The 72,089-nt window shown below is 38.9% G+C and overlaps 2 protein-coding genes, 2 long non-coding RNA genes, 2 pseudogenes and 2 gene segments (V, D, J or C); 2 read left to right on the plus strand and 6 right to left on the minus strand.

Moving 5' to 3' along the window:
- Positions 1-3,390: 3,390 nt before the first annotated feature.
- On the minus strand, positions 3,391-3,535 carry LOC113633911 (annotated as a pseudogene).
- Positions 3,536-14,027: 10,492 nt separating this feature from the next.
- Positions 14,028-21,750, minus strand: LOC113664102. The gene is made up of 2 exons (XR_003438403.2): positions 21,052-21,750; positions 14,028-15,021 (listed from the first exon to the last, which is right to left on the minus strand). It is a non-coding gene; the product is annotated as an uncharacterized LOC113664102 (long non-coding RNA).
- Positions 21,751-24,733: 2,983 nt separating this feature from the next.
- On the minus strand, positions 24,734-25,502 carry LOC125140853. The segment is given in 2 exon segments: positions 24,734-25,194; positions 25,328-25,502. Coding segments are annotated over 2 exon segments (501 nt in total).
- Positions 25,503-26,528: 1,026 nt separating this feature from the next.
- LOC125142191 lies at positions 26,529-27,417 on the minus strand. The segment is given in 2 exon segments: positions 26,529-26,904; positions 27,018-27,417. Coding segments are annotated over 2 exon segments (399 nt in total).
- Positions 27,418-29,185: 1,768 nt separating this feature from the next.
- On the minus strand, positions 29,186-30,246 carry LOC125142217. The gene is made up of 4 exons (XR_007141653.1): positions 30,129-30,246; positions 29,950-29,981; positions 29,788-29,822; positions 29,186-29,700 (listed from the first exon to the last, which is right to left on the minus strand). It is a non-coding gene; the product is annotated as an uncharacterized LOC125142217 (long non-coding RNA).
- Positions 30,247-31,578: 1,332 nt separating this feature from the next.
- Positions 31,579-34,653, minus strand: LOC113633904 (annotated as a pseudogene).
- A 4,238-nt stretch (positions 34,654-38,891) lies between these two features.
- LOC113664101 (syncytin-B-like) lies at positions 38,892-45,194 on the plus strand. Of its 2 annotated transcripts, none has more exons than XM_047815523.1 (2): positions 38,892-39,075; positions 43,073-45,194. In XM_047815523.1, exon 2 carries the CDS (start codon positions 44,079-44,081, stop codon positions 45,090-45,092), a length of 1,014 nt encoding a protein of 337 aa, XP_047671479.1. In that variant the 5' UTR covers positions 38,892-39,075; positions 43,073-44,078; the 3' UTR covers positions 45,093-45,194. The 2 variants fall into 2 exon arrangements, with proteins under 2 accessions (XP_047671479.1, XP_047671480.1); XM_047815524.1 differs by having other exon boundaries at positions 43,076-45,194.
- LOC125142151 (protein NYNRIN-like) lies at positions 40,768-45,194 on the plus strand. The gene has a single exon (XM_047815522.1). It carries the CDS (start codon positions 40,768-40,770, stop codon positions 42,268-42,270), a length of 1,503 nt encoding a protein of 500 aa, XP_047671478.1. The 3' UTR covers positions 42,271-45,194.
- Positions 45,195-72,089: the final 26,895 nt, after the last annotated feature.

The following is a 72,089-nucleotide window of genomic DNA, read 5'->3' on the forward strand; positions in this document are numbered from 1 at the left end:
TCATCTAGTTTAGATTGCAGTTGCTCGTTTTCAGCCTTTAATGCATTTAAAGTCTTTCTAGTGACTTTGTACGATGCAAGAACTGCTTGCAATGCATTGGCAATCTGTCCTTTTTTGTTCTTGGGCATTTTAGGATAATTTTCAAACTTAGAAATAGCCCTCATACTCATACGGTTTATCAACCTTGTTCTCTATTCCATCAAACATTCCCTGAGAACCGTGCTTAGCGATGTACTTAACAATCAGCTGTTCCATTTTTACAAACTCACAGCTTTCCTTAAATCTTAGTCTTTAAACTTTACACAGTTTCTGTGACTATAAGCTGTCTAGTTAACCTTTAGTCTATTTATTCACAGCTCCAGTACTTCGGACGCAAATGAACAAAACAGCCACAATACGTCGGGCTTTTAAACTCAAAGGTCTCACTGCTTCGGACACAGATACACTCCGTTTGGCCTCAAGTTCAACTACAGTAATACTCACTAACAATAACACTCACAACTCAAAAACACTCACAAACAGTCACAATCAGTAACTCTCACAAACTCACAAAAAGTTTAAAATAAAACATAGTCACAGTACGTCGGACAAAACCACTGTACGTCAGGTTTCTTTGCGTTAAAGCCTAACCATTTACTTAACCACAGTACATGGACTTGGACTTAAAACGTAAGTTTAAAACACTGTTACAGTCAGACAACACCACACTACCTCGGGTTATTGCTTTAAACTCTACAGAGCCGCGGTGCGTCAGACTCTTTACACTATTACTGTTTCACTTTCTTTAGAAACACTTTTAGCTATAATTCAACTGCCACACTGCTTCGGGCTGATTCAGTTACTTTAGAATCTTAACAGAATTATAACAAACACACAACAAGTTTCAGTTACTTTCGAAACCTATCAGCTTAAGCACTTTGCTTCAGTTACTTTAGAAACAACAATTCACATACAACTCTGTCACCAGACTGCGTCGGGTTAATTCAGTTCCGTTAGAATCTTAAACAGAAATGTACAGAATAGGCTTAGCAATAATAACTCAGTAAACTATACTCTATGTTCTATGCTACACTAAAACATTTCTTTTCTAGTTTTTTTTTTTTTAAACGAAGGGGTTCCCTGAATAAAAAAAACAGCGTAAAAGAAGAAAATACCGCTTTTCTTACCTTTCCCCACAATTATTATTTTTTTTTTTTTTGGAATCCCTCGCTGGGTGGCTCAGCAATATAAGAAATAAAAATGTGTTGTGTAAAAATAAGATGATGATGTTGAAGATCTTAATGAAGAACAAGAAGTTTATTCCAGCATAGCAGTGACAAAATACATGACGTACTTTGGGTTCGTCAGAGTCAGTAAGAACCCCAAGCAAATCCTGCTCAAGCATTATATACAGTTTTCCCTTTTGGTAATTTAAATGAAGTTCTGCTTTGAGTGTATGAGCTGAATGTCTCCCAAATGGCTGGGCTACACCTTGTTGTCTAGCTGATTGTCTTTAAATGTTAATCATGGTCACGTACACCTTGTCTTGGTATTGTTACCATTGTTATCAACCAAATGGTCACTTTAAATGGTAATCGCAGCCACGTAGGCCTTGGTTTGGTATTGTTATCTACCATTTAATGTGACCACTTGGTTATTGCGGTCACGTAAACCCTTTGTTCGTGGTGATCCTTAATGTCCTGCTGCCGTTCCCATATTTATAATTGAATCAAGTTTATACGTTTAGAGTCCTAAACATATTACCTTATGATACTTCTCAGGAATGAGCTCTTTTAGATGTGTACCTTGGAGTGGAATTTGGGTGCAATTTCTGTTTTAAAGCTGTATGTCGTCAGCATATAAATGAAAATACACTCCACACTTATTGAAAATAGAGGCAAGTGGAAGCATATACTGTATAGAGTAAACAAAACTGGTACAAGGATTGATCCTTGAGGAACTCCAGAGTTAAGCAGTATGGCAGAAAAGGAGTACTGACCTATTGAAACATTGAACCATCTATTTGTAAGAGCGAAATCATTGTAGAACAGTGCCACGAATGCCCACAGATTTCTCTATGCATGTAAGGAGTATCTCATGATCAAAGGCAGAGCTAAGATCTAATAAAACACAGATCTTCCAGAGTCAGTTTCCATAAAAATGTCAACTGAAACTCTCAACAGTGCAGATTCAGTACTGTGTAATGCTTTAAAACCAGACTAGAATGTTTCCTGTACAGAGTTCATGTTTAGATAAATTTGCAGTTGATTTAATAAATTTTTTCAAGTATCTTGGAATATAAATTAAAGGCAAAAAAGGCAAATTTGAAATTCGATGAAAATGTGAAAATACAGCAGAATCAAGATTAGGTTTCTTTAGATAAGGTGTTACCACAGCATTTTTTGAGATCTTTTGGGAAAGAGCAGGTAAACAAGCATTTATTAATAAACGTTAAGAGACCTAGACCAACAGTGTCAATAATTTGTCTGAGAAAGAGGGGTGAAATCACATACTGGGGACAGATAGTTGGTTTTAATTTACTGACTATATCCATACGTGAGGCCAGGTCCATGGGCTCAAACTCAGACCAGATCCAAAAAAAAACACTGGAGCATCATAAAATGTTATCACTGAATTTGATATCTGAGATCTTAGAACTGTAATCTTGTCTACAACATATTTCCCAAAATTTTTAAAGAGGGTTAGAGAAGGCTATATCACAGAGGGTTTATTGTGAAAAGGATGTGAAAAGAATGTGAGCAGGTTTATATGGTGCTCTAGTACTTGGTCCAGCATACATTAAGATAACCGAGTTCACCATCTTGTGCTCATCAAGGAGAAATAACTAAAGACACAAATAAATTTTGCCCCATATACAGTCCTACATTACAAAGAAGAAAGTTTGAGCTGTTCAAAAGAATAACACGTTTTGTAAATTTATATATATTTGCAAAATATTTTTCTCTTTCTGTAATACTGTAATTTGTTCTCTGTCTGTTTTTACCTCTTCAAGTCAGGGGTGGCGGACTTGCTGTTGTTCACTGCAACAAACTAAATATTCAGTGCTGCCTTCCATGATATAACATCATTTACATTTAAGGTGGTTGGTCCAACACCACTCTTTATAATTCTTATCTATCTACCACTTTAGTGACCTACTTAAAATTAATTTGGAGCAAAGAAGCCTTTATTATCACCATGTGCACATTACAGCACAGTGGAATTCTTTTCTTAATATATCCCAACTTAGCTGCTGGGGTCAGTGTGGTGGGAGCAATGATATGTTTTCCCTGGGGCAGAGAGAGTTGAGGACGTTGCTCAATTGCCCAACAGTGGCAGCTTGAACTCTGACATTTTTGACCAACAACCCAGATCCTTAGCCACTTGAGCCACAACTGCCCCAAACAAAATAGAGAGAGCACAATCTTAGTCTCACACTATCAGAAATCATGCAGTCAGGATACAAGCATTTGAGAAATCGCCTTAGTGCAATGTCTGAGCCTCACTTTGGGCAACCACATCCTTGATCATAGTTTTGCTCATGCCAGGTAAGTTTCTGCTAAAACCACCAAACTTCTGTCAATACTGGAAAACTTTTGCAGCATGTAAACTTACCCACCCACTCTCATGATCACACACTTGACCTGCTCTGTTCACCTGGGCTGAACAGGGGATCTCTGACTGTAAGTTCGTTATTGAGCTGGAAGGTTGGAGATGATGTAAAAACAGACTGAGCCAGCCAGGAGTCAAGACTAGAATCTTCTGATCTGTAGTCAGACACATTATCCATTATGCCACCGACCTGATACAGGCTAATCGAGACCCTGCTGATGTTTTCAGTGGTGTTCATTATCTGTTGTAGTGTCTTGTGTTCTTAGACAGCATGTACTTTTCATATTAAACAGTGCTACGGCTGCACAGGATGCTCTTTATGTCTCCCATGAATGTAGTGAAGATGGGAGGTTGGTGTTTTCTCTCGTATATCTGCAGGAAATGAAGATAAAGCTGACATGTTCTGTCTCAGACTTCAATCCTGTCTCAGCAGAGCATCACAGGTTGATCACTGTCCTCCTGAGAACAGCAGTCATCACTCTAGTTTTGTCTCTGGATTGTTGCTTCTACACTAGTCCTCACACTTCTCCACCATCTCTCGGTATGGACACACCATTTTGCTCATGAAGTTCAACACTGTATTGTCATCAGTACACTTGAAGATATGAAACAAGCTGTGCTTTAAAGCAGACTTGTGCGTCGGCAGAGTTTTCATGATCTCAGGAACTGTAGTGTTCAGACACATTTAGCAGTTTACAACTTATGCCTAAGAACAGTGGAGACTAAAAACTAATAAAGATTATCAACATCATATTGGATATTAACACACACACACAAAAAAAATAATAATAATAATATCCAAGAGCACAGACTGATCACTGAGTATCACTAGCTATAGATTTGGCTGTAAATGTAAATGTAAATTATAGCTGTCTCCAATAATAATAATATAGCATGTATCAAAATATATAATATTATAATATGTGATTAACTCTTTATTAATCACAAGAGAGACAGAATTTCCTAAAAATAGCATGTAAATTCAGAATTCAGTTGAACTGCATGTAATGAAATTGGACAGTTACTATTTTGCTCATGAGCATTAACATAGTGTAGGTATTCCACTAGACCAAAGCCACAATGTTTCAGCTCTGTCCTTTCAGCTGGATCAGAAAGTCACTTTTAACATCATACTATTGTCTGATTTCTGTTAAAACCTTACACTTTATTCATTGCTGGCTATAAAAGCTGAATTAGTGCTACTGTTTGTTGGATATTGGTGAACTGTGTCATGGTAAGCAAAGAAAATTGTCAAAAGACATAAAAATATTTTTCCCAAAGTAAGTTACTTTATCGTGAACATATTAGATGTGTAGCCTCATTTCTATCAGTGTGTCTGTGAGATTACTAAAACTACAATGTATTATATAATCACATCCAAACCCACTTTACCTTCTAAACATCATAAACAAGTGCTTAGTGCCCTGCAGCTGCAGCCTTACAAATGCTGGCATGTAAAATGTGTTGAGGAATTCCTGAATATCACAGTTCTAGTGAGAGCAGAATAGAGTTAACTCAAACGTCAGAGACATCCGTAATCTCAGTCATGTTTTAGAATAGATTCAGTAAAAGAAACATTGAAGTTTAGCAATCAAATGTACACGCAGTTAAAGTGACAAACTTTCTACTGAACTTTCTACTCTCTAGAGGAGTTTCTTTATTTATCCATTTCATCTTCTGTACAATCGGTACAATTGTATCTGTACAATCAAACTCACATCTGTTCTGAGCGGTTTGTAAAAGAACATCGCTCTAGTTCACATCCTACAAAGTGTTGTAATGTAACAAAGTACACAATAACCAGTGTTGTAATGTAATGAAGTACAAATACTTTGCCACCATACTTACGTAGAAATTTCACGTATCTGTACTTTACTTCACTATTTAAATTTGTCAACTTTCACTTTTACTCCACTACATTTTCTAGATAAAATGTATACTTTTACTCCGCTATATTTCCACTAAGCATCTTAGTTACTCATTACTACAAAATAAAATCAGAAGAAATGTGTGCAACTGCAACAAGGGAGGTTTGGCGAATCACTGCTCCTAGATTACATTACGCATGTCCGCACGCTCTATTTCAGTGTAAAGTTGCCAAAAGGAGGCGGAAGCACAACTGAAACCGCCATGGAAGCACATACTGGAGGACCTCCCGTTATCGTAGACCTGCGGTGGCCAACCAGTCAGAGACAAAGAGCCACCTTTTTTACTGTTACCGCAAAGAGCCACATCATACACATGGTCACACATGATCACCCTTTTTTTTCCCCTGCCATTTTGAGAGCGAACTTGACACAATTTTTTTACTCAAATGATCTTACTCAAACTTTGAGGTATTTTTGATGAAAATACTGTATTGAACTCAAACGAAGCTAACACGCACAATAAAAAGACACAAATAAACCCGTAGGCAGGGGGGGGGGTTTCAGGTCCCCCTCACTGCCAAAGGTCCAGAATTTAAGTCGTTTTTTTTCATGTGATTATTGTCATCATTGTTTTAATCAATGCTTTTGACAAATTTTCTGGGTTGCTGTTTCAAATTAATGATACATTATTGTATTCCACTCAATAGTCTACAATATAATATAAATATAAACGTAGCGTAATTATAATAATAAAACTTAGTGGGATATTCAGTGATATTGGCTGTGCAATATCGACTTTTGTGATTGGCCGATACCAGCAGACTGGAGCCAATGGAAATGCTTCTCTCCTTCGGTGTGCATCTGTATTCCTCTGAGAACTCCAAAGCGGACTGCTTGAGGTAAATTATCTGGAATGATTAGTAAATTAATTGATGAAAATAATTATTATTACTTCAGGAAAGTTCATTAAATCTATTATGTTGTTAGTGTGGTCTTTAAACTTATGAACAGTGTATGGACTGACAAAGGTGGGACATGAGGGAGCAATTTGACAACAATGCAGTAAATAATTTAGGTGCATCAAAATGCGTGCTTGTTAAGATACCAGCAGACAAGCTAATCCAGCACAAATTATAAAAGGTCACCAAAATGAAGTATTGAACCTCATAATTAAATACAAAATTAGGAGAAAAACTGCAAAAAAGTCCACTTACAATAGGCTGGCTACGGACCTGAAATACAAACTTCGATATGAACGTAAGAGCTGCATGTAACCGGGTAAAGAGCCGCATGCGGCTTGGGAGCCGCGGGTTGGCCACCCCTTTCGTAGACGACCACCCCGACGATAGTGGTGAACAGGGTGAAGAAGAAAACATTATACACCCGTGGCCGTATTTGCAAGAAATGTTTCTGTACATTGGAATGAAAGGTTCTTCCTACTGGATGAAGTGCCTCATATGCCTACGGAAAATCACTGAAATTTGCTTCAAATACTTAAGCACATTAAATATCAGAAAAATACTTTTGATACTTAAGTACAGTAAATATCAGATACTTTAAGACTTTTACTTGAGTAATATTCTAAAAGGCAACTTTCACTTCTACCAAAGTCTTTTTCTAGTACGATACCTGTACTTTTACTCAAGTATTGCTTTCTAGTACTTTTATAACACTGTGCATAACACACACAAGACTGAATGACTAAATGAATGTCCCATTTAATGACTATTGATTACAGTGTATCATGGATAAAACTGTCAGAAAAAGTTCAATAAACTTAGTATCATGTCCTGTGCACCTGTAACACACTGTGGAGTGTTTGCATGTTTGCTTCTTTATTCAATTACACCACAAAATTACCATTTGTGTCATTTGTGTCTGTGGATAACTGATAACAGGTTGGTAAAGGGAGGATCTTTGATGTGGTTTTATAAGTTTTTGTAAAGCCTTTCACTGACTCTGTATCACTGTGTTCCAACTCTTAGAGCACAATGATAGAGAGCAGAATCTGAGAGCTTTAGACCTCTGATAGTAAGTTCAGTAGAGTCTCTGCTTGTTTTTGTCTCTAATCGAGTGTCAGTAGGAGTGCTTGCATAACTAACTGACCTTGCACCTTTATACAGTAAATACTGTGGTGCGCTGTTAGGATATTGTCTGTACCAGTAAAGCCGAATGTATTCACTGCTTGACTGATATGAACATTTCAGAGTAATGTTTGTTTCTTTCCAGACAATGTTGGCATCTTCATCCTTTGGTCCAATTTTATCTGCAAAACTGCCTGGAGTGAAAAAGAATATAAAGAAATAAATCTGCAACGTATTTTTCAAAATCAAATATTATCCTGGTAATTTAGGAAATTACTATATGCTTTAAAAACAAACATAAATATTATATAATTTTACAATGAATGACCTGTAACTAGAGTGAGAATCAGTGGTGTGTATCTCACTATGTACAGTAAGTTGTATAGTTGAGCCATTTCTGAACACAGCTCTGTGACGATTCTGTATAATAGTGCTGTATGTGCTGAACTTTACACGTCTCTAGAAGGCCACACCCAGGAAGTGACACTGTTGTAGTGTAACTTTGTACAGATCATCACTTGTGAACTGAGTCACCAATAAAACATAGGACAATACCAGTGTTACTTCACGATATGGGCGATTGGTTCAAAGACCTAGGCCCTGAGAACTAAGGGGAGGAAAATCCATAAATGGGCATATGGGGAAAAGGTAATGGGAAATAAGTGGAAATTAGGTCAGTGTATTTAGAAAACATAGGAGGTGATGCCAATAAATAAGGTGATATGGCACCTGGGACTCCAAGAAATACTGGGAACCAAAGAGGAGGCTCCTAGGAGCGCCAGGGTATATATTGAGAAGATATCTGGGGCTCAGGGGCGAAGGTGTGTGTGCGGGCTCGTGTGCGGGCGCGTGTCCGTGGGTGAAGGTGTGTGTGTCAAATTCTTCTGGCCAGATGAACGAGGCAGCCCCGTGTGCGTGTGTGTGTGTGTGTGTGGTGTGTGTGCGCGCGTGTGTGTGTGTGGTGTGTGTGTGTTTTTTTTTTTTTTTTTGCAAGAACGTCGCGAGAGTTTTTGTTGTTTTTGATTGATTTTTGCATGACATGCTCTTTTTGGGGTTTTCATTTGTTACTTTCAATTTGGCAATTTCTCTTAGAAGATTGTTGGCTGATTGACCACAATAAAGAAGTTTGCTCATTCTCATCCAGGTCTGAAGAGTTTTCTCAGTGTTTTTTGTAGTAATTATAGAGTTATCAGTTAAGTTTAACTAAAACAGTCTTTAGTAGCCAAAAGGTCTGAGAGGAGGACACCCTGCGATGTGTCGACTTGGAGACGGGCACTGAGTTACGACACCACACTCTGCATTTTCACACTGCATCACCACACAGACTAATATTTAATATAATCTACTTAATAATATTTCTGCAATAACAAAAAGTCAATGTTAACTCACCTAGTGAAAGCCACAGATACATGAATATAACAGTGAACATGATGACTGGTTTTAGCCCAGTGAAAATAGTCCAGATATTTCTGTAATCTAATATGTTAACACCATAAAGCTTTAAAGAGCTCCGCCCCACAGCATCACATGACAGTGTCACCAATGTTGTTGTCAGATTGTTGATTCTTACTGAAACATCCTGGCTTTACATTCAGATTTCCATAGAAGTTTCCAGTTTTCAGTGTTTCTGACACAGCAGGTGCTTTTGTTTGTCAGAGAAATGACATTAGATGAGTATTTATTCTTATGACAGTTTAGTATGAAGTGGACAGTTGTGTTGTTTAATCAGAATTGTATCTCTGAAATGAGCTTAGGCACTAACAGTTGTCGGAAATTTTGGAGAGCCCCCCTCCAAGTGGACATATGCCAGGGGTGAATTACAGCCAAATTAATAGTCAATAATAGATAATAGTCAATAATAGTCTTTCACATTTAATACTAAAATAATTAAACTTAATGCTAATTAATTAATACAATAAATACTTAATTACTAATGCTTAATAATACTTATTAAGCTCAAGGAGGAAAAAACTTCTAAGTTGAAAGTATCAAAGAAAAACCTAAACAGCGCATCCCCATGCCACCCAAAAAGAGTTCAAACACAAAAAAGCAAGCAAGCAGGAGCAAGAGCGCCCCCTCCAAAGGAATCTCCTCAATATATACCCTGGCACCTCTAGGTGCATCTATACCTTCTTACGTCAATCCACCTGACCTGTCTGGGTTTTTTTCCCTGACTCTACAGAATCACCCCGTGACCCCCTCATTTCCCCGAAAACAAGTCTGCCTTTTACCGAAAATCAAGGCTGGCCTTTTGTTTTTTTCTGTTGCAGTACTTCTGCCTTATTATTAAAAAACATGCTGCGTTGTCAAAACTGTTGTTAAAAATGTGCTCCAGAGAACTTCTTGTACTCTTCCCTGTCACGTATCACACAGAAGATATGTCTTGTGGACCAATCTCCCAGTCTCCCTTTATACAATTACAATGAGTGAGTTTTTCACTATCTTTTTCTATGTTTTGTCTGTATATGATTTCCACTGATCATACGCCTATATACGTATACACATACATACACATGAATACGACAACGGTGACATACACAAAAACCTATGTATGAGATATCCACCTATATTAATACCTACATTAATCACATCTCTACATATAAAATGATCAATGACGATACTCTATCACCTACAATCACCTGTGGTATAGGTGTTCTGATTTAGGATATGATTATGACATACAACGTTTTATGATCATATTTTAGGATGAGTTTCTTGATTACAGTAACATCAGGTTCCAAATCAACTGGATTATATATTAGCGGTATTCGACTTACGATTAGGTTTTTTATCTGATTAGTAGAAGTACTGCATTATTACTTAAGCTAAGTTTTTGCATCTTATAATATTGTTTTGCATATATGTGGAGATCTGTTTATGCTGACTCCTTAAGTTTGCTAGACTATGATCTCAGTCTGTCTTGTTTGTTCAGACTGGGCCTGCACATGCATGTATATTTTAAGCCTTAGTTCCTCTGTTCTCTCCTAAAGGACAGGTTCCCTTTTTCTTGTTTTTCTCAAGTTTTATAACTTCAATAAACCCAATAAACCACCTTATCTCTGTTAACACTTGTCTCAAGGCATCTAACATTATATACACACACACATACATACACATACATACATATTATAATCATATAACTCATATAGCTCAACACTATTACAATATTTGGCCTACCCCCATATGTCCTACAACATCAATTGTAATAGTTCATATAATAAGAGCACATATCAAGATTTTTTCCAACATACTAACCAGGGCAGGGGTCGCATTCTAAAGGTCCTGAACAGAGCTATTCTATAAGCTGTAATTAATAAAGAGTTAAGTCTCCAGATAATTAGTGTTAAAAATTAGTATCTTAAATTATTTACATACATTTTGTTATTGAACTTTGTGACCTTGTGTTACACAGATCTCCAGATCTACTTTCTTTCTACTTTACAAAGTTTGATGGATAGTCGTGGGTCAAGTTGTTCAGCTTTAGTGACACCATCGGTGGATTTATAAATCTGTGGATTTATTCCTTTGGTACTGATTGAGGTTTTTTTTTCCTGATACCAATAGAGATAGAGATTTCATTGTTCATATGTGCATGGCAGTGTGATGTTGCTGCCTTAATCTGAAAATATGATGGTTTGGTCTGGTGTAATTCTGCTGTCAACAAGATATTGTAACAACAAACATTTCTTTCATTGCTTAAGGACCTGTTTAGGTAACATTACAAATCTCAAGTCAAGTCAAATCAAGTAGCTTTTATTGTCATTTCAACCATATATAGCTGTTGCAGTACACAGTGAAATGGGATCAAGGTGCTACATAAAACAAAGACAGGGCTAAGGACATGTAAGTAGTCTTAGCCACATAAAGTGCGACTGTGCAACCTGGTGCAAACAGTGCAGGACAAGACAAACAAGACAGTGCAGGACAAAAACAGTGCAGACATATAGTTACAAGACAATACAAAAAGTACCAAAAATGCAATACACAAAAGACAATAAACAGTAACAGAAACAGCGCCGACGGACCAGTGTAAATACTGAATGTTCAAACAATATTTCGTGCAGTAACATTAGAATTAAACACAGTTTGTTAGCAGCAGGTCCTTTGGATAATATATAGAGTTGTACAAAAAAACAGCAAATGACTGAAATATTGTATAGTATGTGTGTAATGGCTGAGATATATGTGCAAAAACAGTACCTTTTTCCAGATGGCAGGAGGGTGAAGAGTGTGTGTGAGGGGTGTGTGGGGTCATCGACAATGCTGTTGGCTTTGCGGATGCAGCGTGTGGTGTAAGTGTCCATGATAGAGGGAAGAGAGACCCCAATGATCTTCTCCGCTGTCCTCACTATCTGCTGGAGGGTTTTGCGATCCGAGATCGTACAGTTCCCAAACCAGACAGTGATGCAGCTGCTCAGGATGATCTCAATGGTCCCTCTGTAGAACATGGTTGGGGACATGGATGGGGGGAGGGAGATGTGCCTTTCTCAGCTTTCGTAGGAAGTAGAGATGCAGCTGGGCTTTCTTGGTAATGGCGCTGGTGTTGAGTGACCAGGTGAGGTTCTCCGCTAGATGAACACCAAGAAATTTGGTACTCTTGACGATCTCTACAGATGATCCATCGATGTTCAGTGGAGAGTGTTCGCTCTGTGCTCTCCTGAAGTCCACAACCATCTCTTTAGTTTTGTCCACATTTAGAGAAAGGTTGTTGGCTCTACACCAGGCAGTTAGATGTTGCACCTCCTCCCTGTATGCTGACTCGTCATTCTTGTTGATGAGACCCACCACGGTCGTGTCATCGGCAAACTTAATAATATGATTCGATCTATGCATTGAGTGCACTCACTGGAATATCTTCAGGGAGGCTGCAACCAACGGCGACTCCATCAACTTGGAGGAGTATACGTCAGCAGTGACCAGTTACATCGACAAGTGCATTGATGACGTGACCATTTCCAAGACCATCACTACATGCTCCAACCAGAAGCCGTGGATGACTGCTAATGTGTGTGCTCTGCTGAGGACTAGGGACCTAGCCTTCAGAACAGGGGACAAGGTGGCCCTAAGAACAGTGAGGGCCAAACTGTCCCGAGCCATCAGAGAGGCAAAGCGCGCACACGCCCAGACAATCCACAGCCACTTCCAGGACAGCGGAGACACCCGGCGCATGTGGCAGGGCATACAGGCGATCCAGCATCCACCTAAAGGTTATGTATAATATAAATGACTTACCAATATTTTTGACAACTATCAATACAAAGAATAATAATATGATTGTTCTGTGTTTCTCTTGCAGTAGATATAAATGTCAGTATCTCTGTGAAACTGTCTAAACCAGGGGTGTCAAACTCAAATTCACAGTGGGCCAAAATATAAAACTGAGATAAAGTCACGGGCCAGACTGAATATTTATTGAAAAATTGATGTTGAATGGTAGGAAATTATATTTCTTGTTCCGTTGGTTTGTTTTAGTCCTTGGTTAACGACCGCAGCTAATCCATGCTAGTTACCCATTAGTTTGTGACAGTTAGGAAAACAGACAATGTTGTTAGATTCCGAAGCTCTTAATAAGGACGGTCAAAATTGACCCATGCTTTTTTGCTTAAAGGTGAAAAGACCCAACTTTATGTATGCTCTGTAAGATTCCCTTATCTGTCAAACATTTTATTAGATTGTTCTGGACTAAACACAAGCAGAATACTTTTATCAACTTACTTCACTTAAGGACATATTTAATGACATTATGCCTGAAGCAGTTTTGGATTTTTTTATCGTATGTTACTTAAAATAAAAAATTGTATAATATGACTTCCTGTTTATATTTGTTTTGTTTTTATTGCATTTATGATATTTGTATTTTTGTAATTGAATTTTGCTATGAAAAGCTTTTGATTGCTGACATGGTATTCCCAAGTGATAAACAGAGACGTCAGTCATGGACAAGTTGCAGGGACACTAAACACTTTTTTTTAAATGGTTAATTCAGTTGACTGTCCTGGAAGGATGTCACCAGTTAGCTTGGCAGTGTAACACACAAGTTCAGCCTCAAATTCAAACTTATTTTTTTTTGTTTATGTGAGTTTATTACATACTTATTTAATGTGGCAATAGTATTGCAGAAAAAGATTAAATAAAAGGTTGAACAGTCTTTGGCACCTCAACTATCTAACTTTCACATTATGTTCCTCTTAAATTTGTGATTTGCTTCCACCTGCAAATTGCTTTGTGTATCATATTTAATAAACCAATACAATTTAAATTATTAAATTAACATGTATAGTCACACCATTGTAGCAGTGTTGCATGCAGTGGTCTATAAGGTAAGTAGTGATTGTTCATTTAAAGTTTACTCAAGTGGAAGAATGTAAGTAATAAACTTAGGCAGATTATCCTATCATCAAAACCTTAAATTTTCTCTGGACTTAATGATAAATACATGTCTGACCGTTGGAACGAACCAAAAAAGACTAGAAAATGGCATTCATGACGATATATGGTGATTTTATTTCTTTGCCTACATTGACCCTAATGCATTAAGAAGATGGCGGCTCAGCTGACGCATTCGTTCCAATGTACTGCCCTATAAAAGGCGACATCTAGTGTGTGTATATATATATATGACCTAAAAATCATAAACAAATGCTGGCAGGTAAAATGTGTTGATGAAATCCTGAATGTTACAGTTCTAGTGGGAACAGAATAGCGTTACAGTAACTCAAACGTCAGAGACATCCGTAATCTCAGTCATGTTTTAGAGTAGATTCAGTAACAGAAACATTGACCTTTAACAATCAAATGCACATGCAGTTAGTGACAACAAACTTTCTACTCTCCAGAGGAGTTTCTTTATTTATCCATTTCATCTTCTGTACAATTGTATCTGTACAATCAAACACATCTGTTCTGAGAGGTTTGTAAAAGGACATTGCTCTAGTTCACATCCTACAAAGTAACATGCAGCTGTACAGTACATACATGCATAACACACAAGAATATCATGGACAACATGCAACTGTATATACATGCGTTTGTGGCCAGATGGCAGAGGGAGGGTATGAATTTAAATGATTTAAGAACCCTAAAGGGTTAACAATGCCCGACTACGCAACCCTGGGAATCTCACCCAAGGAATTAATTGACAATACTGTGCACAAGTTCCCCACTTTGTGGCAAATTGACAATGGAGACAGAGGTACTGGTATAAAAATGGAACACTGTTTATTGAATGTAATGACCAAGGAAATCTAAAATGCATTCACTTGTAAAACCACAATCACACAAATGGTCCAGAAAAGACAACACAAGGAACTGCAGCCTAGGCTAAATGACCGGCCGTACAGGCCTTTACTCTACGTACACTGCAAACTTACACCACTCCCAAAAGCCCCAGTGCACACGGTAAATCACAGCAGTCCGTGAGGAAACACCATCACCACCTAAATACTTCAGCCCTGCTCTTCAGAAAAGGTCTGCAGCTCCTGTAAAACAGAATAACAGAACACACTCTCACACACACAAACAAAAATGTTTAACAAGGTTTAGGCAGGCAACACAGCTGACACCTAATGCCTGCCAAACACACAAAAATAAATTAACAGAATTAAATCAAATTAAAGAATAAAGAACACAAAACCAATCTTCACTGGAACAACAGAGAAAACAAATAATCTCACCAGTACATTGGCAAAGATACAGAGATTAACCAAAAATAACTAATAAATCAATTAAATAAAAACACAACTGGACCATCTAAGTGCAAAGAGCACTCCCACACCATTAGCGCATTCACAACCGCATTAAAACGGCATTCACGAACATTCAACGAAGAACAAGACAGCGGTGACGTCACTGCATGCCCCCATCACTCTACAACATAGGGAAAACTAGGGGGAGCCAAGATGGCAGCGGTGTGAATGGTCACGTTTTAGAGTGGTCTACGTAGTTTGAGGAGTATGTAGCTAACAGACTTAGATTTGAATATGTAAAGTTACAACTTAGAAAATATATGCTTTTTCGATATTTTTCTGGCAATACTTGCACTTTTTGACGTGATATTATGGGCAAAAAAAGGAAAAATCAGTCCCTTCATGAAAGCGCTATACTAGCTGGACACCTTATGGACGAATGTTGCACGGAGTCAGTCGACATGGAGAATATTAATCTTGAGACAGAAATCGGTGCCAATGAAGAGATTCTTGCGAGGCCTATTTGCTCTACTCCATCCAATAATCTTGTGAGCTCAGAAGGCATGAACGAAGTCTCCTTATCTACATTACTTGACGCGATTCAGAAGCTAACTGCTAAAGTAGATGAAACACACAACAAGGTGATCTCCATTGATAAAACAGTTGCCGTTTCTTGCGGTAAACTCGACAAACTATCTGAAAAAGTCTCCCACATGAGTGGAGAGGTCAAGATGCACGCTGTCAAGATCGTTCAACTTGAAAAGGAGATTAAAGATTTGCGAGTTGAAAATGTAAGTCTGAAGGAAAGTTTCGATGAAATGCAACGGTACTCACGTAGATGGAATCTCAAGCTACAGGGGGTCCCAGAGCGCGACGGAGAAGATGCGAGAGGTGTGACAATCGATGTCCTAAAGAAGATGGTCCCTAGTATCCAGAACAAGTTGGATGATGTAGTTGATGTTGTACACCGCCTGGGGTTAAGGAGATCCGACGGAGCGCCTCGTAACATCATCATGCGTTTTACCATGCGTACCTACAGAGATATGGTATGGAGGGCTGCGAAAGACTCGCGCTATCTAAAAGAAAACAAGCTTCGGATCAAGGAGGCGTTGATCAAACAAGATGTTGAGGCTAGAGCCAAATTATGGCCATTGGTTAAGAAGGCTCGTGAGGAGGGGAAGAAGGTTTCGTGGAAGGGTCCCCATGCTTTTGTCGTTGGAAAAAAACTCGAACTTTGCCCTTGAGATGGACAACGTATTGTTCTATATTCGCAGATTACCTTCATGGAACAACTTATTTTGAATTTTTCTCAAGAATTATGCATGTACAGTTTCACGTTTTGATGTCTTCCCCCGTGTTCTCTTCACGAGTTGCTCTTGGTCAGTCTTTCATTTATAAATAACCTGTAAAGAGTATTCCTTTTGAACGTTTAATTTATGTTCGGACAATTTCTTATTTTATTTTATACTGATATCTTATTTACAGTCTTCATGGAGCATCTGAAGTTGAACTTGGCTCCTGAACTGTGCATTGTCAAACAATTTCTAAATGCAGACCGATTTATGGGGCAACGTGAAAGTTTTCTACTTTGTTATGGTTCCTTTATCACAAATACGTTATGCTCGCTCATACAGTTGCACTTTTGCCTAAGTTATTGGGTATGTGTTAGCTACAACTACCTCTTTGTCAACGCAGTTTTACAGCGGTAAGTTTAAAACCTTTTTGTGTTCTTGTGTTCTTGGTCAAGTTACTCTTTACCGTTTTTGTTCATTCTCTCTTTTTTCTTTTTTCTTTCTCTTATGCAAGACTTGGAGTTTAACTCTTTGAGTATTTTATCGTTGAACACTCGTGGCTTGAGAGATCTCACTAAAAGAAAAGCCTTATTCTTATACTGTAGAAGAATGAATGCTGACTTAATACTGTTACAAGAAACTCATTCCTGTGAGGGTGATGTTCGCTTTTGGAAATCACAATGGGGTGACAAGGCCTACTTTAGTCACGGATCTAACCGCTCCACAGGGGTTCTCACTTTGATTAACAAATTTAAAGGAGATATTGTTGAATCGTTGATCTCTATGGAAGGAAGATGGGTTATTCTGGTCACTAAACTTGACAATGCTACTTTTATAATATGTAATATATATGGCCACAACTTAAAATCTGCCAACAAGTCTCTTATTTTCTTATTACAGAGGAATATTGAAGCTCTGAAAAGTAAATATCAACGAGCTTTTATTATTATTGCTGGAGATTTTAATGATGTATTAGATAACTCAGTTGACAGATTTCCTCCTAAGATGAGCCTCACTAATAATATTATCTGTACTCTGTGTGATTTTTTTCATATTACAGATGCATGGCGCTATTATCACCCTGATGTAACTGAATATACTTGGAGTAATAATTTGTTGTCTTCTAAATCTAGAATAGATTTTTTTTTATTTCTCAACAGTTACTGCAATATGTGTCTGATGTCAGTCACCAATATGCTCCATTTTCTGACCACTTAGTAATTAAGCTGATTTTGCAGACTAAACACAGGGAGAGTACTGTACGTGGTTACTGGAAATTGAATAATAATCTGCTAAAAGATAAAATTTTTAATGATCAAATCAAGGGATTAGTTAATGGAATTTTTTCAAATAATGAATTTGAGTCTCATGGTGCTAAATGGGAATATTTTAAATATAAAGCAAGATTAATAGCTATAAATAGATCGAAAACCTTAAAGGTGCTTAATGCTGGTAGAGAAGCGGACTTGCTAATTAAAATAAATACCTTAATCAAAAAAGAGAATCTTTGTTACAGAGATTAGTCAGTTAAAAACTTTGCAATTGGAATTAGACAATATATATTTAGAAATAGTTAAGGGTGCCTTTGTTAGATCTAGAGCGAGATGGCTTGAGGAAGGAGAAAAAAATACGAGCTTCTTCTTCTCACTTGAAAAGAGGAATTTTAAAAGGAAAAGCATCTCTGTATTAAAAATTAACAATTCAGTCTCTAAAAACCCTGAAGAAATTGAGGAATTTGTTAGTAATTTTTATAGGAACCTGTACTCCCCTGATTTACAGGCAAACCAAAGTATGTCATACCTACAACAGATTAAGAACTATATACCTCAAATAAGTGACGAATTTAAGTTGTCATGTGAGGCTACTGTTTCTTTAAATGAAATGAGAGATGCAATGAAATCAATGAAAAAGGGGAGGTCGCCTGGCTCTGATGGCCTTACTTTAGAATTCTTCATACAGTTTTGGGAGATTTTAGAACAACCTTTCTTCTTAATGCTTCAAGAATGTATAAAAAATGGTACAATGACTCCTACTATGAAACAAGGGGTGATATCTCTCATTCCCAAACCAGATAAAGATGTAACTATAATTGATAACTGGCGCCCTATCACTCTTCTTAATTTTGACTATAAATTAATTGCATCCATATTTGCCAATAGATTAAAACAGCATTTACATTGTGTCATTAATGAGACACAGACTGGACTTATGAAAGGTCGTCATATTAGTTGTAATACTCGACTTGTTCTGGATCTTATTGATTACAGAGATGAAATCAAGTCTGATGCAATTATCTTATTCCTCGATTTTTATAAGGCCTTCGATACTGTAAAGCATCAATTCCTTATAGACTCTTTATGGGCTTTTGGATTTCCTTCTAAACTCATAAATATTGTTCAAATGCTGTACAAAGAAATAGATAGTTGTATAATTTTAAATTCACGTACATCACCAAGGTTTCCTGTCCTTCGCGGAATACGTCAAGGTTGCCCTTTGAGCCCCTTTTTATTTTTATTTGTTGTTGAAACACTATCCATAGATATTTTGCACAATAATAACTTTGCTGGCCTTGATATCTTTAATAGAGAGATTCGAATCTCACAGCTAGCAGATGATACTACTTTATTTTTGAAAGATAAAGAGCAAGTTTCTCCAGTTTTAACTACAATCAATGCCTTCTCTAACGCTTCTGGGCTCAAACTTAATTTATCTAGGTGTGAAATTATTTGCTTGTTTGACACTGTGGAAACTGAAATTGAAAATATACCAATTAAAAATGAAGTGAAATATTTGGGAATTCACATAACAAACCATTTAATTAGTAGACAATCTCTGAATTTTTCTCAACGGTTATTGAAAGCAAAATATATTTTTAATAATTGGCTCCGAAGAGATTTATCAATTTTAGGCAGAGTTTTCTTGTCCAAAACAGAAGGATTATCCAGGTTTGTGTAGCCTTCCCTGTCTTTAGCTGTAGATAATCACACCTCCAAAAATATAGATAAGATTTTTCTTGATTTCATTTGGAGCAATAAGTCACACAAGTTGAAGAAATATGTTTTAGCAAACAAAAGGAGTGATGGGGGTCTCGAAGTCCTGCATTTTGAAGATACTAACAATACATTTAAAATTAATTGGTTAAAAAGATGTTTGCTTGGGTCAGATTCTTTGTGGTATTTTATTCCTAATAATATATTTGAGAGGGTAGGTGGCCTTTCTTTTTTGATGAAATGCAATTACTCCACTGGTAAATTGCCTATTAAACTGGCTAGATTTCATCAACAAGCATTGTTAGCCTGGAAACTGGCTTACAACCACAACTTTTCACCCCACAAAACCATCTTATGGAATAATTTGGATATTAAGATTAGAAACAGATCAATCTTTTTTGAGAAATGGTTTAATAGAAACATAATTTTTGTTGCTGATCTATTCAACTCTACTGGTGATTTATTATCTTATGAAAGCTTTATGAACATCCATCATTGTCCTGTTCCATTTAGAGAATTTAACTCTGTTATTAAGGCAATTCCTGATGGATTAATATGTCTAATGAAAGCTTCCCTTACCCATGAGTCATGCACAAAACAACTTTCACAGTTATTTTTGGGAGGTGTCTCGCTTTTAAGTAAAGATTGTAATAATAAATGTATTCGTCAACTTTTTCAATCTCGAAACTCAATTTCTCCAAAAGGAGTTCTAAAATAGATAACATTAAATGGAGGAAAACATGGTTATTACCATATAAATACTGTATACCGAATAAAGTGAAAGAAGTGCACTTCAAAATTGTGCATAATATATACCCTTGTAATGCAGCTTTATCTAAATTTTGTGATGTAGCTGATATATGTACCTTTTGTAAAAAAGAAAGTGAAGATGTTTGTCACTTATTCTTCACATGTAATGTTTCTTCACTCTTCTGGAAAGATTTGAGTCTCTATTGTTTCTCTAAACTTAACATAAATGGTGTTTTCTACATTAGAAATTAACATAAATGGTGTTTTCTACATTTGAAAACCAAAACAAATCTTTAGAATCAACTGTTAACTTTCTTATCCTCGTGGCAAAGTTCTATTTTCACAAACAAAGATTTCTTAAGAAAATCCCTACTTTTATAGAGTTCTTATGCGTAGTAGAACATTTAATTAAATCACTGAGAGTAATTGATAACAAAAAATGTATTTCTTTTTTTGAAGAGATATGATGAGATCTTTCATGTAACGTGATCAACACGGTCTTTTTTTTTCTTTTCTTTTTTTTCTTTCTTCGTACCCTCTTTTCTTTACTTGCTATATTTATGCCTATTTTTTTTCTTTCTATTCTCATACATCTGTTCAATTAATGTTGGATATATTGTTGATACATTTTATGTAATGTACACATAGTTGTCTTTGTTGTTATCATCTTTGAATTTGCAATAAAAAAAATAAAAAAATAAAATAAATATAAAAAACATAGGGAAAACTAATCATATTAGCCAGTCACCATAAAACATTTATATAATAAAACCCACATGAATCAGACCCACCATATAACAGGCGCAGGGACCCGGGAGTCAGTAGAGGTGAAGATAATAATCCATAGTTGCAATGCGAAGTATAGTTTCAGTTTAATCATTCAGGATAAGCTCAGGATACACGAGGGAAAATAACAGTCGTCATCCGCCCATACACGGCATTGTATTGACTACAATAAACGCACGAGCTACTACCGAAACGCAAGTACATCAGCACGCCATTACAAACATTAACATGCATAACATTGCCTGAATATGGTCGCATAAACAGATGTGAGACACACACCACGAACAATACGTCAAAGCCACGATATCTGCAGCCACGGAGATGCCTACAGTTGCTGCGATTATCCTGCGAAGCTGCAGAAAACCGACATGTATAATCCATGTTTTAAAAGAGATGCATAGCGATAGTTGTTTCACGTACCAAAATCACAACAGCCCTCAATCCATAAACCGGAAGCGAAACGGGATCCCGGGAAGTGACGCTCGTTTAGGTCACACATGCATGTTGTTTATATAGACATAATCCAACCTCCTCTATCAGCACCAACCAATGAATAACCTAATGCCTAATAATCACTTACCGACCTCCACCTGCCACACATATCATAACCAGTGTATCATGGACAAAATTGTCAAGAAACAATGAGGTTAAATAAACTTAATTTCATGTCCTGTGCACCTGGAACACAGTGGTGTAGTCGGGGCCATATACACGTATACGGAGTATGCTTACTTTTTCCCCAGGGCTGTTTGCGTATACTGACTTCTATGGCTTAATATTAACGTATACCCTCGGTATACCCACTTGTTTTGCTGCTTAAAACGTCCATAATCTACCCTCGTCTTTTCTTCCCCTTTAACTGCATCGCATTTTTTTACCTCGCAAAACTTCGTTCCCAACAGCTGCAACAGCTAAATCCCTTTTTTTTTTCATTTTATTACGCCCCCTTTCCCCGCCCCCGACAGCTGTCGTGTACTACTTCACCGAGAGGAGAGTTTACTTCATCAACAGAAGCTGGTGTCATGCTGAAGCAGTAAGTAAATATACGTGATTTACAATGTAATGGCTTGGCTCAACTCGTGTGTTTTGTGGTTGTGTTTAACCTATTAAAATAAGAATATGCATTTCTTCAAAATAAACTTTAGTTTTGGGTTGGGCAGTATGCCGAATGCCGATATATATTGCTATATCTCCGTATTAAAATATGTGCGCCCTGCATAGTACAGTTTAACGTTATTTACGTGTTAGATTGATAAATGTACATGAATGAGAAAATCGCTACATGCTTTAGTTTAAAGGGAATTATTATACTGTATGCAGTAAGTCACTGCTGTCTGTCATGTAAGGAATTGAGTTCTCTTTCAAAGTTTATTGCAGTAAAATGGTCAAATGCACACAATATATTAAAGTTGAGATACAATTGATGCGTGTGTAATCCGTGCATTTGGTCTTAAAGTGACAGCAATCATTAATGTTAATGTTAATCTAACAACTAAAGAGTAAGAAAAAAAATCACACAGAAGTTATTCAGACTTATTCAAACCATACCTACCAGATTATTCATGTTCACAAACGTCTGTCTTTTCCTAAATGTAAATACATTTCATTGAAAGAAGCAGCTAACATTAGTAATGTCATGTGTTGTTTTAGTTTTAAGATGCCTAGTCAGATAAATTAGTGAGCTAACTAGATTATGTTGTTAACCATTTTAGTTTAACAAAGCATAGTTCAGATGTTATTCTGACCATTTCTCATCTAGAAATGGTAGGAAGAGGAAGAAGGGAAAAGAGGAGTCAGTCTGACTATTTTGTAAGGTAACTAAATGAACTAAACTAAATGAAATATAGCACAAAGTGCCTAACATGTTGGGTGTTGATCTGTCAGCCATCAGAAAACTGTTTATTTTCATAATCTGTGTGTCTTCAATTATTACCTCCAGCACAGCCCAAAGTCAGACCAGCACAGCCCAGACTTCCAGCACAGCCCAAAGTCAGACCAGCACAGCCCAGGGGTCTCATTTATAAAACTGTGCGTAGGATCGCTACTAAATGTTTACGTACGGCCAAAAGCCAAAAATGGCGTACGGCAAAAAAATTCTGATTTATAAAACCGTGCGTACGCACACCTGTAAGCAATGTTCCCTTTATAAATCACAGATCACCCGCAGATGTGCGTACCAGCCTCAAATCCCGCCCTGTACACGCCCATTTTTAACCATAAATAGTCAATGTAAATCACTGCGCGGGCACGAGAGTGGACCTCGTTATAATGAGTTTCCCCTGCGCTCCATGTGTTTAAAAATGGGGTGAGGAGCCAGCGTCTCAGGGGGTAGCCACTGTCGCCTGCAGGTTATAATTATATTAAAAGCAACATTGTTACAATTATATTAAAAACAAAATTGTTACATTTTCTACTTTTTAATATTGTTAAAATCACCAAGAAGCCAGCCATCACGTAGCTACTGCGCCTGCATTTAGTCTGTTCCCTACACTGTTATGTGTCAAGATAAAGGAATCATGTGTTGAACCAGGCCAGCGTGCCACAATGTTTGTGAGGGTCATGTTGGAGTCACATATGATTTGCACATTAATAGAATGTACATGCTTTCTGTTTACATAAGCAAATTCATTTGCAGATGGTGCCCTTATAGCAACATGAGCACAGTCAATTGTGCCGATTACATTTGGGAAACCAGACATTGCTGCAAAATTTAATTTTCATTTCGGCCTGTTCTCGCACAGTGTAGGGGAACCTGATGTAACGACTACCCATATTAAGTATACCATTCAAAACGACAGATATTATGGCACTCAGGGATGGCTGATATACCAGACCTATAGGGTGAGATGATAGATTCCAATAGAATTATTCATATACGAAAAGGTTTTAGACACAAAGTTGAGGATTACTTATAGTTTTTTTTTTATATAAATAATTTACCTGTCTGCCAATTCCCGCTGGAAACAGCCGGTTGCCACGAACCCCAGAGTGGTGAGGACTTGTATTTGGACTGGCATGGCATGGTTCCAGCGTGTTGCCCTCTCTAATACTGGACCCAATTCAACACATATATCTAAGAGCACAGGGAATAGCATTAGGGAATCTAAATCGGCTTATTAGCCAGTCATCATAATGGGCCAGGAAATCATCATGGTCCCTGAAAACTCGTTCTCTCCTTATTCTCCCATTGGCGTAATCGTCCAACAGTGCCAGCAGTGCCATCATGAAGCATTACATACCCTGGTCACCGGAGGATGTATATGTTTCTAGCAATTAGACTGATCGTTAACACCTTGACAAAATCACAGAATTAATTTGTGGGCGAAAATTTAAGACGAAAATGTTATAGTGAACACATACTTCTTCATGACGGTTTTGTAATGAACACTGTAATTTATAAAGAGAACATTGCTTACAGGTGTGCATACACACGGTTTTATAAATCAGAATTTTTTTTGCCGTACGCCATTTTTGGCTTTTGTGTGTACGCAAACTTTTAGTAGGGATTCTATGCACAGTTTTATAAATGAGTCCCCAGAACTCCAGCACAGGTCTCTCCAAAGAAAAAACTAAATTCAGTTCATGACCTCATGAGTAGAAAAGTACAGGGGAATCAACAGCATGAACCTTAACCAGGAATTAAGTCAATAATCATTTAATACAAACAGTTTGTTTTTCATGAATTGTTCAAACAATTATCAATTTGGGTAAGAAGATGATCAAAATATAGGAACTAGTAAATGACTCTATTTGTATGAAACAGGTAAACAGCTCCACCTGCTGAGAAACAAATATCAGTCTTGACTTTTTGTACAGTCTGTTAGAGTTTTGTGTCACTGTGGGCTCCATGGCACAGTAGTACAGTGCAGAGTCTGATATTGCAGCAGGAAAGATCTCCAGATCTACTTTCTTCTCCTTTTTACGAAGTTTAATGGATAGTCGTGGGTCAAGCTCATGTTTAATTCTAATGTCACTCTCTGTGGATTTAAGAATCAGCAGCAGAAACTCTGGTTCTGATTGAGGTTTTTGTCGATACCAGTGGAAATAGTAAGCTGATTGATCATATGTGCAGGTCAGTGTGATGTTGCTGCCTTCACTTGAAGATATGATGGTTTGGTCTGGTGTAATTCTGCTGTCAACAGCACCTGCTGTGAAAAGAGATTGTAACAACATAAACATTTCTACTTTCATTGCTTAAGGACATATCATTTTTTATGCTAAATGAATCATCATGCATCTTCAGCATTCACCTAATTGTTATGTATAATATAAATGACTTACCAATATTTTTGACAACTATCAATACAAAGAAGAATAACATTATTGTTCTGTGTGTCTCTTGCAGTAGATATAAATGTCAGTATCTCTGTAAAACTGTCTAAACTGTATCTCACCACATCTAGCTCCACCTACTGAGGTGTAGGCATGTCATTGTTTTGACATCAGTCCCTCAACCTAGAATTTACTTCTCATGTCACTTCTGACCTTTACATTGACTTATTTACATTAGATTTAAATCTGTTTAAAATTTAATAATTCAAACAAATATTTAATGATTGATAATTTGTTGCAGTTTATAATTTGTGTTCTTTCTCCTAATGTTTGCACACTTTTCTGAATCTTCAAAAAACTTTATTTAAAATGCTGAAAAGAATTATCAGCACCATTCCTGTCTTCAACAGACCTGCAGTCTCATGTATTGTATTAATCTTGTGTATGTGTAATTTTGTGCATAATTTCTGCATATCTATGGATAGAATGTAATCTATAAAGATCCTGTGGGTGTGAATGTGTGTATAGTTACGCATACTCCTGACCATGTGTACCTCTAGTGGTAGAAAAGTAAAATTGCAGGTATGATTCTAAACCGCTCTTCCTCCACTTACTGTAGATCATATCAGTGTAATTTGTGCTATTGAGTAAATAGTGATTTTGATGCTCACAACGTTGACAGTTAACGTGTTTTACTGATAATGTTGGTTAGCCGCTTTATGCAATAACTGCAGCAAATTATTATGAAACTAACTATGATTATATATATTTATGTACAAAGGGCCTCTTCACTCTTACGAGCTGAAATAAAAGAATAAACAGATCATCTGAACGTCTGAAATTTGACTTTGAGACAATGCAGTGTGTATGAGATAGGAGAGAATGAACTGATTATACTTTTGAAATCCAGCAGAGTGATGCTATTCTGGACAGGACATGTGGATTGTGTGAGTTAAAGCATGATGGATCTAGATGACAGGTTTGTACAGAAATATTCAGTTTTGAGCTCAGGTAACTTTGTGTAAATGTTTTCCAAGTATCCAAATTCCTCCCAGTGTTTCCAGGAAAGTCAGTTACCAGAAGAATGAATGAATAAACGAAAGAAAGAAATGTGTCAATAGTGTAAAGTGTAAACTCTTTAAAATCATGACAAAGAGACTTTTCTAAAAAGGTCAAGTGAAATTCTCTAAAGAAATGTCAGAATATATGTTTCAATATAACGAAACTGTGTTAGTTTTTGTACAGTGCAGCTGGATTTCCTGTCACTGTATGCTGCAGAGCACAGTAGTATAGAGCAGAGTCTGTCACAGCAGCAGAGGAGATGATCAGATCCACTGTCTTACTCTTTTTATCTCGATCATTTTTAAGTTTTATAGACAATCGTGGATGAGGCGGTTGAGCTGGTGTGACATGTTTACTGCTTTCAGCAATGAGCAGCAGAAAGTCAGGTCTTGATCCAAGTTTGTGTCGATACCAGTGGAGACTGTTAACTGATCCAGTATATGTGCAGGACAGTGAGATGTTGCAGCCTTCCGTTGAAAATACATTGGTCTGATCTGGTTTAATGCTATTGTCAGCAGCCTGTGCTATAAAAACATAAAAATATTGAGATATTTTAATCATAAGTGACACATTTTACATGGAGAATTGTGTGTCTTAATTAGAAAGAATCCTTTTGTGTGCAGTGTATATGACTTACCAACATCAGCAAGAGTGAAAAACACCATGAAGAGGAACAACATTGTTTTCCTGAGTGTCTTCTAGCTTTAGAAATAAATGTCAGTGTAATAAAATTACAGTGTTACCATTTGATGTACATCTCCACCTCGAGCTCCACCTATTTGTATTTATGCACATCCATGACAACTGTTCTGTTCTGTATACTCTTTGTAGAAATCTTTGAAGAAATATTTTACATTGATAATAAAATGTGGTCCTTGTCTTGTATGTGTTATATTCAGTTTGCCAGTTTGTGTGAGTAAAGAAAAGCAAGAAGAGAAGTAACTTTGTTATCCTGAGTGTTTAGTTCAGGCCTCTAGCTTTAGAAATAAATGCCAGTGTTGTGTATTTGAAATTGATTGCCATTGATATCTCCACATGTCGCTCCACAACCTCAGATTTATTCATATCCATGACTATGATGCTTCATCTTACACTACACAGGTACAGTAGGTGAACTACTGCTGTATTAGAAATTATTTATTTTTCTATTTTCTTCTAATTTTTTCACCATTGGAAATGAATAAGTAAATGCACGGGGGGTGGGGTGGGGTATGAATTCACATGTTTTATTTACTCTTTTCTTATGATATTACTTTAATTTTTTCATCATCATTACTTATTCCTATAATTATCACAGACTACAAAATATATAAACCCCCATCTATCTTATTAACAATATAAGTGGCCAGAAAAGGCAAAAGAATTCATAATTGAATTCTATATCAAATGCACTAAGTAACAACTGACACTAAATGTTCTATTAGCATCAGATAAAATATAGTTTGGATGATGTAAATGCATATGAATTGACTGCAGTATTTGTCATTGTTTGCTTTTCATACTTCAATTTCTTTTCAGCTGCATGTTATCACAAGTGTTATATGTGTCTGTGTTTAACTGGTAAACTGGCAAAACTAAAAGGGGAGTAAAGCTGTAATGAATTCAGCAGCGATTCCCTCACCAGCCCACCAGAGGGAGCCCTCACCTGAATATTAGTGCTTAAGCCCAGCTACTTCAGGGTATTGTGCATTTAAAACAGATAACACTTTCGTGCCAGAGGTCATTGAATGCCGTGTGGTGCTCCATGACCTCTGATATCAAGCAGTAAAAATAGTCTAGCTCAAGCTCTGGTTACAATTTTAGTGACTGATACAATTAAATAAAATTAAAGGGCAATTGTGTGATTTCTGCTCTATATATTAAGCATGTTGACTGAAGTGAAGTGACGTGACATACGGCTAAGTACGGAGACCCATACTCAGAATTCGTTCTCTGCATTTGACCCATCCAAAGTGCACACACACAGCAGTGAACACACACACACACACACACACACCGTGAACACACAACACACACCCGGAGCAGTGGGCAGCCATTTATGCTGCGGCGCCCGGGGAGCACCGGTGTGTGTGTGTATATATATATATATATATATATATATATATAATGTATGTATAACATGATGTCCAGTTACCAGCATGACACTAAACAGGTAGTAGTAATGGCGACTTTTTACTTCAGTACATGTCAGAACCCATACTTCTTTACTTTAACTTGAGTAAAAGAGTGTAGTCACTACTTCTACTTTTACTGGAGTCTTTTAAAAAATGAGTATCTGTACTTCTACTTGAGTAAAGGATGTGTGTACTTTTGCCACCTCTGGTTATATTAAAATAATTGTGCACTTCACCCTTAAAATGAAGACCCTTAAAATGGCATTCACTAAATTCCAGGGGTTTCGTTTCCAAGACGTAAAGTCGGCGTGTTTCCGGAGGTCTTGGAAAAACGCCCTTTAAAAAAAAAAAAAAAAGAGCATACTACAAAGGACAAAACAGTCATACAGGTAGATTTATTTTAGAAAAAAATAAACAACCAAAAACTACAGTTATAGTAGTTAGATTATCAAATAGGCCACGCCTACCCGATGATGCAATATCTGTTACGCTTTTCTGAAATCCCTGGAAATAAGTGCATCCCGGCTCAAAACTTGTCTTTGCCTAGCTAGTTTGTTCATTTATTTTGTGATTGGCCCTTTTCCCGCTTATTCCCACCTCTGCAGGTTATACCGAGAATTATTATTCGATAAAGGGGTGGAGTTTAGAACTGCCGTCGATGTGACAGGTTTGTTTTTGACTCCTGCAAAGGCTAATATAGATTAAATATTCACTGGCAAAGTGTGTTAAAGTTATGTATTTAGCAGACCAAGTATTATAACTACTTTTATTTATTTGATTTGTGTATATAATCTGTACGAGAGTAAAGTTTAAGAGTTCTTTCTTGTGAGTGCTGCACAGAGCAGCCGAAGCTACGCTAATTCTCGTGATTGAGCACAAAAGAGTGGTCTATCTGACTGCTTTCCTACAGTCCAACATTGCGTTTAGTTTAGTTAAGGATGTGACTGGGAGGAATTCATGGACCGGTTGTGACTTACCTCGGACGGGGTTTGGAGAATCGTTGCCATGGCGATAAAGGATCGCGTGGCTGTTCGGTAGAGGAGGGACTACAGAAAGATCTACCGCTTCAGAGGAGGGAATTTCGCCTTTCAGCTGCCTGGGAAGCCGTTCAGGTGATCTGTTAATGGTTTTATTTCAGCTCATAAGAGTGAAGAGGCCATTTACTGTTTTAAAGGCCACCACACACTCCCCAGCAACGTTACAGGCCTGCAACAGGTTAGGGTTTGTGACTGATGTGTGTGGGCACACGATTGTGTTCTGTCTGTGAATTCTGATATTAAGTATTCTATTTACCTGGAGTTTTGGTGTTTAATGCACTGTTTATGTTCCTGAAATGAAATAAGTATATGTTTAAAACTGAATATCATCACATTGTTTATCTGGGGTTTGTTGTTGTTAATGAGGTAATTTAGTGTAACATTCTTACATATTCTGTGAGTTATTTTGAAATCTAACCTGTAAATCTCTGAGCGGATAGTTTAAAGGGTCTGTTCAGAAAAATATACACAGCAGGTTTATTTATTTTATTGTCTTTATGGATTTTTTTTATTACATATACTCACAGTTATTTTAATATTTCCATTTGTACATAAATAAATATAATCAAATATAATCATAAGGTAAGGTTTACTTACCTTTTGAGTTTAAGTTAGTTTGGTGATAATTTGCTGCAGTTTAAAAATGATTCAAGTTTATTCAACAAGAAAAGATACTGCATTCATTCATGCAGTAATAGATTAATCTGACAGAAAAAGTATGACAAAAACCCAGGTTCTGCTAATTCTAGAATAGAATAATCACACTAAATACACACCTGTCAACCTTAAAGAGGAAGAATGATATTAACATGCTGTTCAAACTGTCTGAACATCTGTGCAGTACAAAAGAGCAAAAGGTCCACAGTCACCTTACAATTTTAATTACAACTGTAATCATTTTTGACATGTAGGTCATTACTATTTGACATGTAGGTCAAGGCCTGTGATATAATTTTTCTATATATAAAAAAAAAAAGTTAGGCTTTTTTTATTTCTCAGGAATGTTTGGTGGCTGAAAATGACATTTCTAATAAATCTAATGTTAACTTTACACATGTTGAATGCTCACTATGTGAAACAAACTGATTTTTATTTCAGGTTAATGTTCTCTGTATTCTGTAACAGAAAACAAAGACCCCATTTCCTGCACCTTTCAGTCATGAAAATTGACTTGAGACAAGAACACCTAACTTTAAGATGGAAGGAAGTGGGTGGGGCTTTCAGGGGGTCAATTTATATCAGTAAATTCAAAACACCTAAAGTGTTAATCATTTCAGGTTTAATTAGCCCATATGCTATTTTTTTCAGGGCAGTAAGAAGACTTTTTTTTTAAGAGATACTTTTGCCGATTTTCTAATAGTCATATGCACATGTCACATGCAACAGGTCCCCTGAATGTGGAGTCTACAGTTGATAGAAGGTGACACTTTCATTTCCGGCATTTCATTAAGTGGATGAATGGAAATCCTTTCTGTTTTAGGGCCCTCGATGGAAGGAAGGAAAACTTTCCCCAGAGGAAAATTGTTTGATCGTTTCAATTTTATTCTTGTGGACAAATTTCTCATAGCTAGATCCTTGTCCCAGGTAGAAGTGGGTGTAAATCCGCCTCCTTCTGACAGGGATATCCTTCATTTTGTTCTTGTAGTTTCGTTGAAGCTTTATGACTGCAGTACAAATTGTTTTATATTTGTCCTCTTTTTCTTGCTCACTGTCAATTTTTTCTGTCCAAAAAAGGATTGAGCAAAGAAACAGAGCATTCGATGGGCATTTTGATTTCTCTTGAACAAATGAATGGCTGAACCTCTGCAGATCTTTGTGGACAACCAGCTTAGGTGAGAGATTGCACTTAAGGCCAAATGTGATGCTATGTAGTTGGCACAATCCACGTGATCCATTTTAGCGCCATTTTTATACAGTGAAATTATTTTCACTAAAGGTTAGACCTGGTCTTTATGATTTTTCTGCTTTATGTTGGAGAAGATTGTTGTAAAGTTACCTCCACCGAGCTGGGAGATAGCCATGTATTTGCTGAAGTCAGTCATTTGATCTAAATACCTTGTGCATTATGGGCTGAAGGTTTGTAGTGAAAGGGATCCCATGGTCCTTTAACCTCCTTAGGAATGTGGTCTGTACACAGGTATTTCTGTAATTCAACAAGCTACACCCCACTTCTATAATTCCAAAGAATCCTGAGCTGTTCATGGTCTCAGTTTCTTTAACATCTACCCTCTGACATATTTCGAAACAGTTAATGGCTTTAACTGCTGTTTCAATGGCATCTGCTGTGCACTCTTTCTGGTGTCATTTGGTGAGTCATTTCCAGTTCATTGTTTTTTGTTGTGAACAATCTTCTGTACACCTGTCCTTTGGTGTCAAGAATGTAGGAGTTACTAGGCATTTTATTTGCTGCAGTTACTGCCCACTGTTTTCTCTCATCAAATTGTTCATGGAAATAAAAGAGACGAACTAGCTGTTGAGAAAAAAATGCATCCTTGTCAAATCTTTTGTATGCTTCATGCAGAAGCTTAGTGAAATTTTCTACCTTTACATTTTGTCTTACATGCTCAATGAGGGGTGAGAAAAAGGTGTGTGATTTATCACCTCTGCTGATTTTGTAACGCCTTATGAAGAGCTCACGAAGAAACTTCTTGTACTCTACACCCCCAAATCTGTAATTAAAGAGCACATCATTGCTGAGACGTTCAAGTGCAAGATCACTTTGTTGTTTGTCTCCCAAAAGCTGATAGAGAATTTCCTTTGCTACCAATTGGTGGATGATTTTGATCGAGTTAATGTGGGTTTTTTCAGCATTTCAATGAATGAAGACCAATTTAACCTGCTCACTTAGAGATTGATCAAATACTGTATGTGTTGTCGAAATTTTCCCCCATGCAGACAGAGCTGGATATGAAGGTAGCGTTCACAATGTGATTGAGAAATGAAAGAGTTCTCCACGTAGGTGTTGACAGCGTGTGTCAACAGATGAATGGTTAATATCCTGTAAAACATGCTGTACAAATTGTTTCACATATTCACATTCAAATTCATTACACATGAAGACAAATGTCAGAATGTACTCTGTCTTGAACTGTTCCTTAAGCACATCTTGTTTTTTGGCAAATTCTTCTTTTTCCTTTTGTGAAAGCTTGTGAGTCACAGAGACGCTCAGTAAAGGCGACACTTTAGACATTTTTCTCTGCATTGGGGGATCGTTTACAACGAAGGAGAATGAAGCATGGCATTCCATGGGCAATTTTCTTTGTGTTAATAGCTGTTTCTAATTCATGTTTTAACTCTTCTAAATACTCATTATCACAATCTTCAACAAGTAAGAGAACAGAGAGACATTTCTGTGGATCTTTTTCCTCATACTCCCGAAGCATCAGAGCATGTATTAAAACTGTGATAAAAGAGTTTGATGGTTTCACAACTGCACACCTCAGCTCCTCTTGTGGTTCCACAGAACCTGTCTTGCCACTGTACTGCCTCCACTGCCAGTATGATGGAATATGTTGATGCATTTGACAGGCAGTTGATCTGAACTCCATTTAATAGAGTTCTTCAGAATTTTGGTCAACTCATGGTAGGCTTCTCTTTGAATCATTTCTCCAACATGCTTTTTTTCTGCAAGCCAGAAGTTCTTCCAGGTGACTTTTCCTCCTCGATAAAAGTCTCTCTCTGTTTCTATTTTCTTTGACTCAGTCTCCTCTGCACTGATGTCTTCACAGTGATTCTGGCATAATTTCTCCAAGGAGTATCCAACTTGTTTGTTCAAACAAATGTAGATGATTCTCAAATTCTTTGATGTTCTTGGTGTTTACAATCCCAGAGGGTGTTTAGGGGTATGGATGGGATGTAACAATATGAAATGATTATAAAGCTTTATGTTGGTGTGAATATGGCAGATAAAGACAACAATATAGTGGGCACAACCTGTATCTATTAATATACAAGTGTTCAGTGGTGGTGACAAGTGAAAAAGGTGATGATAATATGTACAATATTTACAGAAACAAGATAACAAAGACACAAAAGGGGAAAGGGGTACGAGCAGTGCCAAAACAAAGAAATAAGCAAAACAAAACCGCTCTAACTAGAATTTAACCCTCCAAACTAATCTACAAAGAGCTTTTTTGCATGAGTTCTGGGGCTTTGGATTTGCTGGACATTTGCATTGGGTTGACTCATTTTCAAACCTACTACATTTGATCGGTTTACAGTTTTATTGTCACAGAATTCAAGAGCAAATGCTTCCCATTTCTGAAAGTTCCCTTCTGATTCTGAGATGCATATAATATTTTCATGACCTTGCATGTTAGTGAAAACTCTTAGAATGTCTTCAGTGGTTTCTCAACAGGGGATGTAAGAAGAAAGATCACACCTGGGGTATTATTACCTGGGGTAAAATATCCTTGCATGTCAATGATACAAAATTTTTTTAGAAAGTCCTCCTTGTTTTACACCATGTAATTTTATCTCAAGGAGTCTCATTCCCACAGAAATCATTTTGTCCATTACAAAATATCCAACTTGTTTGTTCAAACAAATGTAGATGACTCTCAAATTCTTTGATGTTCTTGTCACTTGGAACTTTATAGTTTTGCATGAAGTGAAGGTTCACTTTATGGTGTTTATCATATTCATGGCATAATCCGGGAACAATGGAATCTGGGTCAAATTCAAACACGCAGAATAAGTTCATGTTCCACAAAAAATGTATGTGCTGAAGATCTCACTCTGAAACGCTGTTTGTAACAAGTATGTGTAACCCTTTCACCACCAGGCTTGTTATAATAAGGGAGTAACTATTCGATATAGAACCCCTTAAATTTCCTGTTAACTCTATGGTAAAAGAGACATTCCAATTCTCACATTCTCAAAAGCTTCCTCAGCTAAGACACAGTTTAACTCACTCTCGCAGCACAGGTTGTCCAGGATCTTCTCTGCAGTCCACTGTAGCAAGGAACAGTTTTCAAAGCTTGCTGAAACATGTCTCTAATCACTTGCTTTAACTATTTTTTCAGACATGCCTTCTGAGGCCATCGGCATCACGTGCAGTCCTTCATGCTTTTTCGATTGTTCTCTCTCACTCTTCTTCACTTACGTAGTACACTTGGAGCATCATGGGATAACAACAAATGAATTACACCTGGGTTTTTTTCATCTTATAAATGAACTACGATTCCTGCAACTATTTATAATGTAACAAACAACACACCAATACAGCAAAATAAAATACATTCCCATAAGCAAAAAAACAAACACAAAATATCCTGATTGCTGGATTATTAGGTTATTACATATGTACCATTTTGTCATAGTCTATTTGTTTCTTTCCATCTGTTATTAGCATGATGAGTTTTCTTTCAAGATCTTAACAGAGTTCTGGACATGTGACACTATGTGATTTCTCGGCTGCCTCTCTTCGTGCATCTCTGCTACCAACTTCTTGGTAAAATGTATGAATATCATTAGCTGGTTTGGTTGCAGCACCAACTCTGCAATATATTGTTTCTTTTTCTGGAACAGTTTTATTGGAGTCCTCTTTGAATTTTTGTAAGCAGGCAGAGAACACAATACATCTCATTAAGCTTACTGATGGTTCTACATCAAATTCAACCACATAGTGTTTTTCTTTACTGTATCGGTCAAATACCAGTATGAACTCAGGTGGTCTTATACACTGCCGTACTATCTCACTATTGCTTTTAAAACATTTTTCAATTTAATTCAATGCATCAGTATACATGTTGTTTTCCCTAATTGGAAAGCCAATGATTTCACCGTCTACATGGCCAGAACCAACTCTGCTGTCCATAACACCGAAGTGTGCCATTTGATCTCATGTTCATGCATCCTGTGGAAAATTTAAGAACTTCATATGCCAGCTTTGCTTGAAGTCGTGTGCAATATTAGATATTGGCTGAAATTGTTTGATCTTTCGATCATTTTTACAATAAAGAAAGATTTCTCCCCTCATTGTACAGTTCCATATTCACTGATAACAAGTGCAGTAAAGACGAGGCTCATCTCAATCCTCATAGCAGAACTCCACAATGCAAGTGGACCCATGAGCCTCTCTGTTCTGACTGGAGTAATTACACTGCAGATGAAGAGCATTTTATTGTCTAAGTCTAGTGTAGAAGAATTGTATCCATCGTGATATGTAGAAACAACATCAGAAAGGGAATTGGCTAGGTGTCTGTGTGTGCACACAGGAATGTGGGTGATATGGTCGACTTGTACTGTATATTGTAGCTTCTTTTGTCCAATGTATGTGCATTGGAATGTAACCATATATGGTAACGTATCCTAGCCATTGGAAGAGTGGCCCCACAGATTGTATAGTCAGGAGGGCCGTAGATATGAAACAGATGTTGGGATGATGTGAATGTATTGGCAACCTATATATTGACCGGGATGAGTTAGATCGGGAGTCGCTCTGCAGACCGGCTCAGGCTTTTATTGCATGATAATGAAAGCCTTATTCTTCTGGCAACAAAACCTGAGACTTTGTGTGATTCCTCCAACATTTGGTGACCCCGACGTGATAGGAAAGGGGCATGGGTGTGGCTGATCACCGTGGGGTTTTCTTCGCGGGCAGCACAAACAGGTGGCCACCTACTAAGGTAAGCAGCTTTTGCTTATTTGCTTAGTTTGTGTTTGCTGAGGTTGACCCATGGTGGTAAGGATGCTTAAGAAAGACCCCTCCGGTGAAATAGAACATCGCAAGGGTTTTATTTCCAGAGGACATACATTCATGCACTAGACTGCTGTACTGTTAAGTGGGCGTTGATGGATAGCAGTACAGTAAAGGTAGATAGTACAGACTTTTTCCTGGGTCAAAATTGGTCTTCGGTGGTGGCTGACCGACATGGTCATCACACAAACAGTACCCTAGTACCTACATGATCCGCAAGCCCAATATTGACAATAAATGTTACATTTAAAATAAATACAAAGAAATTTTAAATACAAAGAAATACAAAGTGATTTTTTTTCTTATCCTATTTATTCATGAAAAAACGATCACTGTCAGGCTAGATACAACCCCTTGCAAAAAGTATGGAATCACCCCTCTCAGGTGTTCATTCAAATGTTTAATTGTGTAGAAAAAAACAAGCACATATATGCCACAAAACAAATTTCACTCAACAACACTTAAAAAAAAAAAAAAACAAAAAAAAAAAAAAACAAAGAAAGATGACTATAGTCAATTACAACTGTTTTTACAGATCAAACAGAGGAAAAAAAATATGGAATCACACAAATCTGAGGAATGGAAGTATGGAATCGCCAAATAAAAACACTAGCACTAATACTTTGTTGCACCACTTCTGGCTTTTATAACAGCTTGAATTCTCTGCGGCATGGATTTAACTAATGACAAACAGTATACTTCATCAATCTGTCTCCAGCTTTATCTTATTGCAGTTGCCAGATCAGTTTTGCAGGTTGGAGCCTTGTCGTCGATCATTTTCTTTAATTTCCACCAGAGATTTTCAATTGGATTGAGGTACGGATTATTTGCAGGCCATGCCATTGACATTATATGTCTTTCCTGTAGGAATGTTTTCACAGATTTTGCCCTATGGCACGATGCATTATCATCCCAAAAATGATTCTACCATCACCAAATATGCTTTCAATTGACGGAATAAGAAAAGTGTCCAAAATCGCAACATAAACTTTTGCATTTATAGAAGATGTAATGACTGTCATCTCTCCCATACCTTTACCTGACATACAACCCCATATCAATAATGATTGTGGAAATCTGCATGTTTTCTTCAGGCAGTTGTCTTTATAAATTTCAATCGAACGGCACCAAACAAAAGTTCCAGCATCATCACCCTGCCCAATGCAGATCCGTGATTCATCACTGAATACAACTCTCATCCAGTCAGCCACAGTCACTGAAACCATGTTTTTTTCTGTTTAGATGTTAATGATGGTTTTCGTTTGGATTTTCTGTATGTAAATCCCATTTCTTTTAAGCGATTTCCTACAGTCTGGTGTTGTAAAAAATCTTAGTAGAAATAATTAAAATATTATTCCTTGCAATACTATAACCAAAGTAAAGTATTAGGCCTTGCATAAGACATATGTAGGCGATGTTGTAGGCCAAAGATGTTTATTGTAATCATAAACTTGATTTCAGACTGACTAGGCCTGTCAGGCCTGTCAGGCCTGTCAAACTGGACAGCTTTTCACTTGTGGAAGTTAGAGGCTGAAAAAAGGTTTCAAAAAGCACAATGTACTCCAAAGAGAGCATCTATACAATATGTACAGAATACACAAAGTACAATAAGTAACTCACAAAGTCTTCAGTGTCTTAAGTCTTTTTCAGATGATCCTGACCTGGATGGACCGCCTCCTCGACCATGTCTGGCAGCGGCTGCGTCATGTCGACAGGTGTGCGCAGATCCGGAGCCAGCTCGTGTGGAGCCGAAGGAGAGTCCACTGCCTCCACCGAAGGCAGTTAAGGCTGACCCACCCTCTCCACCGATCGCGGATCGTACACGCCAGAAAGACAAGCAAAAGGAGACTACGGATCTTGAACCTGTCAGAGAAGAGGCTTCGATTCCAGAGGTCAAAGAGAAACTTCAGAGTGTGATTACAATGCCCATGGTGGAAGTAGCGGGGCCGGATGGAGACCCTATGTTAGTACACCATCCGTGGACACTAAAGGACATTGAGCATGCTCATGAGCACCTCCCTGACCCGAGAGAAGTGGGGGGGGGGGAGTTTGGTGTGGAGTTGGAACGTTTCTGCAAAGAATTTCGTCCCACCTCTCTTGAACTGAGGCGCCTGCTGGGAAGAAAACTAGCATCTGACATAACGCGGATTAAGTATGAATGGCCGGATGAAAATCTGTGCATGAGACATCCAGATCATGAGAGCGGGACGTACTATAACTTCATAATGGAATTACGTGAAGCGTGTTGTGAGGCTTTTCCAGTGAAGATGGATATGACAAAGATTGCGCTGTGCAAACAGCAGGACAGCGAGACAGTTGCGCAATATCTTCATCGCCTCACGGAAGTACTTACTGCCCCCGAGAATATGAGTGAGGGGGTAGTGACCGCATACGAGGCGCATTTGAGAAACAGTTTCATGAATGGACTGATTCCGGAAATATCTGACAAGGTGAAAAACCTATGCATCACGTGGGACACTGGAAAGCTGAGCCTTATCGAACAACATGCTCTGCATGCGGAAAAGCTGCTCACACAAGCCAAGCAAGATCAGGGAAAAAAGAGAGAAGAACAAACACACAAAGTACAGCTGACGATGATGCAAGCCATGATGAGATCTCATACACAATGGAAAGGGACTTCCACATATCGAGGAAGAGGGCGATATCGAGGAAGGGGGAGAGGAAGAGGAAGAGCCAGAGGCGGAAAAGAAAAAGGGGGAGAGAGTGGATGTTTTGTTTGCGGAGGACAAGATCACTGGGCAAGGGAATGCCCTAAGAGACATGATGAGGAAACTGCATGACCATCAACATCTCAGGTCGAGGAGGTCAGTCCTGAAGGGATGGGTGAGTCAAAATCTTTGATGCTATGCAATGAGGAAATGCTTCAGCTAACTTCTGATTCCGACTTAAATTTTAAGGTTTTGAATGCTATTGAATTTCTTGAAAAGAAATATACTCCACAAGGCACATATGCAAAATACAGTTTAGATGCCTACAAGCACATGCCAGTGCACACATTGAATGTAGAAGGGAAAGACATTTTGTTTTTAGTAGATTCTGGTGCAGGAAACTCTGTGATCAAATTACATGAGTTGAGAGAGATGCCAGAAATGAGTGGTAGATCCCTGAATTCAGTTGGAGCGTCTGGGATTATCGTGGAAGAAAAATTTACAGCACCCTTAAGGTGTGTTGAGAATAACCAACAGTCATTCACATTTTCTTTTCTGCTTTCTGAATGCTGCCCGATTAATTTGATGGGCAGGGATTTGATCTGCAAATTGGGAATAAACCTAATTAGCACCCCAAACCGATTAAAAGTGTGTAGAAGTCAAATAGGTGAATTTCAGGGCGTTAAGTGGGACCCCAGACCTCTGTTGTATGTGTATGAGTGGGAACTCAGCACCTCTTCTGTGAATTCAGTGAATCAAGCACTCTTAGATAAGGCCTATGATCTTACTAACCCTACACGCACACAGTACATGAACACACATGATCTGCACTGCACAGCACACACACACAGGGCCTGATGTAGTTTATGAACAAGAGTGGTTTGAAATGCAGCCAAAAGCTGATGTGTTGTTACTGACAAAGTTGTATTGGGATAATCACAGATGTACTGCAGAAGTGAATCTTTCTAGTATAAATGTGAAGCCGGGGAAGGCCCATCCGTTCACTATAGAGAATTCACACCCACATGTGTCTTTATCAAAAGGTGAAACAGAGAAATGAGAAGATTTAGGGATGTGGACATTAAAATGTGTGAAAGCTGATGATTGGAAACCCAGTTCAGATCCCACAGTGTTGTACAGTGAGAAAACTAAATCCTATTGCATGCACTTGAATTGGATAGCTTTTGTTGACAGAACAGTTGAGATAATGCCACAGGCAGACACAGATGTACTGAAAACAATGTGGCAGATGACACACATTTCTGGGGAAGATCCCCGATTACAAGCAGTTCCTAGAGAACTTTGGGCAACAGGGAAATATGATGTAGGTCTGATCAAAAATTGTGCACCGGTGCAGATAACACCTAAATCGGATTACAGACCTTGCAAAACTCAGTACCCCTTAAAGCCAGAGGCTATTAGGGGTATCACACCAGTGTTTAATTCACTGCTTGAAGCTGGAGTGATTGTGCCATGTGAAACCTCCCCAGTGAGAACACCTATTTTTCCAGTGAGGAAACCTAGGCCTCTGGGTGAACCAGAGGAGTGGCGTTTTGTCCAAGATTTGCAAGTAGTGAATGATGCAGTAATTCCAAGAGCTCCAAATGTGCCAAACCCTCACACAATCTTGTCTCAGATTCCACCATAAAGCAAGTGGTTTTCTGTGGTAGACTTAGCTAATGCTTTTTTCAGTGTACCAGTTCATCCAGACAGCCAGTTTTGGTTTGCGTTTTCTTTCAATGGAAAGCCGTACACTTTTACCAGATTGTGTCAGGGATATTGCGAATCTCCAACTATTTACAATGAAGCTCTTAAAAACAGTCTTGAATCTCTGACGCTGACCCCAGGGTCAGCAATTCTTCAATATATGGACGACTGCATGATTGCAGCGCCATCTAAAGAGCAATGTGAAAAAGACACTATTGCGTTACTTTGTCATCTAGCGGAGGAAGGTCACAAGGCGAGCTTATCAAAGCTGCAGTTTGTAAAACAGCAAGTGAAATTCTTGGGGCATCTGATATCAGAACAAGGCAAAACTATTGAGCAGAACAGAGTTGCAGCAATACAAAACATTCCAAAGCCTAACACAAAAAAACAACTGATGTCATTTCTAGGCATGTGCTCTTATTGTAGGACTTTCATACCAAACTATGCAGTCCTCGAAGCACCTTTGAGCGCAATTGCTCATGGGAAAGGCCTACAGGCCCACAGTGCACTGACTTGGACACCAGAGGCAGAAAAAGCCTTCGTAGATTTGAAAATGGCTTTACAAACCACCCCAACATTAGGGATTCCAGATCCAAACGAATTGTTTGTACAAACAGTTGATGAAAAAAGTGGTTGTATGACATCAGTGCTATTACAAAATCATGGTGGGAAAATGAGACCAGTGGCCTACTTCTCTGCTAAATTGGATCCGGTAGCAGCAGGCCTGCCAATGTGTTTAAGAGCAGTAGCAGCAGCTGAGAAAGCAGTTAATGCTTCTAGAGATATTGTGGGATACAGTGAACTAACTCTTTTGGTCCCACATGCAGTGTCGCTTCTTCTTCTTGAACAGAAAACAGCACATATGTCTGCGGCACGTTGGCTGAGATATCACACTATTTTGCTTGACATGCCAAATGTGAAAGTAAAACGCTGTACTGTGTTAAACCCTGCTACTCTTCTCCCTACAGAAGCAGATGGAGAACCACACAATTGTGTTGCAGTTGTAAATGAAATTTGCAGTCCTAGGTCTGATTTGCAGGAAACGCCGTTGCAGAATCCAGATCTTGAGTTTTTTGTGGATGGATCAGCCTTCAGAGATCAGAAAACAGGCCGCAACTGCGTGGGGTATGCAGTAGTAACACAACATGAAACGATTAAAGCAGAATCATTACCAGAGCATCTCTCTGCGCAGGCAGCCGAATTGGTTGCTTTAACAACAGCATGCAGGTTAGCAAGAGACAAAACTGTCACCATTTATACTGACAGTAGATATGCATTTGGGGTAGTACATGATTTTGGTACATTGTGGAAAAACAGAGGTTTCCTGACTTCTTCAGGTAAAGCAATCACGCACAATGGCCTGATTTCTGAACTCCTGGATGCAATCCTGTTGCCAAAATCTATTGCCATATGTAAGTGTGAAGCACACACTGGGAAACATGACCCCATTTCACAGGGCAATGCGCAAGCAGATGCAGCAGCAAAATCAGCTGCGCAGAAACTGATTTTTTTCGTCAGAGAACGACGAAACTTTGTGTATGTTGCAAATATGTACTCCCACAGCAGATCTCAAAGATCTTCAATCACAGTCTACAGCCCAAGAAAGAGCCACATGGAGGAAAGCAGGAGGTGTGGTAAGAGATGGGGTTTGGTACGGCCCTGATGACAAGCCATGTTTGCCAAAGAAATTGTTTCCATTCTATGCTAAATTGGCACATGGCCAAGACCATGCGTCAAAAGGGGGGATGTATAACAGTGTCTCCAGATACTGGCACACTAAAGGCTTTGCAAACTATTCCCAGAAGTTTTGTGAGAAATGTATAGTGTGTGCAACAAACAACATTGGCCGAGGCGTTAAAGTCTCCCAGAGCGCCCATCCTCCGCCACAGCGACCATTTGAACACCTTCAGATGGACTTTATTGAACTGACACCCAGTGAAGGCAAAAAAATACTGTTTGGTGATAGTGGATATGTTCTCTAAGTGGGTGGAAGCTTTCCCCACTTCCAAACAGGATGCAAGTGCAGTAGCTAAAGCACTCCTGTCTGAAATTATTCCTCGTTGGGGAAACCCTGACAAAATCAGTAGTGACAATGGGACTCCATTTGTAAACCAAGCACTTCGACGGGTGGGAGAGTACTTGGGTATAGATCTCAGACAACACTGTGCGTACCACCCTGCCAGCGGAGGGGCGGTGGAGCGAGAAAATGGTACGCTAAAGAATAAATTGGCCAAGTGCTGTGATGAAACAGGTCTATCATGGGTAAAGGCCCTTCCCATTGTGTTATTATACATGAGAACGAGAACTAGAGGGAGAGTGAATTTAAGCCCATTTGAGATACTGTTTGGCAGACCCCCAAATACAGGAATTGAGCCTGGACACACACCCAGATTAACCACAAGCCAATGTGAAGATGAAATGCTGTGTTATTGTGCTTGTCCTCTGTTTTGTCTCAAATCCATAAGCAGGTGAAGGAAGCACTGCCTAAGGTGACGCAAACAGATCTGCACAGTCTCAAACCAGGTGACTGGGTGGTGGTGAAGGATTTCAGGAGGAAAAGCTGGAGAGCCAGGCGGGGGCTGGGACCATTTCAGGTACTTCTGACAACGCAGACTGCGGTGAAGGTTGCAGAGAGAGCAACGTGGATTCACGTTAGCCACTGTAAGCGTGTTCCTGAGCCAGAGGAAAAACCAACACCCGACAGCTGCAAAGAGGAATGAGAAGGGGCATCAGGGCACACGGTGACGTGCTAGTAACCTCTCCCGTGAGCTCCAACTGACTTTCCACGACGCGTATAGTGTCTGAGTCAGAAGAAAACCCTGATACAACGCAGCAGCCGACACCGAGAAGGAGCAGCGTCATCTGAAGGAGTAACATCCACACACACACACACACACAAGAATGTAAACACAAATGTAAATGAAATTAATGAACTGAAAGAGGTAAATGTGACAGACACTTATGACAGCAGATGACGACAGCATTACACATTTACGACAGCCAGACTCCCGTACAAACACAAATATAAGATCTGACTTCTACAATCGATCAACATTGATGAGTAAAAGCTCCTGTTAAGATGAGGAGCCTGTTTGACTATCACCCAAGAGTTTTAGGGATCATTGGCATCCTTATGATCTGCCTGTTAATTAGAGGGAATGCAGAAAAGACTTCCACCTTTGGTAGAAGTCGCAGAGACGTGCATGAAAACACTTATTGGCAATTTGCCAACTACACTGCCAAAATGATCACAAATGAGTCTTGTTATGTGTGTATGATTCTCCCCACAGCTGCGAGTAAACACACAATGATCCCCATGAAAAGTAATGGTAGTGAATTGAAAGCCATAGCCCAATACTGTAGAAATTCTTACTGCATGTGGAAGCAGGATGCTTATAGAGTCCAGAATGGCACACATTTGAGTCTGGTGATAAATTCACCGGCCTCCCTGTGGTGTGAAGCTGGTGGTGCATGGCCGTTCTTAGTGGGAGGACTGATTTAACTGGTACCACCATATGTCTACGGACTCTAATGCGTGTGACAAAACGAACATTCAAGGTAAACCAAACAAGAGTTAACACATTTGTTGCACAGCCTCCTCCTAAATTGAACTACACACACTGTTTTGTAGGTACAGGAAACATACCGTTAGGTAATATTGGCAGCCGTAGGTGCACTCATTTATATTACCCATATTCTGATGACGGAACCTGCCCACAGGCAGAGTGTTCCCTCATTCATCCATCTGACACCGGCATATTACTCAGGGCTGACGACTGGTACTGGGTCTGTGGTAAAAACGTGTATCTAGCCCTACCCCGTAACTGGGGAGGAGTATGTACTTTAGCAAGGTTTAGGTATCCAGGTGTGGTCATAGCTCACTCACACTCACCAATAAAGCGACCCAAGAGAGAGGTGTCTGATAATGACTTTCCTCCGCCAGAACATAGACTGAAACCTAAACTGAGTAAATTCTTTGATTCCTTCTTCCCACAGTATGGGATGACTCAGGTTTGGAATCAACTAGAAGTCACACATTATCGGCTTGCCACTTATATTAACTCCACTAATCGGGCAACCGAAGGCATTAAACAGGAACTCGCGGCCCTTAGATTGACTGCTACACAAAATAGAATGGCCTTAGATATTCTATTAGCTAAAGAGGGAGGTGTATGTGCCCTGATTGGAGATCAATGTTGCACCTTCATTCCCTCGAACGATGACGACCATGGGTCTATCTCAGATACACTGCATGATATGCACAAAGTAGCAAACCAAATGAAACGAGACGAACACGGAGATAATCGTTGGGGACCTTGGTATACACTGTTCCTGACAGTGGACTCCCTATCTATCAATGATAATCCCAGTGATTGTGGTATTACTCTTATTATGTTTGTTTGGCCCTTGCATATACAAATGCATTCATTACATCATAATGTCCAATCTAACGACCAAACAACTTGTGAAACTAGACGATATTGACGATGACCCTGAATGGAGTCCTCCGTTCAGCGATGACTATTTCACTGAATTTGCCCAGACTGATCCAGAAACAGACAAAGGTGAATACGGACAGTAGAGACTGTGACTTGTAGTGAGGTTACGACTTGATTAATGCTTAATGCTTTGCCTTTAACTGCATATTTTTTATATATACGGGTCCTGTCCCCACAAAAACAGCATATTATCCACTAAAGATCATGTATTTTATGAAGCATTCATGTGAACCCTACAGGGGTAATGATACGCTGATGTGAGACTTTACATGATTAGCTTAAGATTTAAGTGATTATATTCTAGCTGATTAACAATGTTGTAGATTAAGTAGTTGATTAACAATACTGGTATCGATCGATCATTTAGAGTTTAGATTTTGTTACAGATTAATGATTAGTAAAATTTTGTGTATTGTCCCAGGGACAAAAGGGGGGAATTGTAGTGGAAATTTTTACTTTAGAGAAGAACACATGAATCTGTCCTTCTAGGCTTCTGTATTTCCCATGGCTGGTAGTTATTGTGACTAGAGATTTCAGTTGTTTCTTCCTAAAACTGCATTTAATCAGACCTTTCCCATGAGACCTTTTCTGTTCCCGTGGGATTAGCTTGGTCAGAAGATGAACAGGCGATGCTTCTAAGCCAATGGTGGATGATGTTTTGGTTTTACATGTCCTGTTTATTTTATTCCTGTCTATAAAATGCTGGTGTTATCAATAATGGAGGCCCTTCCTCTCTGATTTTACACGTAGAGTGTTGGGTCCTTCTGCAAAGCTGAAAACAATAAACCGTGAAAACCTTTATACTCTTGCCCGTGCCTGTTGGTGTGATATTTTTATGCTTTAATTCTCTCGAACCTCAAAACTTCCACAACAAGGGTCACAGAGGCCGGCCATAATATTAAGGTAAGCAGACGCCTGTTATATTCAAAAGTCTGTGTATAGTGAATCTGTGACCTGAAAAGGGAGTGGTGGCCCTGGGAGGCGGACAGCGGCCCTTGAAGTCAAGAACTCGTAAGGGTGAAATAAAAGAACTGGATGAGAGGGAGCAAAGGGGAAAATAGATAAGGTTGTTTTGATTTGTGACTGTGTGTGTATGTGAGAGACACACAGAGAAAGAGAGCGAGAGCGAGGGACAGAGTGAGGGAGGTGTGTGTGTGTGTGTGAAAGAAAAATCTCATGAGTGAATTTAGAATTTAGAAAATTCTACCATTCTATCACAAGAACCATGTGATAGTGCCACAAGGGCGAGACAAGGGTGCATGATGGAGAAAGGTAAAAGAACTTAATTACTCCAGCTACAATTGTAATAATAAAGCACAAAGAATGCTGAAAAAGGAATAAAAAGTACATGGCAAGAGCGGACAAAAGGAGAGTTGCAGTGGCTTGAAAGAGAGACGTTTGATGAGTTAAAATGTAGGAAGATGAGAGTAAGAATAAAATGCTGGGGAGAAGTAAAAAGAGAAAGCATGAGAAATCTTTTTAAAAAATTTTACATTTTAGTAAGTTTTTTAGGAAAATGTTGTAATATTGCAACGTTGGGCTCTGCTAGGAGCAGAATTTCTGTATTTGTACCCACTTTGTCTGATCAGATATACAGAGCATTTAGGCATTCATTTGCAGAGTTGATTGCTTACTGTGCATAATCATATGATGTATGAATGGGCATTTATTGATATGGGTATTGAGAGGAAAATATTTAGGAGAGCTTCTGTTTCTGTCACTTTTGGTGTGGTTGGAAGTCTGTGATTGGTTGCAGTGATAGGCCCTAAGACAGTTCTTTTCTACTGAAAAGCACAGGTGAACATTGCACTTGCTACACAGTAGCAAGTGTGTTTGTGTATCCACAATTGCAGTAAACTGGAAGAATAGACTAACTGAAAGAGAGATCTATATATTATCCAGCATATCCATTTGCAACTGTCCCTGAACAATGCAACAGGCATCACCCCAAAAATCTGCTACTTGGGCAACACTCATAAAGAATCTCAGGATTGTTTAGTTAAATAACAAACAAAAAACTACAAAGATACAGGGAGTTTCAGATACTGCTCTATATGATGGAGTTTCAAATAGCACATAAAGTGTATTTTTGTGTAATTATGGTCTAATTGAAAATAAGTATAAATTTAACAGAAAAGCACATTTAGAAATGAATTACAATGAATCATCTAACCGTTTATGATGTGATTAGTGCATTGTCCTTCTGTAAGGCAGAAGGTGCACAGGCTATTTTGACTACCACTTTGGCCCAAAGTTGTAGAATTACAGCATGGACATAACAAGCTCTAGTTTTTCAAAATAACTAAATATGTATGTGTTCAAGACATTGTAATGAACACAGAAAAATTTTTGAGGAATTTTATTCGGATCTTGAAAAGCCAGTCATGGGGAAAAAAATAATAATAAATTTTGCAGGTAGGGTGAGTTCATGGCAAATAAACAAGGTGGTGTAGTAATTCTGCAACAGTGGGCTTTACAGGGTTAAAGGGGTTAAAGGGAGAACAGAGTAAAGAACAGGAGTAAGAGTAGGCTACAGCCCCACCCTCAGGTGAATGTGAGGATCAGCTCCAACCCCCATCTTATAACGAACATTACAGATCCGAGTACAACAGGATCCATCAATACAGTTGGGAGAAGGAAGCGAAAGCACGTGAAGTAGAACTGGAGACCGTAGGAAAAGCCAAAATGCTGGAAATATTTAATAATGCGGGGTTGGAAAGAATGGCTGACGATCCAAGGGGAGATGGAATAACCTACAGGAATAATACAGGAATGACCTGTGGGATCAGTTAAGGACGGCCTACCCAACCAAGGCAGACCCAGGAAAAGTGGAAAAAATAAAGCTGGAAGAAGAAGAAGGGGTTGCCGAATTCATACTGAAGCTCCAGGAGTCCTAGAGAGAGGAGATGGGAGCAGCATGGGATGAGACACCCGCAAGTGAGACACTGTTTAAACTCATGTTAAAAAGGGCACTCCCTGAGGAAGTCCAAGACCAACTGGAAACAGTGGTGGGTCTAAACACCATGCCATGGGCCACGTTCGAAGCGAATGTAATACACCATACAAAGTTACACAGAAAGAGGAAGAGGGAGGCAAAGAAGGGTGCAGAAGATTTAGTAGAGCAATTGCACAAGGTGCAGCTGGGAGAACTAACAAGAAATTAACAAGAAAGCCATGAAAAGAAGAAGAAGGAAGATAAAGAGTATGCCTCAAAACAGGCGGCAGTCATAGTGGCTCCAACCGCTGCTCAGGCTGTGCCACCTCAAAATGGAGGAGTACCACAAGCAGCCACAACAGCAGCCTTTGCCCCCCAGCTATGATGCAATATCCAATGGGATACCCAACGAATTATACAATGAATCTTCAGTATGCTCCTCAACAGCGTGACTGGGAACCAGGCTGGACAGCTAACCAGGAACAAAAGGACAGCGAGACAGTGCAATATCTCTATCACCTCACTGACATACAGTACACAACGCGCACAGCGGCCTCATTCCCCCAGCAGGATATGAGTGAGGGGGAAGTGACAGCGTACGAGGCACACTTGAGAAACAGTTTCATGAATTTAATCCCCACAAAAAGTCAGTGCAACACTCCGATTTTTCCGATCAGAAAGCCAAACGTAGATAAATGGAGATTGGTACATGATTTAAGACCAGTCAATCAAATAGTGGTAGCTGTGACCCCAGTGGCCCCGGATCCACAAACTTTGTTATCAAATATTCCAGAGGGAAAAAAATGGTATACAGTAATTGATCTGTGTTGAGCATTTTTTAGCGTTCCAGTGCACCTGGACTCTCAGCACTTGTTTGCATTCACATAATGCAATCACATTAAGAGCAACAAGGATATTGTGAAAATCTATCGATATTCAACCAAGTACTGACCAGAGATCTGGTGAATTTACAAATGGAGAGCCTGACTTACTGATTTGTAGCCAATCGAAAGAGCAATGTGTACAGGATTATGTGTATTATTCTGCCGAAGAAAGGTGGAATATTTAGGACGAGTTCTAATAATTGGTGTATCTAGACAGTGGCAAAATTCTTGTGTAGAGAAGTAATCCCGAGGTTTGGTATCCAGATCAGTTGAGTTCAAATAATGGACCTCATTTTGTAAATACAGTAATCGAATCACTTGCACAAGCGTTGTGCATCAAACATAAGATGGGATGTGTCTATCACCCAAGCTCACAAGGAAGAGTAGAATGAGCCAACGGCGTGTTGAAAGAGAAAATTGCAAAAATATATGCTAGCACAAGCCTGAATTGGCTACAGGCTTTGCCATTGGCTCTGATGAGAATGCGGTCGCAGACAAACCGTACAACACACGACACCTCATGAAATGGTAACAGGCAGGCCGATGCCTGTAGCATTTACACGAGGACCCTATAAGGGCCCGTTGCTGGAACAAGTGGAAGGCGAAATGTCAAGTTATGAAACAAGTTTAACCCGTGTCCACAGACTCTTATATCCACAGTTGTTTCTACAGCAGTGGAGGAACCACGTAACCAGATAGAACCAGGAGACTACCTGTACATCAGAACATTCAAGAGAAAACATTGGAGACAGCCAAGAAGAGAGGGACCTTTTAAAAGTGATGTTAGCTACCCCCACTGCAGTCAAGGTTGAAGGTAAGGAATACTGGTATCACCTTAAACCTCTTACCTGTCGCCCCCCCCCATTTTCATGATTTTCGCCTAGATGACATACCCACCTAAAAAGTGGTACAGCTCCCATATACTTTGACACACAGAGGTGAGCTTGGTCTCATTGGAAAGAAGAGAGTCTCTAGTCTCTCAGCTTGATTCTAAGCCTTACTGACACAGAGTTATAGAGGCTAGAATGGAGGATTTTTATTTCCATCTGAGTTGTTTACCTGATAAACTGATTACATACATTGCTGTTTTTAATGATGGTTGGTAAACAACAACTGAGGGTCATAGCCACATGTCTTGGCTTTCACCAAAAAAAATTGAAGTCAAAAGACTCAAAAATGGATTTTGTATGAATATTTTTCTACGGACTTGTCCATCCGTTCAGGTTTTTCTTGTTTATTTTTTTTACTGTTTAACTTTGTATAAAAGGACTGCATGCTTAGTTCAAAAGTCCTATAACAAAGAGAACCCCTCTGCCTAGAATTCCTAGAATTGAAAATATGCCTGTAAACTGACACCCTGAGGCGTGAGAGTGTGAAACGTTCGAGAATTGCGCAATAAAGTTGAAAAAAATTAATATGCGCATTCTCATTGCACAGCCCGAACTCACCAGATGTATCATGTTGCATCTCATTGAAATCGTCTCCTTATTGGCTAAAGAGCTATGATGCTCGCGAAAAATCAAATCGCTACTGGAGAGAGCAATTGTCAGTCAAAGGGAGGGTCACCCACATAGCATGGAGAGACCTCATTGGCTTCTTAGCTGCCTATCTCGGCAGCACAGTGTAGCGATTTTGGCTCGCGAAGCAAGGTAAATATTTATAAGTAACTATAACGTGTTATAGTGGCTTCTAAATATTTTAACCTAAGTTGAAATTAACGGTACTGGAATTAAGGTTACGCTTATTTGGTCTGTTCGTCCGGCGAACAGGCCGCGTACCTTTATTAATTCTATGAAGGCGGTATCTTCCCGGCCAAGAAAGATTCGCTTTCCTTTTACTGTATACCGTAATTTAAATGAAATTAACTCAATAGAGCATGTAGTTCAGACCCGATGTTGCAGGTACCTTAATTTGTGAGCGAGACTCAGAGACAAATCACCTGTGGCTCAAAATTATGACATTTAATGAATGAGACAAACACAACATAAAACTAACTACACAAACAAACAAAAGAAATAGGGAAAACGAAAATGAAAATAAAATAAAGCAAAAGAAATTAAAATTGGGGAAAGGGAGGAAGAGACTGGAAAGAAGAAACTAGAGAAAGGAAGGAAAGGAATGGCAAGCTTAGACTTCAAAATTAAATCACACCCTAACTGGGAAATCGTCACAGAAACTTAAATTCACCTTAAGATTCAATGAAAGATTCCTAATTAAAATTACGCATCTAAATTGGTTGGTAGAGGAAATGGTTACTTGCATTGGCTTACTGAACAAGAGTCCGGATGCAACAGAGAAATCTCTGAAAAGTCAGTTAGGGTGGGGTCAGACGTTCTTCCAAGTTCTCCTGAAGATCAGAGCAGTTGTCGTTCTTGGAAGTGAAGCTTGCTGGAACTTCGTTGAAGGAAGATGGAGTCGTCTTGAAGCTGTTCTGAAAGTCTGACCACGGATTAGTGGTGTTTGTGACAATTTAAAGGTCACGAACTCCACCCATCTTTGGGAAGATGACCAATACTTCGGTCAGGATTTTGAAGGGAAAAACTCCCTTTGTTTCCGGTGTCTGTGGGCGTGGTTTAGCTATCAAACTTTTAGATGACTTTAAAGTTTGATCCAGGGTGTATTGAGATGGTATGGCGCCTTTCGTGCTCAAATAAAATACACCAGTGCTTGAAAAATGAGTAACCGATAATTTTGTGGTCATTTGGATACTAAACATGAAGGGTAATGACGGTATGAAGGCAGCGGTACATTACATACATAGATCATTAATCAAGGCAAAGATAAAGGCAAAGAAACAAAAATGAAACATAAACAAGATGCACTTTCATTAGGGAAGTAAAAAGAAAACGATAGCTTCGTATACATTCTGACATCAGACCTTAAAGGGTCATACGGCATTAGAACAGGTATACATTAACATGCCATGATCAGTAAGATATGATGATAGAGTATAACGGATTTTAAAATACAATGTTGTTTTCTGACACATGAATAAAATACACCCTTGTCAGGAAATTAAGGAGCAAATAATTTTAAGTCAGGCAAGCCTTAAAAGAAGAAACACATTACAAAAAGGGTTATAAGAATGAGAACCTTAGAGTACCTTATCTTGGGTTTTATTAGTAAACGAAATGTCTCATTGTGTTGTGTGTGTGTGTGTGTGTGTGTGTGTGTGTGTGTGTGTGTGTGAGAGAGAGTTCTGTTTGCAGGCCCCAATGAGCCGCATGGGGTTATCTGGTCTTTGTGGAGACTCCAGACATTCGGGAGCCAGGTGTGGGTGTAAAACTGGGTTGCTCATCGGTTAATTGAGGAGTAGATGTTGAAATTTAGGGTGCCTGGGACATGAAATCTAAAATGACTGGTACACGACACTACAACAGGCACTGGTTGGCTCATGCGAGGGCTTGTTTGATTCGTCAGATCCTCGACTACAAATCTGATGCGTTTTGAAAGTTTTGTATGCGTCCAATGAGACGTAGGAGTCCAACAAAGGGCGGAAGTGAAGCGGTGAATTCAGTTTCCGGTCAGACACATAATTCTTGTGAAGCGAGCAAAGCATTTTGGATTAAAAGGATTACATATTCAAGTTCCTTGGACTCTTGGGGATTTTTACAAGCATTTGTTTTGGAAAATACATTAACATTAGTGACAATGTGAAGAAAGGGAAATTTAAAGACCAGCGTTAAAGGTGAGTTCGCAAAACAAACTAGCGCCACCTAGTTCAAGTTTCTATCAAATGGTTAAATTACTATAAATCATATTATGCTTTGTGTGTGCGCTTAATAAAATCCTGAGAGTCTAAGCTTTCAAACAGTATATAATTTAACCATGTATTTAGAGGATTTAATGCTTAAAAGTTACAATGAAGTTACAATGAAGTTGATGCAGTCTCGCCTCCTAGCGGTGGTGGATCGTTCTCGCGACGCCGACCTGTAACAGGTTAATCACTGTTGTCGTGCGACAGCTGCAGCAGACACTGGGGAAGAACCTTCAACCTCAAAGACAGGGGCGCAGCCCAAAACACAGCCACTCGCCGTAGAACAAAGAACCGGGGAACAGCCCTCCACATCTGAGGCAGGACAACAGCTGGCAGGTCAGTCACCTGCCGAAAAAAGAAAAGAAAAAGACTGGGAGACATTGTTGAAATCAAAGCAATACAGGACCCCGTATCCTGACGACAAAGATGATAGTGATCCCTATGGTCCTGACATAGTGACAGGCCCTGCCGCTGGAACACGAGCCAGAACTAAAGCGTGCACACAGCAAGGACCTATTACTGTCCACCTGCCAAGGAATGTCGGGACATCAATCCTTGCCCCTGTAGACGACATTGTTGAGGGTAACCCAAGAGTTTACACAAGCTCAGCGAGGAATTAGATATTTAGATATTAGAGATCAGATATTGTTTGAGAACTAAAGTTGTAACAGAACGTTTGTGAATCATGGTGCAACTAGCCGCACCCTAAAAGGAGAGCACAGACGAGAAACCACTAGATAAACTCGATGGAACTCATGAACAATATAAGGACAGACTAACTGTACAAATCTTTTATATGGCATGTGTGATAGGCATACTTCTGAATCTGGCAATCACAGTAGGAATTCTTACAGTTAAAATTCGTGCCTATACCCTACAATCAAACGACACTCATAATGACTGGCTGCCCTATAACATTTCCGAATCAGGCTCACGGCTCAGACGTAGTACAGGCACAGGTTCCGCCACTATAGGAGGATGCACAGTTTTTCAGGGGAAAAGTTCCTATCCCATAATAGCGGGAGTTGACAGGACATCAGCCGAGACAGCTATTGAAAGTCACATAAAGTGTGCTCTAGGATTATTCGCCCATGCTAGCAAGCACAGGAAAATAATGACACGTTGTACTTTATGATGTATTCTTTTGACTACACTGGCCCCTTTCCGGCAGTAGTATCAGACCCGATACAGTGGGCGAAAAACCAGTTATCGTCTCACTACACCCTGACCCTAGAGATTCGAATTAAGCGACCAGGGGAAGCAACCCAAGATCCAACAACCAGCATTGTTGTCAATGGCCAACCTGCCAGAGGTGACGACGGCGGACATTGTAAGTTAATCCATGCCTTATGGTATTACAGTCTCCATGCGGACTCAGGTTATCCATCCTCTTTGCAGAAAACGTTATTCCTTGAAACATGAAGTCGATGTCTATGTCCCTGCCTGGAGTCCTGGCTTCCAGTTTCGTCAGGCAGGCATTGATTTCTGGGCTAAATGTGGCGGTTCAGGCAATAGTAAATGCGAAACCCATCACTCCAGGGTGCGGGGGGAGTACGGGGCACTTCAGAATTAAAGTGACCAGTATTAACCAATACAATACCACAGCTGACCGCACCGAGGGAAACTTCTATCGACAGTTTCTGACTGAATCTGCTCACCAGGTTGCTGCAAACAGTACCTGTGTAATATGCCATGACTGGTCTAATCAAACTCCCTATGTAATGCCTACTAGAGGTGTGGATGAGTGTGATAAATCTCCATATAATGATACATATTTATGTCCTGCACTTTGCCTGCTGGGTTCAGCAGCCAGAACACATGGGCCGAAATGGATGGGCAACATAATTAGATCCTGTGTGTATCAGCCAGTAGCCGCGCCAATCCCTACAGATATGACTGTTCAGATGCGGCCTAACCAGAAATTTCCACTATGTATTAAGTCCAGGGGATCAGTGTATGTCGGTTTTATTCCTAAAACTGTGCTGGAGGGACGTCTTATTCCTAAGTTTTATTCCTAAAACTGTGCTGGAGGGACGTCTCACAGTGATGGCCTTAAATAACTCCCTCCTAGACCACCTTTTGACTCAAGCACACACCCATACCTCATGATCTACACGTGACGTCTCAAAATACCTACAGCCCAGTAACACTTCCGTGCTCCCTGCCTGGTCAGCAGACCCCTATATTTACATTGACTGGAGAGGAGAGCCTGTGGGTGTTCCAGAGGAGCATAGAGCCCTATCCGACGCAACCTCTACAGCATGGACCGTCCTGTTACCGCACGTGCAAATACACAGAAATATGAAGTGGATAAACTACATATGGTATAATCAGCAGCACTTTATCAATCATACAGTTGCCGCCTTGGGACTCATTTCAGAACAATTACACGCCACAACACTGACGACAGTGGAGAACCGCTTTGCTATAGATCAAATGCGAGGGCCAGAACAGGGAGTGTGTGTAATGATCGGAAATGACTGTTGTGCCGTCATCCCCCTACACACGGGCCCTATGGGACCACTATCCACATTGCTTACCCAGATGAAAGCAGTCCGAGACCAGATGGTCCGGAACTCGGGCGCACCGGATCCAACCTGGTATAAGTGGTTACTCTCGGGAGATTGGATTAATGCATGTAGGCATGATAATTTTTACAGTATTATTAGTTATAGCCTGTGTTGCTTGCTGCAGAATACCTCTTCTACGCGCTTTGATTGACAAGACAGTCCCCTCTCTTTTTGGACAATATATGCAAATGCAGATGATGGAAGTGGATCCAGACTCATTCCCACTGCTGGACAAGAACAATGTGTGTCCATGTTTGTCTGTGTCCCCTGTGTGTGTGTGTGTGTGTGTGTGTGTGTGTGTGTGTGTGTGTGTGTGTGTGTGTGTGTTTGTAAGTGTTGTGTACAGACTTATGGAGTGCCTCCCATTCCGGCGTCCCCAGCGCCAGCCAGTGCAGCGACATCAGACGTGTGCCTGCCTTGAACCTGATTCTGATGGCCTGGCGTATCGCTTTCATAGATATAATAACGATAACACCCCATACCTGGCCTGTTGCACTTCTTGTAGAAGGTTAGGTAGGGAAGTAGCCCTTTCTACCGGTGGTGGCTATATCTCAGGCTTGAAAAAGAGCCCCAGCGGACCTGGCGATCTTATCCCCCTTGGATCACACACTCAGTGGATCACCCTGGAGGAGGACTCATGGCCTATCCCACTGATACTCTCACATGCAGACATTATGCTCGAAGAAGGGTCATGGGTGGCCATGCATCAACCTGACATGGACTACCAGCTTATGGACAGACTCATCCTGCGGGTTCACGCCTATGAACTCCGCCGGTGCATTTCAGTTGCATCACTGTATGGCCCTAAAACCAAGCATGCGTACCTCATATCACGCAATGTGCAGCAACGTGTTGTCCAACAGTATTACACTCTTTTCTTTTGTGGTTACCAGCTGTGGACTACTCACACTAGTGGGGCACAAGCAGCCCTAGCGCGTCTACACCCGCAGCCAGCTTGGCTGACTCAGTGCCTACAAACACATAGAGACTCGGAAGTAGTGGCGATCCTTCCAAGAACATGTTACGCCCAAGCGTTCTCTGACATTTGGTATTCACTGAATAATAAACGGCGGATTAAGGCGCCATTGCCAAGTTGGATGTACGCGAGACACCACAACCATTACTGGTGGTGGCCCAAATTGTGACTGAATTCAGTCTGACTACACACAAACATTTCTGTACATGTGTTGGTTATTTGTTTGTACATTTCTGTACATGTGTTGGTTGCTTATTTAATGTGTTGGTATTTGTGTCTACTGGTCTATTGCCTGTTTCTATATTGTATGTGAAGATTTGTTGCAGGCTATGTCGAACCCGCGGAATACCAGAGACAAGTCCATCGACCCAGCACTTGTGCCTGGTTAGAAGCGAACCCACGGGGTGTCGCTTGTCGCCTCGACGACGCTCCCGGTTACTGCTACACATGCATCCTACTGGACAATGAGGTGGACCTGTCTGACTTCATCTGGGGGAGTTCGACCTGGGTGTGGCACCATATCGCACCTGGCTAACATACCCTTCCCCGCCGACGGTTGACACCTGGTTCACGTTGCTGGAGGACACGCGCCCGTATCACTTATCCTTGCACACGCGGATCTAGTCCTCCCTGAAGGACTGTGGGTTCATTCGTGCCACCAGAATGATTATTCTCTGGACAGGGGATTGCTTTTGCAGGTACACACATATGAGGTACGTCGTTCCTTTTGTGTGGCCTTGACGTATGGACGTGGACGTGCACATGCGTATATTATTACCCGCCATATACGGCAGGCCGCCGTACGCCAGAACTGTACGTTATTCTTTTGTGGATATAAACTCTGGACATCTCACACCAAAGATGTGCGACAAGGTCTACAGGATATGCAAGGGCCACCCAATCTCATGGACTCATGGGCACGGGGTGATTCGGATGCGGTTGTTCCCGTAACTCGAGCTTTCCACACTTATCGCCACAAAGACATTTGGGGATCCCTACATGCGGGCCGTCACATTTGGGCCCCCTTGCCACAGTGGATTCAAACCATGCATCACAATCATTACTGGTGGTGGTCGTAGGGACAACTAGTTCTCTCATGCCGTGAAATTGTTCTTTGTTTATTTTGTCATATGTTTATGCTGTATGTTTTGGTGACCCTGGTGACACTGCTTTCACTGTCGCACTATATACGCGGGCAGAGTGAGAATTTTCCCTCAAATCTGGCATCTAGAGGGTTTTTCGCTCACTCCTGTCTCACCATCTGAGAAAGAGCACGTGTGAATTGTGGTCATTGTAGTGGAGTAATGTTTTGTTTTATGTTATTGTGTTATGTTTTATGTATTATGAGTTTTGTTTTCTTTGTGAGGGAGTAATATTCTGTTTTATGTTATTGTGTTTATGTTTTATGTATTATGTTTTTTTTTTTGTTTTCGTTGTGGGGGAATGTCTAAGTTGTTGTAAGTTGGGGTAGAGGTCGTCGTGATTAGATAGATATATGGGTTAGTGGAAATGATAAGGTAGTCCAGAACACTGCAACATAAGTTTGGTGAGACTTTACAGTCTCACAGGGGGAATGTTGTAAAAAATCTTAGTAGAAATAATTAAAATATTATTCCTTACAATACTATAAGCACAGTAAAGTATTAGGCCTTGCATAAGACATATGTAGGCGATGTTGTAGGCCAAAGATGTTTATTGTAATCATAAACTTCGTAAAAGTAAGCAGATTCGGGGCTGTCAGGCCTAGTCAGTCTGAGCACATTTGTAATAACAAATACAAACTTATGTAGAATGGAAAAGACCTTGGTTCCCAGACCTTAGCTCATAGCGATAACTTGTTATGTAGAATGAAAAAGACATTGGTTCACAGACCTAGGCCCTGAGAACTAAGGGGAGGAAAATCCATAAATGGGCATGTGGTGCCCAGACCTTAGCTCATAAACTTGTTGTGCAGACTGAAGAAGGCCCAGGTGTTTAGTCTGAGGTCATGAAATATAAGGGGAGGAAAATCCATAAATGGGCATATGGGTGAAAGGTGATGGGAAATAAGGGGAAATTAGGTCAGTGTATTTAGAAAACATAGGAGGTGATTCCGGTAAATAAGGTGATATGGCACCGTGGGACTCCAAGAAATACTGGGAACCAAAAAGGAGGCTAGGAGCACCAGGGTATATTTTGAGAAGATATCTGGGGCTCGGGGGGGAAAGGTGTGTGTGCGCGTGGGTGCATGTGGGCGCGTGTGCGGGCGCGTGCCCGTGGGCGAAGGTGTGTGTCAAATTCTTCTGGCCATATGAAGGAGGCAGCCCCGCACGCGCGTGTTTGTGTGCCTGTGTGTGTGTGCGTGCGTGTGTGCGCGTGTGCGTGTGTGGTGTCTGTGTGTGTTTTTTTATTTTTGCAAGAACGTCGCGAGAGTTCTTGTTTTTCTTGATTGATTTTTGCATGACGCTCTTTTTGGGGGTTTTCATTTGTTACTTTCAATTTGGCAATTTCTCTTAAAAGATTGTTGGCTGATTGACCACAAAAAAGAGGTTTGCTCATTCTCATCCAGGTCTGAGGAGTTTTCTGTCTTGGCGCTTTGATGTCTTTCTTGGTCTACCAGTATGCTTACCTTTTACAACCTTTCCATTTGATTTGTACTTCGTCCAGATTTTAGACACAGCTGACTGGGAACAACCCACATCTTTTGCAACATTCCGTGAAGATTTACCTTCTTTGAGAAGTTTTATAATCCTCTCCTTTGTTTCAACTGACATCTCTTGTGTTGGAGCCATGAGTTATGTCAATCATCTTGGTTCAACACATCACTAATGTGTGGATGCACTCTTTTTTTAGCTGCAGACTAATTAGCAGTTGTAATCAGATACAGGTGTTTGTTTTAGAAATGCAAAGTGCATGGTGATTCCATATAATTTTCCTCAGATTTTTTTTCCAATTTTTTTTCCTCTGTTTGATCTGTAAAAGCTTTTGTGTGTGTGTGTGTGTGTGTGTGTTTTATACAGCCAGAAGTTTGGATTGTTGAGTGACATTTGTTTTGTGGCATTTACGTGCTTGTTTTTTTTTCTACACAAACATTTGAATGAGAGGGGTGATTCCATACTTTTTGCCAGGGGTTGTAGTAAAAGAAAGCGATTACAACTTATTTTACATGTAAACATCATCGATACCAAAGTATATTTGAAATGTCAAAGGTATCACAATTTATCTATTTATAAATATCACAGCCTGCAGATGAACATTTAACTTGTTTCTTTTTATTAACACTGTAGAACCTTTTTACAAGATCTCTGTAAGTCGATTTCATCCCGATGGGGCCCATCCACAGCCACTTTGCAGCATGTCTAAATGTTGGTCCTTTTTCATTTTAGTATAATCATATCAATTAAAAAGTTGCATTAAAAATGTAGCATTAAAATATGTAATAGTGTAATTTTTTACTATAGAAAATGTAATATAATTAGCAGCTAGCTATCAACAGCTTGCTTTGTGCTTTGATCTAGTTTTATCTCACTCCAGTCTAACTTTAAACTAACTGATTTTATAAGTAATTCACTACACATTGTCATAGGCCTATACATACTGTGGATTATTAAGGCTAAATTTTACTAAACACTCTTGCTAAATGGGGTAAGCACACTTACCGTATTTTCCGCACTATAAAGCGCACCGGATTATAAGGCGCAGTCTAAATTACAGGGTCTATTTCTGTACTTAACCCATACAAACTGTAAGGCGCACCGTATTATAAGGCACATACGGTCTACAAAAAAGGTAACAGAAGCAAAACAGTGAGTTTAGTTGAACTTTATTCTACTATTGACGTTGAATTCTTTCACAGCTGCTCTATTCCCAATTACAACCGTGTAACTGATAGTTTGAATAGCCTGTAGTTTGAATTGTGCCTCGTAAGCATGTCTCTTCACTGGTGCCATTTTCAGGGGTCCTTAGACAAACAAATGTTGTCTTCTTCTTCTTCTGATTTTTATTGGCGGATGGCAAACCAACTTAAGGTGCATTTACCGCCACCTACTGGACTGGAGTGTGGAGCGCATAACAAATGTTGTTTTGCAACATACCGGTAGTTATACTGTACCTACCAGAGGCGTGGCAGAGGTAAGCGTACGTACTGTACGTATTACATAATGTTCTCTGATTTGGTTTATCACTGTCAGCGTACGTAGTGTATGTATTACATCCCTGTCTCAGCAGGAAATGGTCCGACAGTCAATCAAGTGGAGCGCTTACCAAAGTCGCACAACATTTTTTACAGATTTTTGAAACTCCGTGCACACATACGGCGCATTGGATTATTAGGCGCACGGCCGATTTTTTAGAAAATTTAAGGCTCTTAGGTGCGCCTTATAGTGCGGAAAATACTGTACTTTCTCATTTCAGATGTGTAAGTTCTTCTAAGAAGTAATGATTTGTTATACACCGATTCAGACACTGACGGGCAGACCAATTGCTTTAACCATACATTATAATGAATCGGCTCAAAGGAGTCATTAGGTCACGAATCGGACTTTGCGGTCGTGTTGTGTGGGTACCCTGGCTGTTAGGACATCGCAAAAGATTTGTCAACACACACAAAACACTTTATATCTGGATAGTTTTTTTTTTTTTTTGCATTTATTTAAAGTTATGTCGTGTGTGTGTGCCCTGCGATGGGTTGGCACTCCGTCCAGGGTGTATCCTGCCTTGATGCCCGATGACACCTGAGATACAGGCTCCCCGGGACCCGAGAAGTTCGGATAAGCGGTAGAAAATGAGTGAGTGAGTAAAGTCAGCTGCATGTGCAGAATGCTTGTCACAAGTTGTAAGAGAAGATAAGGCAACTTTTTTTGACTGCAATTCACACCCAGCGGAAATTCAGCAAAAAATATTCTCTGAATGCACCAAGTGAAACATGGATTCGGTCTTCCGACCTTTAAGATCAGTTGATTTTGATGCGAGAGAGAGAGAGCAAAGTCAGAACTAAAGATGGAGAGTGCCTGCGTGGGGGTGGGACGCTGTGCTCGTTCTGTTCGGCACTCCGTCAGTAGCCTGATTCACTCGCAAAACCCAATTACACATCAAATATGGCTTTGGTGGGACAAAAAAAATCATTTTGGCGGCCGCCAATAAATTTTCAATGTAGGAAAAACTCTGTAGTAGATAACCATTGCATGGTCTGTATTTGCTGCTAATAGGGCCTTGATGGGAAACAGACAAGTATGAGTGAGCGCCTATGAGCATCTAATGTGCTGTTAAAAGGGCCTTGATGGATAGCAGTACATGAAAGGTATTTGTGTATTTGTTGGTAAGAGGGCCTTGATGGATATCAACAAAACTAAAGCAGACCAATACAATTGCTCAACCCAGGGGTAATTCCATACAAATTCAAATAGAGAGATGAAGTTAAATCAGGATTTGAAGCAATATTTCTCTGGATTTCACCAATTAAAAATAATGAATGGATTAATCATATTTACTATAATCAACAATGGTTTATTAATTATATGGATGACGCTTTAACTGCACAAGGTGAACAGTTAAATGCAACAAGTTCAATGACATGGCAAAATAGGCAGGCTCTTGAATGTTTATTGGCTGATAAAGGAGGGGTATGTGTATTGTTTGGGGACCAGTGCTGTACTTGTATCCCTAATAATACAGCTCCTGATGGTGCATTTACTAAAGCTATGCATAAGTTGAATGACTTAATACTGGAAACCACAATACGTTCTGGGAGGGACAAGAAAATATGAGGCACATTAGATCTGAGTTTGGGAAACTGGGGAGCGTGGTTCGCTAAACTTAAGAATGTTTTTGGGAATTTCAATAGTAATGGGAGGACTGTTGTTCTGTTGTGTGATTCCTATATTAAAGTCACTAGTCAAAAAATCCACAGTTCAACAAATGGAATTATTAAGATGGCAGGACGAGGAAAGACTCTTGAAGAATAGTAAGGACATTTGTTTGCATGACTGCTATTCACACCCCTCGGAAAAGGAATCAAGCACCTCTGAGGAGGACGAAGGAGAGGATTATTGATGAGCCATGCCTTTGGTGAAAGTACTAGCCTGACCTCTCCCCAAAAGGCAGCCCTCTACGATGCGCAAAGTATCTGGGTCGAAGACAGTTATACTGCAAGGACATTCAATTTGATGCTGATTTAATTTTTATGTTGTATTATGCATGTTCCAATTGTTTTGATGTGAGTTACATAGCAAAGGCAATTATAGGGAAGTGCTAATGAGAAACCACTGTGTAGTGAATAGTATATCTTTTAAAGGCTGTGGAGGTCGAATCTTTTACTCCTTCCTAGTCTCGTGTGGAAGGAGAGGTTTGGCCGACTCTCCACTAGAGTGCGGATGCATAGTGAAGTTATTGATAAACATTCAGTGATTTAATTTAATCGCTAGATAGTGTAAGAAGACAGAAGTATGGATCTGCACTCTAGGTAAGAATAATTGAGATGGGACTTATAAATCCCACAGGGGGGAATGTAGAAGAATTTTATTCATTGTGATATGCATAAACCATTTCAGATTGGAAATTGGCTAGGTGTCTGTGTGTGCACACAGGAATGTGGGTGATATGGTCTACATGTATGGTATATTGTAGCTTAGTGTGTCCAATTTATGTGCATTGGTGTAGCGTCTGGTACAGGTCATTTTAGATTTCATGTCCCAGGCACCCTAAATTTCAACATCTACTCTTCAATCAACCTATGAGCAACCCAGTTTTACACACACACAACTGGCTCCAGAATGACTGGAGCCTACACAAAGACCAGATAACCCCATGCGGCTTCTCTGATTGAACTCGTAGGGGCCCTCAACCAGAACACACACACACACACACACACACACACACACACACACACACACACACACACACATACATACACACTATTAGCATAGGAGGTGTTAATGATGGGGAACCAGATAATCTGACTTAACTGTGGAATAATACTTTCTGTGTTACCTGACCTGCAATTTCATCTTCTGCATCAAATACAGTGTCCAAGTTCATCTGACTCTTCCTGGGACCTGGAGCATCAGCTGAATACCAGTTTGGATTCAGGCCAGTGTACAGGAGGTGGATAAATTAGTAGTCCTGGACAATAAGTAGTAAAATTCTGTATTATAGCACACATTAAGGTTTTATGTTTACATTCCTACCAAACCTTATTGTAGCTACACAGGCTATAATAATTGCACTGACAATTTCTTTTGATTTGTACGTATACTAAAAATGTTTCTCAGCTCTCAGAGGATAATATCCACAGTTTAGGAGCCAACTTCTTGTTGGGAGCAGGGCATGCTTGAGTCCAAGGTGCCTGGGATACAGCAATGATTCTCTGCAACAAAACAAACACAAAACAAAGAAGGCTGACAAACGGCTCACTGTTGAGCAACATGTTACCAACTTTTCACTACTACATTATTCTGGAACAATATTACAATACAATGCTGCTCCTAGTGTCCATCTTCTGGACCTCTTCAAGGTAAAATATCAGGTTTTAAAATAACTCTGTTACCCAATGTCCCCCTGGGAATTAATAATTATTCTAATAATAAACACTCAATGGACACAGAAAGAGATCATGTGCAATGTAAAGCCTGACTGATGTACTGGTTGTCCGAATTAAGCAGAGAAATCATGTGCATAAAGCCCCACAAAACACTTTAAATATTCTAGATGAAAAAACATATATGAAGGATTTCAAATAAAACCAAATGCGCTGCCAAGTGCAAGAATCACTTGCATTTTGTTAACAAGCAGTTTTTGCAAGGCATTGTGGGACTTACATTGTGGGGGTTATAGTGCCTACTTATGGAACTAAAGACATAAATGAAGTCATGTTCTCTGAAAATGTTAATATTTATAATATATTTGATGTAACTGTAATATTTTTACATTCTTTGTGCTTTATACTACACAAGACGCTAGACAACTCAGGCAAGCACATTGTATTTGTGTACATTGTCAACACTGAAACTGTGAAAAAATGGACTAGGCTACATCCCAAATTGCATGCAAGCATGCATCATACTAATGCCCAAAGCTATTGTATTTGCTACAGCAGCATGCAACCGGGCTGTATAGTAGGCTTATAGTAATTAAACTATTATATATTTCACTATTCATCACCTGGTGCATAAAAACTGCACTGTGAGTAATGAGGTATGAAGGCACTGAAATTGTTAGCATGTTTGTTTTTAGCTTGTTTTCCCTTCCACACTTATACTAGCTCTTTGGTTTGAGAACAGGTAAGACTGTGTGTGCACCTGTATTCCACCTAGGAATGTATTCCATGTAGGAATTTTTGAATGTACGTTAAAGTAGATTTATTCCCTCACAAGTAAACCAGAGGCAACAGTTACATGGAAGAAACCTTTCAGATGACATAAGAAAGAAAGCTTAAGAGGAGCTGGACTCCAAATCATTACAGTATCCAGGTATATAACAAAACATACCAGTCTAATCTTTAATAAATACATCCAATACAAGAATTGTTTGAGCTGTGAAATGTAAGGATGGCAGTACACAAAGACTGTATATTATAAATGATTATTTAATAGATGTAACTGGTGTTTTAAAGAGGTGGCGTAGGAAGTTTTGGGAAGTGATTAGACATGTTATTGTTGTGTTTATTTAGTTCAGTTAATCAGTGACTGAAGAAGCTGTTACAGAGGCTGCCAGTGGTGATCCAGATGTTCTTATACCTTCTGTCAGATTTCAGGAGAAGTGTGAGGGTGATGCCCACAAAATGGGCATCATAAATGTATGATTTCTTGTAAGGATCGTCATTAAAGGTAAGAGATCCCATGATGTTTCCAGTGGTTTTTACAATCTGCTGTAGGTTCTTGTGCTCTGAGACTCAGTTTGACTCAGACTCATGCAGTTTCATATATTAAAAAGTGGTACAGCTGTTCAGGTCAATATCAATGATCTCCATGATCAGACCAGCAGAGGGGCACAGACTGATCACTGAGGATCACTAGTGATAGATTTGTCTCTAACTAAATGAACTCAAAAAAACCAACAAAAATTTAAACTCTTTATAAATCACAAGACAGACAAAATTTCCAAAAATGGCATGTAATAACTGCCTTCAATATAACAAAAGTAAGTTAAGTAATTGCTCATGAAGCTCCACCCCACAGCATCACATGACAGTGTCACCAGTGTGTGGCTTTACATTCAGGAGTGTGGTGGACTGGAAGTCTCTAACAACATAAGGTTTGAGGTAGTTACATATGAAACATACAACATTAATACAACTGCACTCAATGTATCACCAGAGGAAAATCTATAATTAGATGTGTGTTTATTCTTCCAACAGTTTAAAGTGTTCAGTTGTTTCATTTGAACTGGTACATCTGAAATGATCTTATCTATGACAGGCGTTAAGATCATATTTGTGCAGTATGCATGATAGAAGAACAGGTAGAGTCTATATCACAGGGATTATTGTGAAAAGTATGTCAAAAGAATGTGATGGTGCTCAGTTGTGGCTCAACTTGTTCAAGGCTCTGGGTTGTTAATTGGAGTATTGGGTTCAAGCCCCAGCACTACCAAGCTGTTGTTGGGCCTTTGAGAAAGGTCTTTAACCCTTTCTGCTCCAAGTTTGTTGTATCATGACTGATCCTTGATTTTATTCTCTCTGTAATACTGCAAACTTTCCCCCCTCTGAGATTCTGTCCAGCTATAACCTTTTCATTTCTCATGAGCAGGCCCTAAACAGTCCATAATAATAAAAATGTGGGCCTAAGAAGCCATGGATTCACTCATACCATTGACCAGAGATTTTATGTGATATTTATAGACATTTTAACATTTTGACATTAAATCCCTTGTTTGTGGGTCCCCCCCCCCCTCTCGATCATACAGACCCACACTATGAATGAACTCATAAACATAACATTAATCTAGTTAGTTTACAATACAATCTGGTCCTTGCAAGCTGCTGATCTGATAAATGAGCATGCAGTCAATGTTTGTTATAGTTCTGTTTGTAATTAAAATTTTGCTTGTGTTTATTTCAGACAGTTTTGTGTGTTATTCTGTCATAGCATAGATTTTTTTATTAAGTTAAATTTAAAGAACCTTTCAAGAACAATTAATATAAGCTAATGCTGCTTATGAATTTGCTTAGTAGTCCAACACCATCCTGCTCTGGTAGTGTTATCGTCTCAGCTAGTTAAATTGTTAAACATTAGTTAGCTTTAAAAGCTAACTGTGCTTTACCTTTGAAGACTGTATCACAAGCATAAGAAAATATGATATCCTATTGCAGAAATAGGATTAACATGTGATTAACATGTTCACAGATTAACATGTGATCTATTGTAAGTGCTGGTGGCTGATTTTGCAGCCTTAATCAATGATTTGGATGCAGCTCCCACTTGAACCCTGACACTTTAGATAACATCCTATAACAGACAATTCAAATTTATCCATACTGACAACACCACCAGTCAAATATCTGGACATCATTGATGAGTTGTGATTGATATAAATAAAATCATTTCAATATGGGATGTCGTTGTTCATTCTGTTCTTAGAAAACAATAATTAACATTATAAACACTAGGCATATCCAGATATTTGTCATCTGGAAATGCTTTTGTACTGTTTTTAATGATAAAGCTAAACTGCTCAGTGCTGTAAAACAAACAACTCTGCGAATGCTAACTTAATTCTATATAAACTATATAACAGCATAGGCCTATTAGTTACTAGCCTAAACTGGACGGAGACACAGAGCGCCCTGTAACTCACTGATCTGCCTGCGTTCACAAGTCACATGGTGCAGATGAGAGGGAGAACAGCTGACTACACAGTTTATGGGAATAAATTGTATATTTCCCTCACAATTCTCACAAAAAAACTCACTGTCTGTCTGGTCTCTGCACGAGTTTTGCGTGAGAATATGGGGGTGTGGCGTGAGAGCAGGATAATTGAGTGAATTGCGTGAGTTTCACGCCGAATGCATGAGAGTTGGCACTCTTGGACTGAACCAATATTGTATAAATAACTAAGTGCTAGTGAACTAACAGCTCCCAGTCAGCAAATTTCCTTTGGCCCAGATTTGGGCCAGATAAACAGCTGAGCTGTGGCCCAGATTAGTTTGTGTTCGTCAGCCCAGATATGGCCCACATCTCCTTTGCCAAAACTGAACCAAAGCAGTGCCATAAGTTTACCAAGCATGAGCCAAATTTTATTTATGTGGCCCAAATATGGCACACCTCTTCTTTGCCAAAACTCAACCAAAGCAGTGCCATAAGTCCACCAAGCATGAGCCAAATGTAATTTTATGTGGCCCAAATATGGCACACCTCTTCTTTGAAAGAACTGAACCAAAGGAGCGCCATAACTCCACCAAACATGAGACAAATAATACAATTTAATGTGGCCCAAATATGAGCCTCATATGCAATTTTAGTATGGTTGAGTTCTGTTAAAATCTATTGGCCCATATGTGCCACACATGCAGCTGACAGTATGTAAAAGTCTTATTAACTTAAAGGTAAATGAAACACTCAACAACAAATGTACTCAAAACAATTTACTTCAAAACAAGTGTTTAAATAATTACAGCTTTAAGAGTAAACATAAGAATACATTTAAGAATGTATTCAACTCAGAGTAATAAAAATCACAGAAAAAAAATACAAAAAAATCAGATTAACTTGTACAGAGAACTTAAATTGAGAAATTGAGTTTTGATGTGCCTAATGAGGGTCGGCAGTGTTTTGTTGGGCCTCGTGTTTATTCATTCGCTCCCTCCTACCCCCCTCTCGGTCTCTGCAATAAAGATGAATTTAAATAATGCTAGCAGCAATACAACCTGGAAGTTAGAGCTGGAGGATAATGGGGGAAAATCATTTAATATAAATTTCCTCCTTTAATATTTTAATTGCAATAATTAACCACCTCTGATTGACCAAAAAAAAAAATTTTCCAGTGTATTTTCAAAAGGAGTTGCAAATTGTATTTTTCAATATGTGGGCCATAATAATACCATAATTTCTTATGACAAATTATTTAGATTTTGTTTTTAGAATACTTTTTCACCAACTGGTTAAAATTTACACTGGATGTATTCTGCTTTAAAAAAAAAACATGCATGACTTTCAGTGCATGAGAGAGATTCCAAGGGACTGTCTGCAAAGTGCAAATCCCTAAAAGCGAATACTAAAAAACAGTCAATAACCACCGTAATACACTGTACTGTCACCAAATTCAGCTCACACATCACTGATGTCCTGATAGTTATACTACAACACTTACTTGGGGGAAATGTGTTTAACTTTTGGGGGAAATATTTTCATATTAAAAAAAGCATTAAAATTATACAAAAAGACATTTCTCCCAAGTTGACTGTTTTTAGTATTCACTTTTCGGGTTTTGCACTTTGCAGACAGTCCCTTGGTTCGCACATAGAGACCTGTTTTTTGTCCACCGCGGAGCTAAGCTGATTTTGAGAAAAATTGGGTTGTAGCTGCCTCTCTACATTACTACGATAGAAAAGAGGTGTTATTTGTGTAGTAACAGCGTTTAGCTCAGGAGTTATTGACTTGGGAACCGCCAATCTGTGAATTTGCGGCCAACTTTACTTAATTACTGTTGATTTATAGCCAAAAACATCGGAATTTAAAACGCCAAACCAGCGGAACCCTAGCGTACATTAAACTGTATTGTTAAACTGAGGAAAATATTAGCTAATTTGACCCCTTCCTTAATTAAACTAATAACTAAATGCTTAATAACATGCAATATGGACACATAATGCTGCATATTTCAATTATATGACTGTAAAGTCCCAATCACTTACCTGAGCTTACACAGTCGTGAGGAAAGCAGAAATGCCTCCCACTACCCGAGTCTCAGTCACATTCACGCCATAGTCTCACTCCACCAATAGGAGGGAAGCTGCATAGCAACCTGAGGTGTGGGACGGAGGATGTCTGCCGCACTTGATTTCAGGATTCCTGTGTTTTTCCACGTATAAACCAAAAGTTTACCACAAGTCCGTGTTTCTCACCGTGTGGCATAGCTCAACCACATATGGTTCTCATGTGTTCGTTGTTATCTGGGCCATATACCTCAAAATGAGTTGTGAACCAAGAGAGCATTTCCTGCCGATTTTAAAATGGCAAAACAAATATGGCCACAATTTGGCCCATATCTGTATAGCCACGCCACATCTAGGCCATAATGTGCCAGATAATACCCACATGTGGCCCAAACGTAATTGCTATCTGGGCTGTGAGAGATTCACAGAGACAGAAGGATTAGATTACTGTTGTATATATGAGGAGGTTTTAATGAGGAAAAGCCACAAACAAATCCAAAAACAAGCATAAGTCCAGAAAAAAACAGTACAATACCTATATCCCAAAACAGGAAAATCCAAAATACACAGTAACACAATTCGCATGGTGTCTAAAGAACTGACTGTTAAATACCAGCAGTGGTGGGAGAAGACTCGAATGTGCTTCAAAATTACTGTGAGGGTTCCCTCTGGTGGCTCGAGACGAGAACTGCAGGTGGTTACAATAGCGAGCCAACGTTAGAGATAAACTTAAAGGTTGAATTTAGCCTCCTCTCCATTTTAATGACTTGTATAAGAGTCCATTATTACTGACTGTAATAATGTCATAGATAATTATATTGTAAATGTCTTATAGTAGTTCTGCAGATTTAGTGGACATTCTTATTACTCAGGACTCAAGACCAAAGAAACACATGTTAAATCTCAATCACAATACACAATAACTGCTCATCAAATAATTTTAATATCATTATTCCTGTAATGATATAGCACTTTGGGGTATTTCTGCCATGATACCTGAGAATTTAAGAAAAGCCTAAAGTTTAGATGTAAAAAAATTGCTCTTTCATGAGCCACAGACAGGAAGAAGCAATTTACTTACTACTATTTTTAGTAAGTCTGCAAACAAAGAAAAAAACAAACAAACATATAGATAAATGAATAGATATTGTAGAAATAAGTAAATAAGTGTAGAATTGTAAATAAATTATAGAATTGTAAATAAGTAAATATGTTTGAAATAAATGTGCGAATGAAAATAATTAATATAAAAAACACCAATAAATAAATGATTTTATGTAAGTCTTAAGAAAAATCTTTTTTAACAAAAAGTATTTCTTGTCTCTGTTTTTTTTTTCTTTTTTTTCAAAAACAAAATAATTTTACATTAATAATGTATAATGAGTAAATGTACAGATTCAATTATATATGATTTCATTTATTAATATGATTGTAAATAAAGCAATAAATTCATGATTAATAAACCCATCAAAACAATCCAAATAAATAAAAACATTCACACACACAAGAAAAAAACGTGGCTACGAAGCTATAAGAGATCGAGAGACCTTCTAAGATATTAAACTTTTACAAAACCTGTCACTTGCTCTTACTTTACTTTCAACAATTGATTGGACAGTGTATTTATTGACACACAACTCGCGCTAACAGCCGGAAGGCAACACAGGGATTGTTCACAAATAACAACATCATTGACACAAGTCCTGTCACTATGTTGACCTAAAATTTACTACACAGCAAGAATTCCCTTTCTGGTTGTCTCAGTCTCTTGTTTCACTCTGATTGGATAAATCCAAGTGCGCACTTATTCAATAGTTTTGAATACAATAGTATTGGGCATTAGTATGATGTATGCTTACATGGAAATTTGGGATGTACCCCAGTCTATTGTTTCACAATTTCAGTTTCAACAATTTTCATTGTTGACAGATAATAGTTAACAGGTATTTGTCCAACCTCCATGAGTAGCACTTTAATTTTTTTTCCTAAATATAGATTTATTATAAATTAAGATGGCATATATCATAATATCAGTCAATATAACTCTATTATATATCGTACACAAATTCAATGTGCTTGCCTGAGTTGTCTAGCATCTAGTTTAGTATAAAGCAGAAAGAATGTAAAAATCACATGAACCTGAGCACTGTATTGGATGCAGAAGATGAAATGCAGGTCAGGTTATACAGATAGTATTATTCTACAGTTAAGTCAGATTAGATGATTCCCCATCATTAACACCCCCTGTGCTAATAGTGTGTGTGTGTGTGTGTGTGTGTGTGTGTGTGTGTGTGTGTGTGTGTGTGTGTGTGTGTGTGTGTGTGTGTGTGTGCGTGTGTGTATTTTCTATTTATTCCGGCTGCTATTTTCTTCACTCTGCCCACCAATGACTTATCGTGAAGACAATTAATTATCAAAGCCATTTCTTGTTTTTTTTAATCATTTCTTTAATAAAAAGGACATAAATATAACAAAAGGCATTTATTATATAAAGTGCAATGTGATATTTGTATGAATTTAACATTTGTACATCAATATAGTCATAACTGTTGATATTTAAGAATATCTATTTAAGAAAGACATTGTATGTATTAATCATTCTTTTCAGATTTAAATATAAAGTTAGTGTAACTTTGACAAGTAATATTTTAAGGCAAATTTGACTTAGCTATAAATTCTAACCATATCTTAAAGGTGTTGCACAATGCACAGAAATGTGAACCCTGATGCATGAAATATACAAAATTATTTATTCAACAAAGTAATTTATTTTTTGTAGCTTCTATCCACTCATGTGGTCAAGTATTGGAAATATGTTATGAACAACATTCAAATATTTAACAAATAATCTGAAACACGAATAAATTCAGTAAAATATTGAATACAGTTTTGCAAAATAATTACTTATACTCTTGGATTTTAAGTAACTGGGCACTATATAATGATGCAGCCTTCACCATGGTTCCTTGCTTGCTTAAAGAAATGCAGACACAGTGGAAGCTCTGGGAGTTTTT

The sequence above is a fragment of the Tachysurus fulvidraco genome, chromosome 1 (assembly GCF_022655615.1).
Source record: "Tachysurus fulvidraco isolate hzauxx_2018 chromosome 1, HZAU_PFXX_2.0, whole genome shotgun sequence".
NCBI classification, from domain to species: domain Eukaryota; kingdom Metazoa; phylum Chordata; class Actinopteri; order Siluriformes; family Bagridae; genus Tachysurus; species Tachysurus fulvidraco.

Excerpts from the sequence above, each read along its gene's own strand:
- LOC125142151 (XM_047815522.1), top strand. The coding sequence starts at position 40,768 with ATGGACGACTGCATGATTGCAGCGCCATCTAAAGAGCAATGTGAAAAA.
- LOC113664101 (XM_047815523.1), top strand. The coding sequence starts at position 44,079 with ATGGCCGTTCTTAGTGGGAGGACTGATTTAACTGGTACCACCATATGT.